The 72,089-nt window shown below is 42.5% G+C and overlaps 1 protein-coding gene across 3 annotated transcripts; it reads left to right on the forward strand.

The window, feature by feature from the left end:
• Positions 1 to 8,833: 8,833 nt before the first annotated feature.
• TRIM36 (tripartite motif containing 36) lies at positions 8,834 to 39,421 on the forward strand. 3 transcript variants are annotated; one of them, XM_062512750.1, is made up of 11 exons: positions 8,834 to 8,896; positions 18,656 to 18,890; positions 21,229 to 21,258; positions 26,103 to 26,428; positions 29,670 to 29,816; positions 30,854 to 30,949; positions 31,820 to 32,073; positions 32,660 to 32,784; positions 33,589 to 33,882; positions 34,153 to 34,450; positions 38,535 to 39,421. In XM_062512750.1, exons 1-11 carry the CDS (start codon positions 8,834 to 8,836, stop codon positions 38,887 to 38,889), a joined length of 2,223 nt encoding a protein of 740 aa, XP_062368734.1. In that variant the 3' UTR covers positions 38,890 to 39,421. The 3 variants fall into 3 exon arrangements, with proteins under 3 accessions (XP_062368734.1, XP_062368735.1, XP_062368736.1); XM_062512752.1 differs by lacking the exon at positions 8,834 to 8,896 and adding an exon at positions 17,741 to 17,767; XM_062512751.1 differs by lacking the exon at positions 21,229 to 21,258.
• Positions 39,422 to 72,089: the final 32,668 nt, after the last annotated feature.

The raw sequence follows: 72,089 nt of genomic DNA on the forward strand, positions 1-72,089 counted from the left end.
TAGTGCCAATCTGTGAGGTACATAGACAGGAAGGCAGGACGGGGTAAGGTTTCTATAAATAGCACAAAAATACTTCAGAGGAAATCAGAAATTTTATCTAGATTGGGCATACATACACTCTGGTCTGTACGTTTGTGCTTTACAGATCAGCTGTCCTTGAGAGGCACTAGCTGGCCAGTATCTTCCAAAATATCCTCTGAAATATGCAGTTCTGGTGAGGGCAAAGACAGGAGTCTGCTGAAGAGGAGTCCTGATGAGGCTTTCCAACACAGGCAGAGGGCTCTTCTGTATTTTTGTATACAGCTCTATATATAACTCCCTGTATGTGGCCAGAATGAGTCCTGCAGGGCGTTGATAATGTGCCCTCTGTGACTTCCCAGTTGCTATAGATAGTTTCCTGTGCACACCATGCAAACTGCTACTACCACCAAATTTTTTCTGATGACTCCATGCCTTGACATCTGTTTTCAGTGTAAAAAAAGTCCAGCCTCAAACAGCTTCGTTTTACATAATGAGGAGCTGCTGGTACAAGTGAGGACTGTGATGATGGGCATCTAAAGAAAAAGCGTTAACTGCGTTAACAAGGCGAGCTTCCTTGGCCATAAGGCAAGTCCTCTCCCCTTCCCTTCTGCCAGCCCCGGTTTATCCTAGTTTTTATTAGACACAGGAACGAAGGAACAGCAGAGGCACGCATTCCTCTGCCCAGGATGCACACTCCTCCCTGCTGAGGGGCGTTTGCCAGCTCTGAGCGAGAGCTGGGAACAGCAGCAATCGCTGGGAAAGCTGTTCCCCAGCCCTGTCACTGCCAGCTCCTGAGCTCCGCGGCCACCAGCCCAGACCGGGCAGGCACCCGAGCCTGTGCTCTGCCCCTCGGGGCCCCGGGCACAGCAGCAGGTGTGCTCCTGGACGCACATTTCTGCTTCTGCCCCTGGATGGTCTCAGCACTGCATTTCCCTTACCCTCTGCCTGCAACCTCTCGGGATAGTTGCAGGCTTTCTCATCTCCTGTCGCCTCAAGTCATGGTCCAGAAGTCATAGCAAAGGCAGGCTTCGCAGGTCCCTGCATAAAGCAAGCACAGGCACACTGATTTTGGCTGCAGCAGAAACCTGAGCAAACAACATGCAGGCATTTGAGATGTTACGTAGCGTCTGCTCCCCAGGGAGGGCAGTTTTTTAAGCCAAAGGGTTCACTGACTGTAGAGAGCAACAGTTCCCACAGTTTCCTTTCTATAAAAGGAAATCAAATTCTGCAGCAGCTGTTGATATGATAGCCAGTTTGGACTGGACCCCCCACCCATCCCCTTAGTGGCTGCCTGCTGCCCAGCCTACTCCAACTACCCACGGGCCATTTGCCCTGTCAGAACAAACTGAGCTTTCTGGTGTTTTGAGTTAATAGGGATGTAAAGCAAGACTTTTTTTTTTTTTTTAATAACTAAGTACCCTGATCTCAGTCAGTTGAGCGAAGTTCTGTTCTCTGGAAACACAGGCAAATGAGGATTCAGGCACTTTAGATGTGCCTTGTCTTAGGGGTTGAGACAGCTCTAGACCAAACACTTCTGCTCATCTGCTGCTATCAGGAAGAGATTATTCTTTTTTGCTATAAAGTAATGGTTAAAAAAAAAAACCAGGATAAAATGTCCATTTTTCCAATATTTTGCACACTTCAGTTCAATATAAATGCAGTAAAAATGTAATAAATAACGCAATATTCCGAAATAGTATGAGTTTGTCTATCTTTAACTTCTTTGAAATCCTTGCCTGACAAGGATTTATTTGGGGAGGGCTCTGAGAGGGGTCACCCTTGGCACACTAACATGCATTTGACTTTCATCTCCACAGCAGGGCAAATTGAGTGTGCCTCTGTGAATTCAGTGTGTTGTAACTGAGCTGAAGGGAAGTCTGTTCCATGCAGTTAGGCTGCTGAATCAGGGAAGCCTTTACAAATATGCTGATGAGAATTGCTGTAGCTGTCAAGCAGTCTGTAGAAGTCAAAGTAATGAAAAGAAACTTGCATGGGAATCCAGAGATATTTCGTTTTCCAGAAACTCCAGAACAGGGGGCCCATGGCAGAGACTCACATTGTGAGGGACTGTGCTTCTGACTGTGACCCACGAGATGAAGTTGACCAAGGTCGCACAGCAAGATTGGCAACAGCTCACTTTTGTCAGTGGTAGCTGTGGGACAACACCTGGAGGCACAGATCTCTGCTTCTGCACCCTGTGCCTGACTCTGCACCTCATGGTGCTTTGTTTGCCCTGCATAGTAGCGCACATGGGGAGCTAGGCAGAATCATGATTTGGGGATTTGGACCCCAAATGCTGCTGGCCAGCCTTAGCATCAGTCTCAGATCCAGAACAAATTTATACCACATCCTCTCCACACCCCACACAATGGGACTAGGGAGCAAGAGTGTCACTGTACTCCACCCTTGGCCTTTTATTAACACTAAAAGGAACAATTTTCTTTGCAGCAACTTCAGACAGATTCCCCCAAGTGACATTTCTGACCTTTTGCTCTGTGATGCGCATCCCTTGATATACATAAGCCAACTTTGTTTGAGCCACTAGTTCTTTGACAGGTCACCAGAGCCTTTGTCAGGCTTCAGAGGAGGAAGGAGGCACAGGAACTCTCAGCAGTGCAGTGCTGCCTGCCCAGAAGCAGCAGAGTCGGTGCTCCTGCAGGCAAGTACTCCAGCAGCATGTTAGATGCTGATCCCAGCTGGATACTGGTGTTAAATAGAGATATTGGTGAGGGCATTCAGGAGAGCCTCAGATGCCCGGTGGGCACACAGGTAAAGGGGAAGTCTCCTTGTGGTGCTGTGTGACACTGGGAGGGGCAGCCCTTGGGCACAGCAGGGTCTGCATCCGTCTTGCTCTGAGCAAAGTCAATCTGCAGGGAGCTTAATCCACCTTTAGAGGGGATTAAAGACTTTATTAACCCATGGGTAAATAAATGCAGCAGATGAATTCCATTGTAGGGGCACAGCATGCCATTTTGAAAAAGGAAAGTTAACTCAAACCTAATCCTGGTACAGTTAAGCTGAACTATTAAACTGAAGGAAAAGTGCAGGAGCCCAGCTGACACACTTAAACCTTGAAGTCATGAATTGTACAGGCTTTTAGAAGGGTGTAATAGTCTCTGAGGGCCAGCTGAGCCTAAAATCTTTCATGTCTATGCTTCATTCTTCAGATGATTCACAGTTACAGACCTTCCCCTTTTGCAAAACACACAAAATTACTACAACATACATGATGACATTTGCATGCAGATCTCAACAGTGCTCATCTTTCACTTATCCTTCTCTGATTTGCTTGTCTCTGATTTCTTCATTAGACACATTAAGTAACTGAATAGAATCAGTAAATTAATAGACTCAAGCTTGCTGTGTTTTGCTCAATTGATATTTGTTAAAAATCTAGACAGCCCAAATTCTCTTTGTACTATCAAACTTGCTTAATTCTAGTTTCAACAAAAATGGCAATTACATTACATATTCATGGTATGCATAATTATGTACTTTAGCTTATTCGTCATAAATATATAATAACATACTCAATACATTAAATATTAATAATGGTCTACATACTTAACCCATATTTTTTTAAATTAGTTTGTTCCCAAGGGCATGTGACATTCTGCTAGTATCACATGGGACAGGTTAGGAGGAAATCATACATAAAGATAATTTTTCAAGCAGTGCAGACTCAGTTTTCTCTATGTAGTTTGTTTTGTGTGCTTGTGTCTCAAAAATACTGAATGAATATATTAATGGAACTTTAACAGAGGTCTTAAAATGCACCAAGAGAAAAAGCCTAGAGATAAGTATCTCCAGTGTCAAAAAGGTCTGAGCATAAAATGTCTAGCTCCGATGTACTGTGGAGCTGGAATTCAGCTTTTAATTTTATTACATGTTCCTGCGCCCAAGAATTTATAGCCAGAAGTAAGGGAAACAAGAGGTACAAGCAAAGGGTAAAAATCTTTCTTCTGGCCATTAGCAACCAAGTATGTTCTGTTAGCCACGAAGCAGCAGCAGAACTCCTTCAGTATCTCCTGTTGTTTATTGGCCATATTAAGTCCTATGTGTTTAGTGATCTTCATGTTTTTGCTATTTTCTATTAGATTAAATTATATAAAAAATAAATAAAACCGTGTTCCAGTCTGTGGTGATTGGGGGGGGGGGGGAGGGGCGAAGGGGAGGGAGGGAGTAAAAATTAGATCACTAAAGAAGTTTAGAGATATTGAAAGGGTAAAAATCAAACTCTCCAGCAAAAAGATGTGATTTGACAGATGTATCATGTGAAAAATGTGGGGATCCCAGGCTAAATCTGAATCCTGAGTGGAATTTATTAACATGGTTGTCAGGGTGAAGGTGCAGGAGTTGGCCAGCCTGAAAAGGATCTCAGTTAAAATCTAGAAGAGATGCAGAAGCAGATGGTTTTCTGACTGCTTGTCAAGAGAGTGGGAAACTTTTGCTCCTCTGTTTGCCCCAGAGCAGCACTGGTGAGGGGAAAAATGGGGGAGAAAATGCTCTTGTGGTGCCTAGAAAATCTATAGAGATGGGATTTCTTTCAGGGTGAGGTTTAGGCCTGCATGCAAGTACAGTGGTCTTTGAAATAGTTTGGTCTCATTTGTCCGGCTTGCAACACCTTTCCAGCCATCAGAAGGCCTCATCTGTTTCATGGCGATTTCTTTTCTGCCGGTGACAGTTTACATCTATATAACTCCCTGCAGAAGGAAGGAGTTTATATAAAATTCATAAGCTATTCACATGGATTCTCTTTCATATTACTCAAGCTGGATGCAGGCCTCTGAAGACTGTTCTGAGAATAAAAGCAGGTCACAGTCTTTACCAGAGACATGCACACTCACATTTAGGAGGTGTTTTTCACATGATTTCAAATTATTGCTCTCATGTACAATTCAACAGTGAAGCATTTAATGCTGAATACTAGCACCATTTTCTACTAACTTTTACACCACCTTTATTGCACCTCCATTGTTCAGTGACACAGGAGTTGTCTGAGATGAAAGGACATCTACACAGATCCATTTACCCCCTGCACACTATAAAATGGAAGTGCTCTTTCTCTCCTCTCTACTGAATAATTTGTGCTAGCCCTTGACCACATCACCACCTGCAACTGGTTTCAAACACACTTTAAGTTGATTTCCCCAGGTGATGTTGGCCAACAAGTTCAAGTGTATTTACAGGAAGGAACACAGTGGGAGAAGACCAGCCCCACCATGGTGCTAGACAGCTACTGAGGGTGTGTGCTTGATTGGATTCCCTGTGCAATGGAAATGGGAAAATACCTCACAGTCCCAGGGGAACAGAAAGACAAAAGCATCTGAGTAGGCTTCACTGCTCAGATTTAGTTTAGAAGTCAACTAAGACAGAGAAAGAGATCAAAGAGAAAATCTAGAGCTGTCATTGTTGTCCTGGGAGAATCAGCATAATTCGCAGGTCAGGGAACACAAATTTCCTTTTTGATTTAATGTGTGTGCCAACATACCACAGCAGAACCCTGTGTTGCATGACATTTCAGGATTGAAATACAGGACTAGTTTTCCCACTGATATAAAATTATACCAATTAGTTTATATTATTTGGTAATCTGACTTGTATATATATTTTTTTTGACACCTGCTTCAATTTTAAGTAACAGAAAACAAATATGATCTTGTATCTTTCACTTTAACATAACATGACATACTCTTAGGTAATTTCATGACAACAGAAGGTTTGAATCGATTTTCAGACATCCTGGTTCCTCAGAAACTGACATAAAACACAGAACAAAAGAAGGAAAAGTATGAAAAGCAATTTCAGTATCTTGGATTTATGTGGAACAGGTGAGGAGCTATTTTCAACACACAGCCCACCTCAGTAAAGGTTGTGTAAAACACAGCCATCAGTTACAGAGAGGGGTGAAAGTCCCTGGGCCACCAGCTGCAATGTGAAGCTTCTCCATCTGTCCACAGCCTTCCAAGTGCACATTCCCCTGTTAGACTTCTGCCACTCAAGACAAAGGCCAGCACAAACTGTCTGCTATCCAAGGGGAAGTAAACAGGAGCCCTCAGAATGGCTATAGGAGTGGATATCTTCTGCAGAAGATAGTCCCAAATTCCTAACTAGTCTGGATATGTGGAAAGTTTGTGTAAATGATGCTGAACTGTCCACAGGGCTCTGCTCAGGCTTGCTGGACTCGCAGAAAAACATTTTTCTGCAGAGCTGATGGCAGAGAGCACTGTCATGCAGGGGCCAGGATCATCCGGGCTAGAGCTGCTTGGGAGGATGTCATTGCTGAAGCTGTGAATTCGATGCAAAAGTGGTTTGTGGCTTCCTCATGCTTTACTATCACTGGCAGCCATCTGAACCTGGAGTGCTAACAGAGCTAATCCTGAAACAAAACCACTCCAGGAAGAGATCATGAAAGAACCATCAGCTTCTTCCATCTTCTCCTGTATCTTTCTTGCCCTGGCTGATTTCATGACTTGAGCTACATTTACATCTCTTTACATTTACATTTATCAATTTATGGAAGTGGGACATGAGGAGGTGAAGGAAGAGAAACAAGGAATCATCCTTTTGTTTCTTATGTCCTTGAATTGCAGACCAGACTGGCCAGAACCTACAAGGTTTGGCAGAAATAGAAAACCCACAACCCAAATCTAACTGTTGAAGAAAAAAAAGAGAGACTGACAGCAGACAGAAATTCAGAGCACGTAGTTCAAAATGCTGATATGGTTTGTGGGTAAAAAACACAAGACAAAACTTTGATATGGAGCAGATCTATGGTGAATGCACCAGAAGAAACTCTTGTCTCATGTACTTTAGCTGATGGTTGTTGGGAGTTGCTTTACCTAAACATGACAAAGCTGTGGGGAGATGCAGGTGCAGGCGTGCCTTCTGCTGAAACCATTCCAATGTAACAAACAGGTTGTGCTGTGGAGCACAAAGGGCTATAAATTCCCTGGCCTGTCATTACTGAGCCATAGGGTCAAAGGTATGTTTGTTCTTGTTGCTGGTTATCATTTGGAGATTCACACTGGTATCGTGGTACAACCTTCCTTGTGACGCAGGAGTGCCACTGTTGGTGAGGCCACCACCCGCGTGATTTCCTGCAGATGGCTGCTGCACTTGAGCAGCTTGGGAGAAGCAAGGTATTCCTTCAGACAGTCCCTTGTCCCAGCCTCACCCAGCCTTGCTCTCTGCCAGCACTTAACACTGACACAAAGAAATTACAGTAGTGAAAATTTCGTACATGACTGCCACTTGGTGAGCTGAAATCAGACCAGGAAGCAAAATATCTCACACTGAGTTAAATTATATATGGAGCACTTCTCAGCTGTGTGGGTGATGACAACTGACTGTCCCAAGTGCCACTGCCCATTGTTTATTCCTGGGCTGACTGCACAAGAGCAAGAAGTGGGGTACTGAAAGCCTGTCTATATCATAATAATGAGCTATTTGATTAATGAGTCATTTGATATACATAATTGTACAATATCTAGTAACAGAAAAGTCTTGAGCTATTCACGAGTCCCGTTTCCTGAGAAAGGAAGGATATACTGTTTCAGTGAGTAACCTGTAGAGAGAATTTGAGATAACATTACTACTATATCAATATCTTAGGAAATGCAGCCTCCGAGGGGATACATTATACTGTTATAAAATACTCTTTGGTGTATTTTCACCACACAAGGGGTGATGTGCTCCATGGGCTACCTGATAGCTACTGCATAAGAAGGGTTTGTCACCTTTCACCTCTCAGCTTGGAACAGAACTGGTGAGACAGCAGTGGGCTGGCCATTCACCTGTCCCTCTCCCACAGCCCTTGCAGTCAGCTGCAACCTTTGCAAATGGGGAAGCTTGACTCCAGTATAGGAAGAAATGAGCGACTGCTGGCTGAAGTGAACTGCAGTTCTTCTAACAGAAGCAAGGTGTGTATATATAAGGCCTGGACTGGGGACAGGCATGGAGCAGAAATCTGCCGTCTGCCACATGTCAAACGCCGTTCCTCAGGTATCCTACGGAGCCCCCTTGCCTGCTGTGTCTGGGTGGCTGTGCAGTGCTTCACCTGATAGCTGATCCTGCCTGGTGTGAGCATTTCAGTGAGACTGAGGGTTGCATTCATCAAGCAGAGGAGGGTACTTGAGTTGCTGGAACAAGTTTTTCTGCTACAGTTGTATACAGGCATGTCATATCCATCTCAACCCTAGAAGTTGTATCAGGCCTGGGATGAAGAAAAAGAGATGATACCAAGATTTCTTCCTGTTTGAGTTAACACACCACCAGTCAAGTGCAAGCACAAGAGACAGATCATACATGCAATTATGCACATTAGTGGGTGCTCTCTGTTTAGACACAATTTGTCATTTAAACAAAAGCTTAGAATTCAATAAAACCAGATGGAGCCTGGGTACAAATTCATCACGCTGCTCCTCAGCATAGATCCACTACAAGCTGTGCTTTGAAAAGGGGCATGCCCACTTTGGGTGTTGCCCTGGGGGGACACGCACCAGCACCACCCCAATGCCACGGGCTCAGGGATGGACGCAGCATCACTCGGATTTGATGAGACCACCAGTAGGTGTAACTTCGTCAGCTTTAACAGAGCTCCCGCGGCGTCTGAGCAGAGGCCAGAGGAGGTGCTCCTGGGCACCTCCAGGCTCCTGGCAGTCCTGCGGGGACGCTGCAGGACGAGGGGTTCTCTCGAGCATCCCGAGTCCCGCGGGCGGGTGGGCGGGCAGAGCACCGGCCGCACCAGCACCGCCCTGCCCCGGAGAGCACGGAGAGCAGGACGGCGTGATCCCGCCTGGAGCTCGGGGCCATGGAGGCAGCCGCGGACAGCGCCCGGTTCGGCTACATCCTGGAGCTGCTGAAGAGGGACAAGGTAGGGACGGCGGGCGGGCAGGCAGCGCCCCGGCGAGACGCGGCTCCTTTCGCCTGCGGTTTGTCGGGGTTTTGTAGGGAAATGTGGGGGCGGCAGTGACTCGTCTTGACAGCTAAGGTACTCTGGAGGGTCGGCTAATGTTTGCTGCACTCTTCCGAGGCCACGAGGTGAAAAAGTTAAAAAGTAAATTCCCTGCGAAGTGTCCCTCAGCCCAGCTCAGCTGGGCGGGCATCTGTCGCGTCGGCAGCCCTGCTCCTGCTTCGTGTGCGAAAACCCGGGAGCACCAAAGATTCAGTTTTTTTTTTTTTTTTTTTTTTTTTTTTTTTTTTTTTTTTAATGAAGCTGTCACAATGTTTTTAAACTTAAAAATCAGCGTGGCAAATAATGGTGCTATTGGAAATATTGCTTGTTCCAGACTCATCCTGATGACTTTCCAGCATATCTCCAAAGGCTACCTTCACAGCCGGTTCTTTGTGCATATCTTTCTCCTCCTTCCTCTCCTACACACCCTCTTCTAAAAGTTCTGGAAGAACCTTTAGAGCACGGGAATAAAGAGTTTCCTGGATGATTTTCTTCTTCTCCTTGCCTAGGAGTAATCATGCCAGGGCTTTAAAGGAAAATTCAGTCTTGCTCTGTCCATTTTACACACCAAACAAAATCATTAAGTGTTTCAGGCGAGAAATTCCTTGTGCCTGGAATGTCCCTGTAATGGGGTGCTACATCTGTCCCTTATCCCACAGTTAAGCAGTTTCTTAATTCTGTACTTAATTCAGACATTGTCTGCAAGAGCATATGGCTCGATAGACAGCAGAGTTGGCACAGTAGCGTGAAATATGCATGTTTATTACAAACAGTGCTGTTGTTTATACGTACACAGTGACATTGCCAAGTTACATCATCACAGACATTTGATGTACTTGAAGAAAAGGGGAGCAGTACCACTTGTGTGACAGCCACAGATTTTACATAGTGAGATCACTGCTTGAGCTTCTCCAACAACCTGCTCTGAGACCTCTTGCTCTCCACATTTTCCTATTGCATTTTTTGAACCTTCAGACCAGGGTTTTAGATTACAGGCTCTCTGTAATTTATTGATGTTATCCAGTAGCTTGGAGGTGTTCTGCTGGGATAATTAAACTGCTTTCTCAGATAACATAAATCATGCCACCAAAAGGACTCTTCTGGACAGTAAACTGCATTTGCTTGGGGTCAAGAGTATTGCTGTTTAGAGGTTCCAGGACTCCAGTCTTCCAATTCCATTTCCCCCCATCAATAACGCTTTTGCAATAAAGCCTGGAAGCATTAACATTCTCTAAGTTAATTGTTAAGCAACTGGCTTAGCAAAGACCTATTAGATAATCAGGACACAATAAGAATACTTTACACTGGCACACTCACCTCTCAATTTGCTGGGTCCCTGCAGGTAGGATGCATCAGCTCTTGAGCTCTGGACATATGACCCCTTTTGGCAAGCATGCTGTTTTTCCACTTAACTGGCAACCTCCGTCAGACCTCTCAAACAGGGAAAATCATTATATATCACTTTTCCCTGGGGGAATGTCACTTCAAAAACCTGTTATCTCCTTTAATGATCTGTACTCATTATTGTCCTCACTCCCCTTCACACATACAACTTGCACATAGTACCCAGAACAGAAAGATGCATGCAGCACTTTTAGTTCCAGTAAGACAGTCCTTGTGTAATCCATATATCCACAACATCTGTTTAGGGTCGCTACAATGCTTACTGAAATATTCTGGGCCTCCAATGCACCTGTCACAAATGTCACAGTAGCATCTGAGAACTCCAAAATACCCCTGAGAGACAGATTGACAACTAACTGCATTTTGTATAAGAGGCACTGGTGCAGAAGGAGATTGTATGACCTTCTTTCAGGACTCTGAAATCTCAGTTCAAACCACAGCAAGGACACTCCTCTGTCTCAAAATGATGTGTTAGTCCAGAATTGGTCTCAGGCTTCTTCCAACCCTGCTTCTTCCTCACCCCTCTCCCAGATTCTTCCCTGTTCTTCTCTTCCCTACTTTTGCAGTAGTCAAAACACACCCACTCCTACCCCAGCTATTCACCCAAGCTGCAATTCAAATAGTTTTACTTTCATAGGTATGTTTTCTTTTTTAGAAATGCATATGATTCTCTTTAGAAAATTTTTAGATGCTGTAAAGAAGCAGTCGTATCTGATGGGCTAAATGATACCAACACTTGCCCTCTGTTTTGTAAAACTATTTTTGAGCATTTTTCTGTAAGTGGAATACAATCAATAAGCTGATACAAACCAATGTGAGTTTCAGAGGGAAGCTAGCAACACCAACACTGTTCTCGAGATCCCCTTATTTAATTGAAATAAGGATCTCTTGGCATGCTCTATTTTTCAATTAAGGTCTTCACCATCTCTTTTTTCCTTACTTGACTGCTTGGTTTTACCATATATTCCACATTCCACATGGTTTGCAGAAACCAAGTTTGTGGTTCATAAGGAACAGCTGTAAAAGCTGTTCTCCAGAAAAAAAAAAATAAATTAGAGAAATAGATACTACTGAAAACAAGCCCTAAAACTCATATGTTATGAACATGAGAAATACAGAAAAATAATTTTAAGAGCATTTCAAGTTCTGCATGCTCTCCACCTGGATCCTGCAGGTGACACTGATTTCTGTCCCTGCCTTGTGCCTGGTTTCATGTAATGACTAATGTAAAATTCTCTTGTGGTAGCATTTTAGCTTTTGTCAAGGTGACAGTAAGGGGTAGAGCTATACAAGGGTTCAAACTGAAATCACAATGAAGAGTTGGAGAGGAGAAATGCAACATTTACCTGTGGCTGTGGTGCCTGGCAGGTGGCTCCGGGCTGCCTGACAGCCAAACTGGAGCTCTGGTCCTCTGCTAAAGAAGGCTTTACATATTTCTTGCTTATGTGAAGAGAAGTGTTTCTTTGGGGTTTGTGTCCCTATGAGGAGAATAACAGCAGTTTTCTTCCTTTTACAGAGTACCCAAAAGCGTGCCAGAATATGTGTATATTGTGAGGGGTATTTGCACAAAGAAGTGACTCTGGTTGAAAGAGTATGTAAAGTAAACTTGGAGTTCAGTGTCAGGCAGGAGCCTTGTTAGGTACTTAGAGAGGTCTGAGTTTGAAATCTAGCAGTCAAGAGCACTTAAAATCCAATCTGCCTGTCTTGACTGCTTTTAACCAGTTACTTGGCTGGGTTAGCCAGCCTGTGTGGCAAAGGTGTCTTTCCACATCTGAGACATATCCTCATCACTCCAACACTTTTCCTGAAGCACCTAGAAGCACATGGGATGTGACAAGGCAAGGGTGAGCTGCTGGCTTTGTCTTCTGTGACAGGGATATCCACAGTCTGGAGCGAAGGAGAGAAGCTCCCCTTGTGTTCCATGTGTACTGCACTATTTATTGTGTAATATCTTTATAGTGTGAGAAACTGAGCCTGTGACTGATATTCTTGTAATTTTTTTCTTCTCTTTTCGTGCAAATTGTTTATATTCTAAATCCTTTTCAAAATAACCTTGCATTTTCTTTCTGCTAAACAGTAATAATTTCTTTAGAGGTAGGACTCTCTCTTAAATTCAGAGCTGGAAGATATTTTGATTTGAATGTCTTGTATTTTGGAGAAGCTTTTTCATTAGAATTCTTTCATTTGCTCAGTAAGTGATTGCAATCTATGGTGGGAAAGAGCAGAGTCCTCTGTCTGAACTGTCATATGTAGCTGCTCCTTGAATCCTCTGCTGCTTTCCATGTGTTCTGAAGCAGAGTACTGTACCTGTGGCAGTAAGTTAAAAAGTAAAGACATACTGAAGCAGTCTAGCACACTTGGAAACATGCTAGCTACAAATCCTACCCAAAGCTAATTGCAGACCCAGTATTCTGGCAGTTCAATGAGTGCAGTCTTTATTGACTCAGCACTCTGTGTGTACTAGTGGTGCATGGGACCTTCTGAACTTGTCCAGTCCAGCTGATCAGGTTATGGGATCTGTTAGGAAACTCATCCAACCTTGAGGATTATGTTCCTGTAGTACATCTCTGCAGAGAAGACAAACAACCCTGAACCAAGGGATTAGAGACTGGTATTTTTGCTTTATGATGAGATCCTCAGGCCATAGTTATGTTCACTTTGTAACACCCAAGGTCTACAGATCCTTGCTAGCTCTTCAGGGTCACACAGTTGAAGGGCAGCCATTGTGAAGACAAAATTGAGCCTCTATTCTTGAACCAAAACAGGCACATTTCTCTCAGGCAGCTTAAATTTCTGCCTTTTTGCTGAGGGGACAATATGTCTTTCAATCTGCATGACTGGGAAAACCTTGTGGATAGAAGTCATCTTCATTAAGTTCAACGGTTCAGGGCTAAGCAGAGAAGCAAATTTCATCACTGCCAATTTACAGAGAGCAGGATGAGGGCTAACACCCCTCTGAACTCATCCTGGAAGAAAATACATTGTGCAGGGAGAAAAATGTCTGTGTGACAGCTCAGTCCCCAAGTCAGCCATACTAACTCGGGAAAAAGTCTGTTCTTATCCTGCATATCTCCACTGTGATGCCTCAGCTCTAATATTTCCACTCTGAGGAAGGCAGACCAGCAGGAAACTGACTCAGTCTCAAGCTGTGGTTGCAAAAACAGCATGAAAATAAATGTCGTGAAAGCTTTGGTCTGAGGACCTACTGAAGGCAGAAGAGGTGCTGGCAGAATCTTCCTGGTGCTTTGGGACAGGCTGGTGTTTTTTTCCTGCAGTAGGACTGCAGCTGCACTATTTAACAAGTGTAGGATTTTTTACAGCTTGTTGGAAGGCAGTGCTACATCCTTCCTGAAACTATCTTGGTGGTTAATGCAAAGGAGCACTTGAGAGATTTCTGCATATCAATTATTGAATTAACAAGTACATTTAACCTGAGGTAGGTGGGAAAACAGGATGGCAATGCCCACTCATCCTAGTTTCTGTTTTCTTCTGCTGTCTTGGGAGTGCAGGGCATGTTGTAACTCCTGGTCAGACCCCGTCTGCCAAGGCAACAGGAGTGAATGTTGAAGGAGGTGTAGAGATACTTAAACACTACCCAGGTATTACTCCAAGCAAAAGGAGTCCCTTGTGAGCAGAACGGGTGCCCAATAGATGCACACCTTTGGCTGGAAGCAAATCAGAAGGGTAGGTCTGACTTCTGTAGCCAGGCTGATCTTATCAACCCCCTTTTCAGAATCTAAGAACAGGAGTCTTTTCTGACACTGGTTTGTGCTCTTATCTTTTTAATGTATCAGTCATTCCTAGCTGTTGCTTTTTCCTCCCAGTACCAGAAGTTAATGAGAATTTTGGCACTGCAAATTTAGTAGTCCTGGGTCACGGGAGGATCAAAAGGCTAATAAAAAGATGCAAGTGCAGAAGAGGGAGTTTTGCCCTTTGGATACCTTCAAGGACATTTTCTTCCATGTAATGTCTTAATGTGATGAAAGCGGTAGTTAGAGTCTTGCTCTAAACTACCCTGAAGCCAGAGCAAACAGGTACACAAACAAGATAATACCTTAATGATCTATTAAGATCATTAAGAATCATTCACAAGTCTTGGCAGTAACAGCAGCTTGCACTCAGGTCCATGTGAAGACTCGAGGAGGACAGGGGAAAATATGTGCTCTGTGCTTGTCTGCACTAGCAACACCCACCTGGGCTGGCATCTACACCACTGCCACGGAGTGCAGAATGATTTTCCTTGTTGAGCCAACAAGGACAAAATTTCTTCCTACTGTGTCAAAGGCAACCTTAGAGCCAAGGGGTCTTTGTTCTAGTGTGAGGCTGGTAGTTTATTTGGCCCTGCATCCATCACAATCCAGTGCCAGTGGTGGGTAGTGTGCTACTGCAGACACGTGCTTATTGGAAGCTGCCTGCCTGTAAGGAAAGCTGGAATCAGGAAATCTGGGGAATAGTGGAGGTGGATAAGACATTACATACTTTTTCAGGGGCTTGCAAATCATTATTCAAAACATAGTTAGAAGGCTGATAACACATGACCTTACCAACCTGTTCTCCTCACGCCCAGCTAAGTGACATGTTTCAGTTTGAATACACATACTGTACATTTACTGGCATTATCAGAATAATTTCAAGAACTCTCTATTTTTATGGCACTGGTTACTAAAGTAAAAGCTAATTAATGTGTTTACAAGTCTTCTGTAGAAAGTTCTTCTCTGTAGTACTGGACATGTAAAAAATCACCTCTGTCTTCATGATTTCTGAGTAAATTTCCATTAAAGTTTCACATCCAGGCCACTGAAACCCGGGTGTAAATAATGCCCAAGTAAGGCATTTCAACTGTGTTTGTTTTATTGACTCGTGTGAAAAGTAGCTTTGATGGGAAAAGGAACTTCTTATCCTGATGTTTTTCCTCAAATAGGCAAGTAGGTCAAATTTGGTGTTTGTCAAACTGACAACGTTTCACCATTCACATAACCCAGGCTTTGTGCATTTAAATTAATTAAGCCTCCTTCCATTGTGTAATGTGAGGACAGTGCATGCTTTCACCCCAAGCTTGCTAACCGGTGTTAGGCTAATGCTATGTTAACTATTGCCACTGCAATGGTTCTGTCTGCACCCTTGCCAAAACCTGAAGGTGCTGGTAATTTAAAAGTATTTTTTGTCTGCTCTGGGTGATGATGAAAAGGGTATTTACTACCTCTTTTGCAATGGAAACATGCTGTAAGGGAAGGGTAGGAGGTGCTGGCCATGTAACCACTTTCCCACCTCATTTTCATCCTAGCTGCCACAAAAGCTGCCTGGTGCATGCCTCCTGCATGGTATTTGAGAACCCATGGCAGTCAAGCGAAGTCCTCAGTGACTGGAAAAGGGGAAACACCACACCCATTTTAAATTATGAGACAAAGGAAGGTCTGGGGAATTAAAGACTTATAAGCCTTGCCTCAGTGCCTGGGAAGATCATGGAGCAGATCCTCATGGAAAAATGTTAAGGCACATGAAAAACAAGGAGGTGGTCTGAGACAGCCAGCACAGCTTCAATAAGGGCAAATGGTGCCTAACCAAACTGGTCACCTTCTGTGATAGGGTGACTGCAAAAGCTGACAAGGGAAGACCAAGAGATGACTTCTGTAAGGTCTTTGACACAATCCCCCCCTGACATTCTTATCTCCAAATTGGAGAGACATGGATTTGATTGATGGACTATTCAGTGGAAAAGGAATTGGCTGGCTGGCTAGAGCCAGAGAGTTGTGGTCAATGGCTCTGTGTTCAGGTGAAGGCCAGTAATGAGATTTCCTCAGGGCTCTCTCTTGGGACTGGTGCTCTTCAGTATCTTAATAAATGGCATGGACAGTGAGATTCAGGGCAACATCAGCAAATCTGCAGATGGCACAAAGCTGAGCAATGCAGCTAAAACAAAAGAAGGAAGGGATGCCATCCAGGGGAACCTGGACAAACCGGAGACATGGGCCCATGACCATCTTATGAAGGTCAGTGAGCGCAAGTGCAAGGAGCTGCACCTGAGTTGGGGCAATTCCAAACGTGAGGACAGACTGGGAGAAGTCATTGAGACCAGCCCTGAGGAGAAGGACTTGGGGGTTCTCATGGATGACAAGTTGGATACAAGGCAACAGTGTGCACTTGGAGACCAGAAAGGCAATTTTATCCTGGGCTGTATCAAAAGAAATGTGGCCAACAGCCTGAAGGAGGGTTATCTGGTTATCCTCCTCTACTCTGCTTTTGTGAGACCCTACCTGGAGTACTGCATCAAGCTTTTCAGCATAAGACAGACACAGATCTGATGGAGTGAGTCCAAAAGAGGTCCACAAAAATGATCAGAGGGTTATAGCAGCTCTCCTGTGAAGACAGGCTGAGACAGTCTGGATGGTTGAGCATGGAGAAGAGAAAGTTCAATGGAGAGCTTTTTGTGGTCTTTCAGTACTTTCAGGGGGCTTATGAAAAAAAAGGGAGTTTTTACATGGCCAGGTGGTGCAAAAAGGGGTAATGAATTTGAACTTTAAGAGGGTGGGTTTAGATTAGATATTAGGAAGAAATTCTTCAATGAGAGGGTGGTGACACCCTGGCACAGGTTGCTCAGAGAAGTTGTGGATGCTCCATCCCTGGACTAAGGCCAGGTTGAAGGGGAATTGAGCAATTCACTCTTCTGGAAGGCGTCCCTGGTCACAGTGGGGGGGGACTGGAATGAGATATTTAGGATGAGAGGACACTACCTTAAGCTAAGTCGGGAAATTTAGGTTGGACATGAGAAAAAATTTCTTCAAAGCTCAGGAAAGTGGCGAAGGTATTTAAGGAAAGACTAGATGCGGCACTTAGGGCAAGGTCTAGCCGACAAGATGGCTCTAGGACACAGATTGGACTCGATGGCCTCAGAGGTCTTTTCCAACCTGATTGATTCTGCGATTCTGTGATCTTCAAGGCCCCTTCCAACCCAAACCGTTCTACGACTCAGCGATTCTACGACACGGGTACCACGGGAGGTGGTCAGCGGCAGGGGCTGAGCGGGAAAGCAACTCATCGCTCCCGGCCGCCGGGACGGGAGGCATTTCCGGTGCCGCCCGGCGAAAGAAAACGACCAAAACAATAGCGACGAAACCGGCGGGTGTCCCGCGGGGGCTGCGGGCCGGGGGCGGCTGGACAGCTCCGCGGAGCGCCTGCTGCCGGGGGCGCGCCCGCCCCGCCCCGCCCCGCCCGCTCGCCCGCTCGCCCGCCCGCTCGCCATTTTGCACCGGGCGCCACCGCGGACGCTGCACGGTCCGCGTCCCGGCCGCCCGGCGCAGCAGGAGGAGGAGGAGGAGGAGGCGGCGGAGGGGGCGGCGGCGGCAAGGCGGCGGTGCGGGGATGGAGAGCGATCGTCTGGAGAGCCCGGTGAGCGCGGGGGGAACCGGCGGGGCGCGGTCCGCCGGGGCGGGGTGCGTCGTCCCTCTTCTGCGGGGGGCTGTAGGGTGTATGCCTGCCTGCCTGTCTGTCTGTCTGTCTGTCTGTCTGTCAGTGCCCCCCGGCGTGCGCCGACAGGTTCGTCCCTGTCGCGCTGTCAGCGCAGCCGGGACGGCGGGCAGGGCTCGCGGGGAGCTCCGACGGGCGCGGTGCGCGGAGGGGAAGCGCTCCCGGAGGGCGCCGGGCGGAGCGGGAGCTGCGCTGCCAGGGGCGGCCGAGGGGGTCACGGAATTGCTGAAGTGCCGCACCGATCCACAGGCGGCTCTTTGTGCAGCAGATAAAAGACGTAAATAAACGTATAAATAAATAAATAAATAAATAATGTTCTCGACTCTAAACTATTACCCTAATGAAGTCAAGACAGTTTCAGCCCTTAAACGTGAATTACATGGAAAAGCCTGTTGTTTAACCAGTCTGACAATTTATTTTTTTTTTTCCCTCCTCCCTCTTCATAAGCCAGCCAGCAAGCTAAACATATGGACTCCTATTGTTAAGAAGTATGGTTGCATTCGTTTCACTAGGTCCTTGAGTGGAATTAAGACTACTCCCCTTCTTCCCTCCCCTGCAATGCAGACATGACCTAAAGATGAACTGAGTTTGCCTAGTGGCAGTGCTCATTTCAGTTGAAATGTATGCTGTCAGTGCTTTAATAAATGTTAATTGAGATTTCTTTTAGCCAGAGAAATGACTCAAACCAGATAAAACTATGTGCATTTATTCTGCAGAGGTGGGGTTTGGTGACATAGGGCAGTGCCTTAAGTCTTGGTGGCTCGTGTTTTGCTGCACTTACACTTCTTTCTCCCTCTTTCTATCATGAAGGTTGCCATTAAGGGTATTGAAAGAGAGCTTATCTGCCCAGCATGCAAGGAATTGTTTACCCATCCACTGATCCTTCCCTGCCAGCACAATGTCTGTCACAAATGTGTGAAAGAAATACTTTTTGCATTTGAAGACTCCTTTGCTGATGGAGGCTCTGAATCCTCTAATCAGAGTAGCCCTCGAATTAGAATCTCTGCTTCCAGCATGGACAGAATTGACAGGATTAATAGATCAGGTATGTATCAGAATTTGTACATGTTTTCCTGATTTCATTATTAGACTGGTTTGAGCTGAATGGTGTCTGCATTGGTAAAATGTCTTCCTGGTACTCCTGATGCGGTTATAGAGATGACTTAGGGATAGTGCTACTCTTGTTCATTTTGTGTCAAGAACAATGGGAATATTTTTAAGGACAATGCACTCTTTTTCATCTGTAATAGATTCGTCTTTGTGGCATTCTATAAATCTTTATAACCATCGTGTTTGTTTATTTCTGTATTTCAGTTACATGGAGATGCAATAGCATCACGGAGATGTACATTTTGGCAATTTCATTGCCTGCCAGTGGTTTGCCCTGGTTTCAACCAGCCCCAATGCAGTAGTTCTGACTTCCTTCTGAGCCTGTGTAGACTTTGTAAGCTAGTTTTGTCCTGCTCACTTCATAATGTGTGCAGTAAATAATTTTCCATTGGTTATCATTATTGCACGATTGCGGATTTGAAGGCAGATGACTGTAAGCAGACAGCCCTAACATCCTCTTTGATCATGGTCTGCTTGAAGATTTAAGGAGTTCTTAGCTTTAGGACTCCTTGTGCTCTTAGTGGTATTGTGCTAGAGAGATTCTTGCACTTTTTGTAATCCATGGATGAGCTGGTTGGCTTTTATACAGATGCATTGAAAGTGCTTTGTGCATGCTTTACTTCTTGAAAAATACCTCATCTTTGCTTTCATGCTTTCTTCTGACATAATTATCCACTTTAGAACCACACTCCCCTGTGCTCTGGAAGAGTTACCAAGACAAACTCTAAAGCTCCATCTTACATTTCATGTTACTAAAGTTCATCCTTCCCAGTTTTCACAGATCAAAAGTGCACCAACTTCTTTTAAGCAACTACTTAGTACTGTCTAGCACTGTATTGTTAGTAGTGGTACTCTTTCAAATCAGTTTGTTAAGCAAAAAGCCATTACTTCTTGCCACTCTCCCCTTGCCACCACCACCCTGCCCTGAGATACATGTACACAGGTTGTTGCAGGAGTTGTAATCTTTAAATCCACTGTGGTCTGACCATCTCAGTAAACTAAGGTGAATGTATCTCCTCATCTGACCTGATAACAGAGAGGTGATTGCTTGCCTAAAGACCTGTTTGATGAGTAGCAAGGGAAGGTTGAGATTTGGAAATAATGAGCTTCCCCCCTCTTACCTCAAAGAGTGTTGGGCAGATGCACATCACAGGAAAATTATCATCTCAGACAGTTCAGATTTGCAGAATTAAAAGTGCATGGAAATGGAAGCATTCAAGAATAAATTTTAAAGATCAGATTATACTGTCTTTGCTTCTCATGTTACAGGCATTAGATCCATTGCTATATCGAGTGTGAGGTTTGCTCTCAGACCAGTCTGGTACAAGCAATGGTTGCCAGCTTGCACTTTACATTCACATAGTTGTTGTCTTGCATCTGGAGTACTCATACTGTGCATTGCCTTGCTAAATTAGCTTTGTGATCTGTAGGAGAATTTGCAAGAAAACACCTCCATAAGAGAGAAAATGTAAGGAGAAGATCCAAAGTTGGGTCTCACATGCATAACAAAAACCCACTAGAACTTCTGGGAGGCTTGTGCAGGGCATGTCAGTGTCAAGAACTTAGTGTCACATTTCAAAATGCATATGACACCTTCTTCCCACTATATGTTTTTTTTTTTCCCACTTAAAGAATCCCTGATGTCTCTATAAGGAATATAATCTATTTAAAATGGGTTGGAATTGAAATTCTTTGTATGCCAGAAGGAGCTGGTCTGTATTTGGCCGTGTTCTGTATTTGCTGTGCACACACAGCTTGCATTTACATGTACAGTTTATATTAATGTAAAAAAAGAAAAACAGAATTCATTGAAATGGAGTGTATGTGCTGCTTAAAATCCAGAGTGTTGGTTTGAAAATACTCATCTGTTTATATTGTATTGAAAACAATTTTTAATTAACAAAGTCTTGCTGTATGTAACATGAAAATGAAGGCTATTTCTTATTGCTGTTCCATTATCTCTAATGTTACTGTAATTACAGTGTTGGTGTAATTAAGGGATGTAATGTGATTATGTTGACACTCATGTGAATGTTTGAAATATCTCCCTCTGTGCCCCTCCCCCCAATGCCTTCTTTCTCCCTTTTCCTGTTCTGCTTAAGTCTTACTGCTGTTTGATATGCTAGGAAATTAAATATTATTGCCTTTCAATCCTGCAGGAGTTTAACAGCCACAAGAGAGAAAAGAGTTGATACTTTTCATTTGAACCATTGTAAACCAATGGTATATCTCATTTTTTGATGTCTAAACAGCTCTCTGTTCATTGTTTGCAGCCTCACAGAGGAGGTCTTTTGGGTGCAGAGGTAGAAATGCTTCACTTCTTGTGTTGGCTAGAGATAGTCTAGTATTTAGATCTCGAGTTAAATATTGTTGGTTAGCATATAGCTTTTTGTCAGTGGTCAAGTCCACAAAAAGGCTTTTGCAGTGAGCAAAGGTACAGCAAAGAAGTTCTACAAGGAAAGCTTTTCATTCTGTGCAAGACTGATTTAAAGGTCAACTGGACTGGAATTCTGTTAATGGTTGGATTATATTTTTTTCCTTGTGTGTGCATGACTGAATATATATTGGTGGGTACAAAAATGCACACAGAACCCCAGCAATCACCACACCAGCTCCTCCATCCCCTGCTTTGTAATCTTCTGGAGCTAGATACCCAAATTTCAATGAAACTGCTGTCTTACTGGTAATGAAGTGTGATTATTGGATAGGCCTTCCTTACATTTACAGGTCGTGCTTGGCCATCGCTTCTAAGTGGAATGTAGTATTGTTTTTTTATTGTATCTAAGCCTGCTTAATTTGATGAAGAACAGATTGAACAGATTGAAATTTACACCTACTACCATGTAGGTAGTTCTGAATCTCACAGTTTATCACAGCACATGAATGTGTGAAGAAAACTAAACATTTTACACTTACAGACTTGTAATAGTTTGGTGTGTCTAATGACACAATCGGATTGAAGGATAGCCAGTCTTTTAATTATATCTCATTTCCAAAATTGAGGTCGTCTGAGCAGCTCAGCCACTGTGTGGAGTTTTTTAATACTGATGACTTTTTTTTTTTTTAATGTACTGGTTGGTCAGAAATGGGAAAAAGAGTCCCCAAATTCCTTGTTGCCACAGTGTGGGCAGACACATGAGCAATCCATAAGAATATGGTGTCCTTCAAGAAAGATGTGAACAGAGCTAAATACAAATCTGAGTTTCAAACTCAGTGGAGGACAAAGCAGCTGATCAGAAGAGGAAGTTTAAATTGCCTCAGATGAAGTTTGAAAGTGTCGTAAAACAGCCATGCCATGTGGTACCGTCAGACCTCTTGGAAAGCTGTCCAAACCTGCTCTTTTTGGAGAAAGCTCTTTGGATTTGTGAAAAACTGAAGTATCTGAAAGTAACATTTTAGCTCTGCTGGCTACTCTTATGAGGCCTCTCCCTTCTTCTCTCTCCGCTTTGCCTCCCTCCTCCCCTCTCACATCCCTCCCGACTTCTCCCCCCCCCCACTCCCTTCTTCCTCTTTACCCCTTTCCCTTGCTATCCCCATCTGCTTTTTCCTCTTCACTTTTTCCTTCCCCCTCAAAGTCCATCCAAAATATTAACTGAGTTATGGGGTGGCAGTATACATTTCTATTTTTAAAAACTCCCAACCTTTCAAGAGAATCCAGTTGACTTTTAAATCTTTTTATTTTTTTAAACTGTCACACATTTAATGTCTGTGTCTTCTACAACCATAGAATTCTGGTAATACTGTTTACTTGAAAAACACAACTTTAAGATGTCTTATCCCTTTGCAAACCATTCACTGCAGCTTGGGCTTTTAAATATTTTATGTGTGCGTACCTCTCCTTGGGAAGATGATGTTTAAACATTGTCTTTAAAGGACATAACTTAAGATTGCTCTTTGAGTCTTTGCAATCTGTATGGTAATACTTGTGAGTCTGAGCATGTATGTTGTGATTTTTTTTTTTTTGTAACTGATTGAGCAACTTAGTCCAAGTGGAGCAATCAGTTTACAAATCACAGTGGAAAATTTTATGTGATGATTTCTAATATTTCACAAAATATATGTTGTATACTTACTTGTTGTAAGCTGAATTGGCAAAGTGTAAAAGAGAATGTGGGCAGGAACTAAGTTTCTCTGAGCTGCACATCTAAATATGTCTGTGAAATCCAAGGGGTTTGTTGCTCTTTTTTTTTTTTTTTTTTTTTTTTTTGTGTGTGTGTGTGTGTGCTTTTTGTTTGTTTCTTGTTTTTAGTAACCAGAACTTAGTTTCAGCAAATTTGACACAATACAGATAGGAAAGACAGTGTCCAAAGTAATTTATTATTTCATCAGTGCTTTCTTTTTAAATATAAGTGTAGAAATCCTTTCAGCAGAAAGCAAATGGTGGTGTTAATATTTTAACATTCACTAGGCAAAAAGAGAATGTATTTCCTTATTTTTGAGTATTGAAGTGACAGAACACGCCAAGAAGCTTAGCAAAGAGATTTCCAGGATTTAAAACGGGAAAGAACCCCCATCCTAGATTCTCACAGTGCTGTCAAGGAAAAGGGATGAGACATCTGAAGGTGTGCAGGACTTCCTTGATAGTGGATTGCTTTCCGTAAACAATGTCACCAGTCTTTGCAGAGCATGGCTTATGATGACAATCTCATTTTGGTCCACCACAGGCAGAATGAAAGGCCTCCATTGGGATGGATATGAATTTCAGATTGTACTTTTAAACTTGACCACTGCACCATATTTTTTCCCTTGTTATCTTGCTTTGTCATTGTTTGCTCTCTGCTCTAGCATTCTACTTGTAGGCAGTCCTGATATGTGCCGTATTGTATGATTATTTTCTTAGTTGCAGCAAATGTATGTATTCTAGATTACTTTTTTAGCTGTTGTCTGCATGGCACTGCATGTGAAGTCATCCTTTTGTCTAGGACACTGTAGAAGTCTGTGTAGAAGATACCTCTGTGTACCTGTGTGCACTGCTAGCTTGCAGCATACACTGGAAATACAGTTTGTGTTTCACTGTTGTTGCTGTGCCTTGCATGCGTGTGTTGCTGTGTATGCCAAGTTATAGGTACTGCAGGATGTGCAGTAATTAATTCACTTCAAGTAAGTACTAAAAAAATGTGAAATTGGACAAAAATCTGTGCTTCCTAAAGCAGAGAGTTGCATACCTTGTGTCACCCATCTTGTTCTGTAAATGCAGCCTAGTTGTTCTGCTCAGAATTTACAGAAAGGCATGAGACCAAGCCGGGTGGGAGACTGTCAGTGCATGCACACTTATCCATGCTCTGATTGTGACTTCTTAGCTGACAGTCATGCATAACTACCATGGGTCAAATTTCAAAGATATTTAAAGGAACTAATTCCTTACAGGAGTGTTGGTTTGGTGTTTTATTTGAAGAGACTGGAAAGGGCATGATAGGAATGGAGGTTTTGGATTGTTAGGTGAAGGAACAACAGGAGAGCAGCCCAAAGCAAGTGTATTTTGGGTAGTTTAACAGGACACTTCAGGAAGAAATAAGGCATTACCATCTTTGGTGGGAAAATACTGGTTAAATCCAGAGAAGAACAAATGTCCCTTTCTGAAGAGGCGCCAATTTCAAAACTAAGAATTCAGCTTAAAGTCATACCTTCATTTACAAATTTGTTAATGTCCTGGTTTCAGTTGGAATAGAGTTAATTATATACTGGAGTATATATTGGAAGGATAACAATAATAAAAAAATGAGTAATACAAGATAGAGAGAGGACTAAATCCAAGAGAAACAAATGATGCACAATACAGTTGTGCACACCCAGTGCCCACCCTATCATACCTGACTGCCCCTAGTTTATGTCCTGGACATGACATTCTGTGGTATGGAATTTCCCTATGGCCATTTGGGTCAGCTGTCCTGGCTGTTCTCCTCCTGGCTTTTCATGCACCTGCTCTCTGGTGTAATAACCTCACACTGAATCCAAACCACAGCACTGTACCAGCTACTAAGAAAATTATCTCTAACCCAGATGAAATCAGGACAGTTAGTTATACCAATATGCAGCACTCTCAAAGAAATCTTAAAGCAATGCTCCAGCATTACAGAAGATGGGTTTTTTTGTTTGTAAGGAGAAGCTGAGAAGATGCAAGTTAAGCCAAAGAGTGGTTTAGCCTGTGTTTGAAATACATAAAGGATTATTTCTGGTAGCTGCAGCCTGTGGGTTCATGAGTGAGACAGGATGCACTCCTGGTTTGATAACCTCAGGAACATTACCTTGTGAATAACCTCTGAGTATGTGTGAGCCATCTCCTTAACAGATTCGAAAGGCTTCTTAAGTTAGTGGCTTTTCTTGAGCATGTGATTTTATTTTGGAGAGAGGGGAAAATTTGTGTAGGAGTGCAGCTTCTCTCCAGTTCCCCCTTTAGAATTAATAAAGGTAGACGTATGCTGTTTAACACATCCCTGTGGAGATGTGTGGCTCCTCATTTCAGGGTAGAGTAACCTCTCAGATATAACTACCTCAGATTCCCTTTGGTGTGCAGGGCTTATTTAGAACCCCTCTTTTATTGAGACCTTTCGGGAGAGGCTAAATCAGCCTCAGCATGTTTTGACTAAATGGTTTGGCTGAGATGTCATACTGTTCCCTTGTTTTCCTGGTTTTTTTTATAGTATCTCTTGGGATGAGTAAAGTAAGTTTGTACTCAGCCAAAGCAAACTTCAGGGAGCTCAAAGTTGGCTATGTATTTCTGTTGCTCTGGGAGTAAGCGTCTTACACTTCAATACCTTAGGAAGCTGTTGCTCTCTATATGGGTAACCAGTTAGTCTAAATAAACACTTAGCTTCCAGAAGATTTTGTGTTTATTGTTTCAGAAGGTTGCAGTTTGAGTGCATCCAAAACTAGATAAAGGAGATAATATTGCAAAAGCTAAATTTATCTTTAAATAAAATTAAGTTTTAGAGTAGTAGTTTGTAATGTCCCTTGGAGTCAGACATTACACTACCAGTCAGGGCAATTGTATTCTCTTTGGCTTGGCAGACTGCATAAGAATTGCTGTTGTACTGGTTTGGATGATGTGCTACAGTCTGGAATTGGTTCGTTAATTCCTGTGCTTCTTTTAAAATCGAAACCAGTTGGGTTTATGCTCATCCTAAATCAGGTTTTGTTGTCTACACAGGCAGAAAACGCAATTCACTGACTCCTAGATCGACTCTGTTTCCTTGTCCGAGTTGCCAGCGGGATATTGATCTCGGAGAGCGTGGCATCAATGGCTTATTTCGCAACTTCACTTTGGAAACCATTGTGGAAAGATACAGACAGGCAGCCAGGGCAGCCATTGCTATTATGTGTGATTTCTGCAAACCTCCACCTCAGGAGTCCACGAAGAGCTGCATGGACTGCAGTGCAAGCTATTGCAATGAATGTTTCAAAATACACCATCCTTGGGGAACTGTGAAAGCCCAGCATGAATATGTAGGACCAACCACCAACTTCAGACCCAAGGTAAGTATACTGTACCCTACAGAATTGAGGTTGCAGCAATCTCATGTAGCTGCAGAGCTGTGCAATGATGGCTGCTTTTTAGGACCACTTACTTTATTGACTACTAGTGTTATTTATTGAGTGAGCCATAAGCTTTTGCTCCTTGCTGATGGTCAAGTGGTTGTTATTGAAGGGGGGCGTTAATAAAATACTCAAAGGGTCCTGTAAAAATAAGGATTTTTACTTTGTGGAAGGGATTGTGTTACTTGTGACTTGAGTTGTTCTTTCTTTCTTTTTTTTTTTTTTTAAGCCCTAATGATCACAGATCACAGAATATTCTAAGTTGGAAGGGACTCACAAGGATCATCAAGTCCAGCTTTTAAGTGAAAAGTTAATACAAGTGGTGAATCCTCACCCCTGTTGTTACTGGCACCTTGCTCTTGAACATCTAGAATGGGACTGCTTAGGGAGGATGCCTGTGTAGGGTAAACTTAAAAACTCTGACACACCTGGCCTCTTCCATGCTCCCTTTAGGCACATCCCCTTTGGATGCTTTGTGTTTGAACTTGATCCATCACCAATCTTTTCTTCTCTCCTTCCTTGCATCTAACAAGAGCAGAAGGTGGAGTCAAGGTCTCCACTATTATTGCACCATTATTTTTTTATCTATAGGAGAAGAGATAAAAACATTATGGCAAAATTTCTAGTTTGTATACTGGTGCTGCTGTTGCTGCATTCAGACAAAACAGTGATAACAAAATGCCACTAACTTTGTGTCTCGTGCTGAGCATGGTGCAGCACGTGGCAGTGTCTCTTTGAATTTGTTATATCACAGATGTTGCAGGTCACAGATGCTGTCTTGCTCACCAGGGTCCACAGTAATGGCCTTTATGTCCCAGCACATTCTGTGTGCCTGTGCCGCCTTGCGGGAAGTCCGACAGATGCCAGAAATGCTGATGGTCAAGGAGTCCTGATTAATTATGATTAAGTCAATTTCATTAATGTGCAATGCGTAAGAAGCTCTTGACTGCTGGTGTACCTTCCTTCTGAGTCTGGAAAAAATTGACCCTCTAAAGTTAGCAAGCTGACAGATAGTGAACATCCAGAAGTCAGCTTGTTGGTGTTTTCCTTGAGTCTAAAACATTAATGCCAGTTAAAAGTGAACACATGCTTCATGTGCTTTCAAATGTTCTGTCACACACATTGTGTGAAATGTCCCTCTATTGGATAAATGAGAAGGTTGAAAGTTTGCATACTGTCGTCTAGCCCTTGCTTTAAAATGCTATGCAGCTTCTTAAAAACTTCTCTCCTATGGCATCTAAGCCCTCACAGCTGCAGCATTGCTATTTGAAATACCAAACGCATCTTGTGATCCCTGTGCACTCCTGAAAGTGCCCTATGATGTTATACTACATGCAGACTGAATTCAGGATTAAAAGTCTGCAAGAGCTGAATTCTCTTGAAGCAGAGCAAAATGGGGTAAAGTGCTGTAGATTATTCTGTTGCTGATGTATTGAGTATATGTACACATGTGGGACTTAGAATTGTGTCTAATTTTATGTGAAGATAGAAGAGGGGAAAAAAGGAGAAAAGCATAGTGCAGTCAACTTCAGATACACCTGCTTTTTTGAAAAACTTCACAATAGTGATGAGCTGATCTGTACTGTGTGCTTACAGAAACTTTTTTGAGGACTGTTTGAGCTTAATATAAAGAAAGAAAGGTGCCTTTTCCATTGCACTGCATTTTTAGGACCTGAGCTGAAAGCATGAGATATTAATTGATTTCCTAAACAATGTTCTCAGTCACCACTTTAATTTACAACCAGGCTGGAGAGCACTTTGTAGCGTGTGTGGTGGGGATGGGAGAAGCACATAATGGGTTGATTGTTCTTGAGTTTTGAGAGAAGACTGCTGACCTCTGCTGTCTCTCGCCTGCAGGCTGTAATTCTTGCTTATATGAGGAGATGAATAAAAATACGGATTTTCTGTGAGGTGTGGCTATCCACTGCTGCGGAAAAATTACTTTCACAGAATAACTGAGTGGCTGTAGTTTTTTGGAGATGTTTGCCTGCACAGCTGGTTTTCTTGGCAGCTTCCTTTCCCCCTTTTTTTATTTTCTTCCAAATCTACTAGTCAATCCAAATGTGATTGCTAATTGCAAATTTGGTTTAATGATAGTCTTAAAGTGCTGGTGAGACTGGTGTCTTTTGGCTTTTCACCATAGCATGAAGTAACATTTGAGACTTGAAAGCTGGTTTCAGGTTTTTGCTCACTGTGTCCATATTTGTGCTGCTCACAATTTTCTATTTTTATACCCTTTTCTGACTTTTCTTGTGTGAGGGCATATTGAAACTCAAAAGCTTCCTCAAAAGCTCCTCTTTGGTAACTTCTATGGAACAGATGACCCAAATGTTGTCTTTCAGCGCTCTAAAGTGAGGCAAAGCAAGCATTGTTTGTTTTTTTCAAACTAACGTGCGTGCACGCACACACACACACACACACACACACATGCTATATATGGTTTAATCTGTTGCCTGAGCTTGGACTTGAGCAGTGCTTTTTAAAACTCTCTGAGCTTTTACTTCAGTAAATTCAGTTTTTGAAAGATGATTTTTACCAAATACCAGCGTTCTTGCAATGCTGCTTTGCGCTAATCCTGGACACAGAACTCAGTGTGAACAGCTTGCAACTGGAGTCAGAAAGAAAGATTGAAACACTGGAGTCTTTTGTCTTTCAAATAACTGTAGCTGCTGGTGGTGGCTACACTTTGTTGCTCCAAGAGCTATGGCTATGTGGCTTATCAAAATCTAGCTTAGGTTTACATTGCTACAATGTTACGTCAGCTCTTGCTTTATGAACTGTTGTTCATAGCTGTTGAAGGAGATGCTGGCATGAGAATGGTTAAGTTTAAGACACGCTGGGTGTGTTATATATTGCATTTACAGCCCTGAGCAGGAGTGTAGGGTGCTGGAGGCATTGCAAACAACATGGACAGGGTTTAGCAAAAGATTGATTGCTGTATGTAAGCTACACAGACACTGCTAGAGGTTTACTAACTGTAAACCTTGTGAAACCGAGTGCTTGTCTGCTGGCTTTCAGTGACGAAATAAAAGGTAGAAGATAAACAGACTATAAAAAATTCACTGGTGAAATCATATGCTGCTTTGGGTTGATTGGATGTTTTGATTTTTTTGTTGAGAGCCTCAATTTTTGGGAAGTATACCTGTGTTGTCTCTGCTCCTTTCTTTTTCTTCCCTCACAGATTTTGATGTGTCCAGAACATGAAATGGAGAGAGTAAACATGTACTGTGAAATCTGCAGAAGACCTGTTTGTCATCTTTGCAAACTGGGTGGAAGTCATGCAAACCATAGAGTAACAACCATGAACACTGCCTACAAAACACTTAAGGTACAAGAAAATAGCATTGGACCTGGCCTTAAGAAGGGAAATAGTACTTCTGATGTGAGGGCAGACTCCCTCTGGATAGAAGCCAGGATGTGTGTTTAGGAGACCCTGAACTAGTCTTGAGGCCTGTTGTTGTGCAACATTGGTTAATGTATATCTTAATGTGATGCAGGACACATTTTAGAAACTAAACTGTGCTTGCTATGGTGCTTGAAACATAACCCCTGATAAGTGCTTTCATGTTATTTCAGCTAATTGTACAGCAGTACAGACAATGCAGAAGGTTTAAGTGGTTAATCAACTTTACAATCAACTTTTTTTAATGTAAGTGTTCAGGTAGCTTGTGGTAGAGGATACTTGAGAAGCACTTCTGAAAAATTTGCATCTGAAGTATCTGTTGATATCTTTGTATGTATCTCTGAATGTTTCTGAAGCTGCATAGCTGTTAATTTCCTAAGCAAAGCACAACAGAGAAGACTTGCAAACATCAATTTATTATTAAAGACGTCACCTACTTCCTCTTCTTCCTTTTCTTCCTCTGTTGCTCTCAGGAGGAAAAAAAAAGACCAGATTAGTCTGCCTTGTACTCTTTGGCCTCCTCACCAGTTTGCATGGCTTTTACTGTACAAATACTAAGTCTTGCAGCTAAGGAAGTACAGGGATGCTCCTAACTCTGTGATTTGAACTATTCATTTTCTACAAACTCTTACTACAAATGAGTTAATAGTTATCAATTCCTTTCTGTAAGTTTAATGTCCTGAAGCCTCTTTTTCCTGATCTAAGAGAGGGTGATTCTTCGGTGATTGGGTGCCAGCTGACACTGTTACCTCTGATCTTTAGAGCCTGTGCCACCAATCCCACTCACAGTTGCTTTGCAGTCACTGCAGGTCACCAATCAGTTCTCCACAGAACTGCTGCTCATAGCTGGTGTCACACTGTTGTCCTTGTGGCTGGATAAACTGAGCACTTGCTGGATGACCTGCCTGTGCTAGCTGTCACTTTGTGAGAGATGCCCTATTCTTGCTGTTCTACTTCAACAGGAGAAGCTTTCGAAAGATATTGAGTACCTCATCAGTAAGGAGAGCCAGGTGAAAGCTCACATCACACAGCTGGATCTGATGCTGAAAGAAACAGAGGTAAGAGTGGCTTGCAGGTTGTCTGGGGTTGGCCTTTGTGTAGACACAGGAAGGATTCAAAACCGTTTTCAGTGAAGTGTTTCAAATGTTGGGTTTTTCAGTTAAGTAGCGAAACAATTTTTGAGCAGTTTATGGTAGTACTGAATCACATATGGTTAGACCTAGTCTTGCCAGTATGGGAAGTAGACAGAGGAAGTTCATTTTTGGGTGCTGCTGTAAATTTAAATGAACTAAAGCTTACTTGATACCTTAGACAAAGTGGGTTAAATATAGGGTTAAACTATTTATGCTGCCTGTTTACCTTGAGAAAATCAGAATTGAGGGCAAAATCTCCCTGCAGAAGAGCCACATACAAACTGTAGAACACAAAGGCAGAAATTATAGAGGCTCCTGGTACTGGTGTATCTTGATTACAGATTGCTTCTGTGTTTTGCAGTTTCTTTTATTCAGGGCAGTAGTCAGAGGTGGCACTGTGGTTCAGAGGGTGTATGTGGACCCTCAGTTCAGGGTGACTGGGGAAGGTGGAAGGGAATCTAGCTCTTGGGATGGCTTGAAGACTTCAGAGACTGATATGTTTTTACTGATATACTTTTTCATGAGCTGTCTAGACTAATGTAATGCATTAACTCAAGGTGTAATCAGAGGAATACTTTCCTGCTCTTCATTCTCTGTTAAAGACAGCAAATGCTTACTAGCTTGGATGGTGTGCTGATCTCATTTTTGGTGCTGAATAGCATAACAGAGCTCATTAGTCTTGTCTGTCAAATAGATGACTAGATTACTATGATGTCTTGAACAAGCTTAAGTATGTTTCTGTACAGAGCCACAGTGATAGGGAATCTGTCTGAAATGTCTTTTGTTTGCTCCTAGTGCAACAGTGAAAGAGCTAAACAAGAAGCATCTCAGAGTTTTGAGAAATTGTACCATGTCCTGGAAGAGAAGAAATCTGCAGCTCTTAGGGCAATTGAAACTTCTAAGACTATAAGGCTGGAAAAATTGCAAACACAAGTGGAAGAATACCAAGGGCTCCTGGAAAATAATGGCCTTGTAGGATATGCTCAAGAAGTACTTAAAGAAACTGATCCCTCCTGTTTTGTTCAAACAGCAAAACAACTTCATATCAGGTATCTTAAATATCTTCTTTGAGGTGCAGGTGTGTTCCAGGATATTTGTGCAGTTGTGTTCTTGGTGATCCTGGTCACGTTCAGTTGGAAATCCTGCATTAGAGTGTGCGTTAGGAAACAACAATCAGGAGAGGAGTGCTCTTGTCCTGCCACAGTGCCTAGCCCTGTTCAGTGGGACCACAGTGGAAGGGTAGTCTATCTCCCTGACAAATTTCTTGTCTCAGAGATTTTATCAGGTATTTGCAAGTTAATCTAACAGATCTCCTCTGGCTTTAAGGTTTTTGATCTTTGTGTTCTCTACTAGCACCTCACATCCGTTTTGTTCTTTGAACATAATGCTCTAAATTGTTTAAATGCTTGGCCAACTCGATGACTACCTGTTAATTATCTTTACACTGCTGTACAAAAGGCCTTTAAATTTTGCATTTGAGATTCTTTCTAGAGAGACAAGAATTTCTGGGAGACATCACGAAGACATCATGAAAGCAAAAACTTTTTTAAAGCAAAACCTAGTATTTTTACTGTAAGGTATGTCCAGGTTTAATTGCCTTTTTTCTCTTGTGCTATATCACTTCTGTATCTTCAGAATCCAAAAAGCTACTGAGTCTCTGAAGAGCTTTAGGCCAGCAGCTGAAACTACTTTTGAAAACTTTGTGGTGGACACTGCCAAGCAAGAAGATATCCTTGGTGACTTGTCCTTCCATTCCAATGGTAAATTCTAAGAGAATCAGATTTTTCTCAAGTTTTTGCTTTAAAGACTTCTCTGGAGAGAAGCAAAACTAGTACAGGGCAGCAGTTGCAGAACTCAGTGTCGTGACTTGCATCATTCCTTCTGTCTCCATGATTCAGAAAGCATTACCTGGCAGCAGTGTTAGTTTCAGCTTTCATAAAGAAGCTAAAATGACATTGCTTTCAGAGCCAGTTTGCTCTGTCTTCCAAAATATTGTAGTTTCATCACACTCACTCTTTCTAAAAGCTTTTTATTACATGACAGAAAGTAATAGTTTTTAAAGCTGCCAGTAAAAAAAAAAAGGCTCAAGCCATTCAAAGTAAAAACAAAAAATAGGGGATTTATTGAAGTGTATGAACAGAGAACCATCCTCATCTACTCCTTTTAACTGAGAGAGTCAGATTCCCCCCTTTAACAGTACTATAGCTCAACAGAGGGGTTATGTCTTGGTTTAAGACAGTGTTAAGAGGTGGATGCTTTAAAATTAATTTCTTCCCAATACAGTTTTAACCAATCCCTTTTCAGCAATAAGTAAAAATGACAGAGTAGATACTCAAATATGAGTAGATAGAAGTGAAAAATTAACAGTTTACTAAAGAAATGAAGTAGCAATGGGCCAGAAATAATAGTAATAGTCCCTAGTTGCAAAGTGTCTGAAATGTCAGAGGGGCACAGATAGATGTGGAATACAATAACATTTTGGGTTACCCAGGGCTGATTGTATGTTTAAATCCAAAACAACCTGTATCTAAATTTCTGACTTTTTTTTTTCTCATGGGTTCCAGGTCTAGAAATACCAGAAATCAATGAAGAGCAGTGCAGAATGTACAACAAAGCTCTGATCAGCTGGGAATGCCCTGAGAAGACAGATTCAGCTGATATCTATGTTCTTGAGTATCATAAGCTTGATAAAGAAGAGGAGAGTGTGACATGGCAGAAGACTGAAGTTTGTGGCAAGAGCAAAGTATTATCTGATCTTGATGATGACAGCAGCTATGCCTTTAGAGTTCAAGGATACAAAGGGTCCATCTGTAGCCCTTGGAGCCGAGAAGTTATTATGCGTACTCCTCCAGCTCCAGGTATGGGGTTTTCTTACGTCCATCAATGTTAAGGGCTGAAAGTAGTTTCCAGTAGCTCCCAGATGTCTCCTACACTGTTACCAGTTTCATAAGTGTTTAGAAGCACTGTTATTGGCTAAGTAGGTAAAATACAGAGACTCTTAGCTTGCATGACATCCCTGGTAGCCTTTAAAAGTGACAAATTCTAATGCCAGTATGACTTAGTTTATAAGCACAGAAATCCAAATACATAACTAAGAAGATTTTTTTTTTTTTTGTACTGTTTTCCAGTTTTCAGTTTTCTTTTTGATGACAAATGTGGGTACAACAATGAGCATCTCCAGCTGAACCCAAGAAGAACCTCTGTGGAAAGTAGGGCTGGATTTCCTCTGCTTCTGGGATCTGAGCGCTTGCAGGTTGGATGCTACACTACCCTGGATTACATTATTGGTGACACTGGCATTGCCAAAGGGAAGCACTTCTGGGCTTTTAGTGTGGAAGCCTATTCATACCTGGTGAAAGTGGGAGTTGTTCCTAGCAACAAGATACAGAAATTGTTCCACAATACCCATGATGTGACCAGTCCAAGGTAAATTGCATACTCTTGCTTTAATGCATATTTTACATAAGGAGATGGCTTTTTAAAAATGTAAATTAAGAGCAAGTCTGGTCTCAGTTGGTACACAAGGTGAACCTAACCAGTGAAACATTTGAAGGATATGGTGAAAGCAGGTTGTTCTGTTCATCCCTTACTATAAACGGAAAGATGTCTTGATTATCCAGAGTCCTATTTTCTTTCTTTTTGGGAAAGAAGTCAGGTTCCTCTAGATGCCAAGGAATGTCAGTTAAAGCGAGAAGGTTAAAAATAAGTGTAAGTTTTAAGATTGAGGTAATACTTTTTATCAATTAAGACTCTGCCTTATTTCCCTTACCATACAAGGCTTGGCAGCCTTTCAGAGGTACACTGTTCACTGTACATATTTGTATATTTTTGCAGTAGCTGTGGATTCCAAGTCACTGGTTTACCCCCGTCTACATGCTTGCATCCTGTATCGGAATGCTACTGAGCACAAGCCAAAGTACTGTGGACAAATCAGTAAAAAGATTTCCATCTCACAATCACAGTTGTAGCAAGCCAGAATGTGTGTAGGAACTGCAGGCAGGGAGGCTCTCTCCTGGGGACTCTTTTTCAGAAATTTTAACAAATATTTGGCTTCCTCCTGTATAACATGTGGAAAATGTGTCAGCACAATCTTGAGCTGCTTAAAGCCAGATGGAGCCATTTGCAAAGTGAGAAATCATATCTAAATTTCCTGATTTCTTTTTCCTTCTCCACTTAGGTATCTGCAAAATTTTAGCTGATGCAGAAACAACTGCCCCCACAAGCATCCCAAAACTGAAATCCTAAGTAGGGAATATCTATAATGAATAACAAGTGCTTCTCCATGTATCTTTATCTGGGGACAGAGGTGGAGGGAAAAACATGTAGAGTGACAAAGAATGTCTGCAGACTCTTCAGTAACTATCTGGGAGACTGTTTAGGGAAGTCTTCAGACAGAGCACTTTAAAAAAAGCCCCCAGACTTAAACCACTAAAACAATATGTTTTGTGAATTTTACAGATACTGTAACATAGTGTCATCATAGAAAACTCATAGGACATGTTCTTGTCTGTAAGGATTAGTCATATTTGCTAAGTTACTTCTCAAGTTAACTAATTTACTGTACTTTTTGGTTCATTAATGATTGCCAAGCATAAATACATTTAGATGCATCCACTCCTTAGTAAAGCCTTCTGTGATCTTGACCTTACTGAAGTTCAGGTGTTATTACTTGTTTGAAGTAACCCAAGTGAGTCTTCTCCACCTACTAAATGCATCTTCCTTCCTGGCTTAAGTATGTAAGTACATATCATTGGTGTAAGCAAAGCCTAGTGGGATGAGTGCTATGTCTGGAGTGCCCTGTTGGTTACAGGCTCTTCAGAGGGACAGGCAGGACAGATGGGAGGGGTGGCACTGTCTGTTACATAACATCTGGAATGTATGGAGCCTGCAGTTGGCAATGCTGCACTTGAGGACCTCTGGGTAAGGATTAAGGGACAAACAAACTGGATGTCATTGTGGGAATCTACTACAGGCCATATAGCCAAGATGAGGACACTGGTGAATTATTCCTTAAAGAACTAAGGAATATCTCTACATCTACCACCCTTGTCTTTCTAGGGCACTTCAGCTAATTAACATCAGCCAGATGTTAACTGGGAGCACCACATAGGTGATACAAACAGGTCCAGAAGAGTCCTAAAACACAGGGATGATAACTTCTTGGTATGGGTACTAAGGGACCCAGCTGAGAAAGGTGCCCTCCTTGATTTTTTCCTTGTCAACAGAGATGATCTTGTGGGCAAAGCAGAGATGAGTGGCTGTCTTGGCCACAGCAACCACAAAATGGTCAAGCTTAAAATCTCTGTTGCCAGGAGGAAAAGTGCCAGCAAAACTTCAACTCTGGACGTGAGGAGAACAAACTTCAGGCTGCTCAGTCAGTAAAGTCCCCTGGGAGACCACTGTTGAAGATTCTGGGGTCCATCAGTGCTGGTCACTTTTTAAGCATCACCTCCTAAGGTGGAGGCAATTCCAGGAGCAGGCAATTCCAAAATGTCATAAGTCAAGCAGTCAAGACAGAAGTCTGGCTTGGGTGACCAGAGATCTAGAGCTAAGGCAAAAAAAAAAAAAAAATATGACTAATAGAAGCAAGGTTGGGCAATGTGGGAGAAATAAAGTGATGCTACTTGATATTTGAGGGAGAAAATTCATGTGGCCAAAGCCCAACCAAAGCTGAAGCTGGCAGAACTGTGGGGAACAATAAAAAGAGGTTTTTAAAAATACATTAATAGCAAAACAAAGTCAAAAATACCATTGGCCTGCTACAGGAGGAGGATGGCCACCTCACTAAGAGGGACAAAAACAAGATAGGTATGTTTAATGCTTTGTTAACCTTGGTTTTCAACACCAGTGGTGGGCTTTGGGAGGTCCCAAAACTTGAGGACCACAACTGTGAGAATGATAAATTCCTAGCCAACCCCGAATTTGTGCAGTATTTACTGTTCCTCCCCAAACCCTGTAAGTCTGTGGGGCTTGATGGGATTCATGGTAGTGAGCTGGCTGATGTCGTTGTGAGACTTCTCTGATGTTTCAATGGTCTTCAGAGGTGCCAATCAATTGGAAGCTGGCAAATGTCCCAGTTTACAAGACTGGCAGGAAAGATGACCCTGGTAACTACAGGCCTGTCAGTCTCACTTCAGTGACTGGTAAATTTATGGAGATTAATCCGGGAATTACTGAACAACACCTGAAAGACAAAGCAGTCATCAGGGGAAAGTCCTGCTTGAAAAACTTACCTTTCCTTTCGTGACAAAGGTAACTCACTGAGCTGACCAAGAGAAGCCAGTTGGTGTTATCTCTTTTGATTTCAGTAAAGCTTTTTATGCTGTCTCTCCCAGGATCCTTCTGGACAAACTTCAGCACATAGCTGGATAAACACATTGTGTGATGGGTGAGCAACTGGCTCATGTTTTGGGCACAAAGGGTTTCAGTGAATGGGGTGACACCAGATTGGTGACCTGTCACTGGTGGGGTTCCACAGGGCTCCATCCTCAGCCCTGTGCTCTTCACAAATGGCTTGAACACAGGACTGGCCAAATTCAGAGATGGTACAAAACTGGGAGGACCAGTTGACTTCCTCCAGGGCAGAGGTGCCCTGCAGGGAGACCTTGACAAATGAGAGGACTGGGCAGGCACCAACAATATAAAATTCAACAAGGGAAAGTGTTGGATTCTGCTCCTGAGATGGGGCAACCCTGGATTTACAGACAGAACAGGAAAATTAATGAGATGCTGGAAAGCAGAAATGAGGGCAGGGAAGGGACCTGGGGGTCCTGGTTGAATGACCCCAGCAGTTCCCTGGCAGCCAGGAGGGTCACCCCTGTCCTGGGGTGCATCAGGCACAGCATCACAGATGGGCAAGGGAGGGGATTGTCCTGATCTGCTCTGATCTGGGACAGCCTCAGCTCCAGTGCTGGGGGCAGGTCTGGGTGCCACAACACAAAAAAGACATTGAGCTGTTAGAGAGTGTCCAGAGGAGGGCCATGAGGATGGTGAAGGGTTTGGAGGGGAAGCCTCCAAAGTGTGAAGGAGTGAGGGGTTACTTGTCTTGCACAACCTGGGGAAGAGGAGGGGCAGACACTGATCTCTTCTCTTGGGTGACCATTGGAAGGACCCAAGGGAATGACATAAAATTGTGTCATGGGAGACAGAGGCTGGATATTAGGAAAAGGTTCTTCACCCAGAGGGTGGTTGGACACTGGAGCAGACTCCCGAGGGCAGTGGTCACAGCACCAAGCCTGCCAGAGCTTAAGAGGCATTTGGACAATGCTCTCAGGCACACATTGTATCTCTTGGAGTTGTCCTGTGCGAGGCCAGGATTTGGACTTTGATTTTTTTGTGGTTTCCTTCAAATTCAGGATGTTCTGTGAGTCTCTAATTTTTTTTTACCACACAGTTTTTTTGTTTGGGTGATCATGTGGTGTTGTCTGTCTTACAAAAATGTTTTTTCCAGCTCACATCACTGATCCCACTTCAGCATTTGACAAAAGCACGTTTTTTTTTTCTGTTCCAGGTATGAGCAAGACAGTGGTCATGACAGTGGGAGTGAAGATGCCTTCTTTGACTCATCTCAGCCTTGTACACTGGTCACTTTAGGCATGAAGAAGTTCTTTATCCCTGCTACACCTGCTGCTCCCAAGGATCCAGCAAGCAGAATCCTTCCCCTGCCATCGTGCTTGGGCATTTGCCTTGACTGTGACAGAGGCAGGGTGGGGTTTTATGATGCAGGCCGTATGAAGTGCCTGTATGAATGTGAGGTGGATTGCTCTGGATTAATGTACCCAGCGTTTGCTTTGATGGGTGGTGCAGCAGTGCATCTTGAGGAAGCTGTCACAGCCAAGTACAGGGAGTACCACGATGATATCTAGTGCAGTAATCTCTTCCCATTGCTGTTCTGAGACAGAAAATGAAAGCAGAAGAATTCTACCTTAGCTTTTAGTCCTGATAAATTATATCCTACCTGTGTGTTGCTCACAAGGCTCTGGCCTGTGATTTTCTAAAAATAAATGGTCCAGGCACTTCCTGTACCAGAGGAATTCTCCTGCCTTTCTCATGATCTGTGCAATGCTGTTCTCGACAGACTTCTTTTCCTGGGGGAAGCAGGGAAGAAGTCTGAATAGCAACCAAAATTTACTTTTCAGGACTAGCAACCAAAACTTACTCTTCGGGGTAGAAATCTGCCTTTTATTTAACGTAAATCCTTACATAGCCGGTTTTGTATTTAATGAAGTCAAAGCTGACAATGTGTGATTGTCACTTTCCTTTTAAGAAATCTGCCTGAATGCCTCTGTGGGGTCAAATGCTTTCCAGTTAACCCCTGAGCACCAGTTGGGCCTTTCAGCACAAAATAGCATATAAAAAATATAATTTAAAAGAGGAAGAAGTTAGAAATGGTGTTGAATGTTTAAGTTATACTTGGAATGATGAAGATAAACTTGAATCTGATTGCATGTTCTATACCCTTAATGTGATTGTAAGTTAAAACTCAAGTTCTGACACTTAGTGTCATATAGTTGATGGAATAATGGTAAGTTTCTTTACTCTTCCAGGCTTTTCCTATAAGCTATCTAAAAGAAAGTGCAATTGTACCTTAAATGTCAGAATTTGGAGTCAAAAGTCAGAAATGTTTGCATGTATGAATAATAGTACCTGGTATTTAGGCAAAAGCAAATGAATTGCTGACATGAGTAATCATATGTGAATTTTTTAAAAAAATCAGGTATTTCTCTTAATACTCGCTTTTATAGGTTAATTTTTTTATCTAGTAGCAGCTTGGATTTTTCTTAGTAAGAAAGTTAAAAATGCACTGGTTACATTTTGAGACTTCATTTCTGCCTTAAAGGAGGTCTCCCTTCAAGTTTCAGTTCCTCTAATGTTAAAAACTGTGTCACATAGCAGTTTTTCACAGAATCATAGAACCATGGGAACAGCTTGAGTTGGAAGGGATCTTTAAAGACCATTTAGGTCCAAGCCACTTCATTATGGTCAGGGACATCTTCCACTAGACCAGATTGCTTGAAGATGCATCCAACCTGGCCTTGAACACTTCCAGGGACAGGACATCCACAGATTCTCTGGGAAACATCCTCTACTGTCTCACCTCCCTTACTGTTAGAAATTTCTTCCTTATATCCAATCTAAATCTATCATTGTTTAGTTTAAAACCATTGCCCTTTGTCCTGTCTTTCCAGGCCTTGGTAAAAGTCTCTTTCCATCTTTCTTTTAAATCCTTATTATATATTAAAGCTTTATATATTATAAGGTCTCTCTCAAGCCTTCTCCATGCTGAACAATTCCATGTCTCACAACATCTGGAATACCAGCCCTCTGATAATTTTTGTGCCTCTCCTTTGGAACCACTCTGTGCTGGGGGCCCCAGAGCTGAATGCAGTATTCCAGGTGGGGTCCTGGTGGAGCAGAGTGGAAGAACCATCTCCCTTGCCCTTATGACCACCTGGGAAGCTCCCGATCCTTTCTGTGCTGCAAGCACACATTGATGGGTCATCGTCAATTTTTCATCCACCAGGATACCCAAGTCCTTCTCTGCAGAGCTTCTCTCCATCACCCAGTCTGTATTGTTAGTGGGGATTACCTGGATCCAGGTGCAGGATCTTGTGCTTGGTCTTGGGGAATCTTATGAGATCCACAACAACACCAGTGCCAGTACAGACCCTTGAGGGACACTGCTCATTCCTGGTTTCTGCTTGGACACTGAGCTGTTGATTTTGATTCTTTGGGTGTAGCTGTCCAGACAGTTCCATACTCACTGAATTGTCCATCCACTTAAACACTTCTCTTTCAAGTTTAGAGGTAAGAATGTTGTGAGGGATCCTATCAAAGGCCTTACAGAAGTCCAGGTACATGGTATATCTCAGCTCATCCCTTATCCACTGGTGCAGTCACTTGGTCACAGAAGACCACTAGGTGAGTCAGGCAGTGCTTGCCCTTGATAAACTCATCTGGCTGTCCCTGATCACTTTCTTGTCTTCCGTAAGTTTTGACCTATCTTCCAGGAGGATCTGTTACATGATCTTACTGGGGATGGAGGTGGACTGCCTCTCTTTATAGAAACTTATGTACAAAAAAAAGTAGGGTGTGTGCACTGTTGACTTGTGGAAAAATAAGGATCTAAAGTGAAGGATGTTTCTAATAAGTACTTGGTGCTTTCTAATTTGGGGATATGCTTTCTAATGTGGGGATATGCTTTCTAATTTGGGGATAGTGTTGCATCTTGATGAATGTGTGTGAAGTATGCTTACTTAAGTACATGTATACAGCTGTAGAGCTGTGAAATGGGACCTGAAAAATAACAATACAGTTAAGTGAATGTAGGTCATAATGCAAAACTTCTGTGGGCTTTGCTGTCTGAACTGTTTTACCGATCTGGAGTCCACCTCTCCCAGTGTCTTCTCTCCTAAGATCTGACTGTAGCCACTGTCAGAAAAAACTGTCAGACATGGTTGTCTATGCCAGCATAAGCATGACAGCCTTTTTGGAGCTAGAAACACCCAGCAAGGGCAAGTTCTTGTCTGGATCTCACTTGCAAATGTTTGTCGTGGTAAGGCTGTGTGGAAGTGCACTCCACACATTCAGTGTGAGTTATGTGAGAAATACTTAGGTGTCCTAGCAGCAGGTGTGAAGTATGGGGTATCTTTTGTAATTTTCTCATGCAGGAGAAAAGACAAACTGTTTCTTACTACTTAGCCTTTTGGTAATTTCTTCTGGTTTAGGTGGTTATCATTATAGCCTTTACTTTCTGTCATTCTCTCCCTTTCATTTTCCCTCTTACTGGATTGAAGCCATTGCTCTCTTCTTGCTTGCCAAGACTGACTGAACAGTCCATCCATAAGACAGACTCTGTTGCTGTGAAGGATGAAAAAGTTTTGTGTTTTCCATCTTCTTGTAGTCCTAAAACCATATTTGCCTTTTTTTGGTTGTTACCCACTACTAGGCTCATGGTGAAGCTTCTGTTTTTCATACAGTCCTGATGGTTAGCTATACACTCAGGGTTTTCCCCACCTGGTGTGCTGTTTTCCATTTGTTCATGTTGATAATGTTTGTTCACTTAATCACTAAGTTCTGAGGACCTTCTGCAGCTCTTCAGTCGTTTCTAGACTTGGATGTTGCTGAGTAGCTTCACTGGTAACACAAACATGCCCACATTTTTTTGGTTTGCTTTTCCAGGTCTTGGAGTAAACTAAGTTGTAGGGGACTCAGCAGTTCTCTCTGCTGTTAAGATTTTTTTGTTCCTTCCACTTTTTTCCCTCCAATAGTTATTAAACCACAAGTCAAGCAAACACTTAAAACTCTTACATTAAGTCTGTTGAGTAGGTGAGTCATGATCTTGCATGTGAGTGCAGCAGTCAGACAGAGCCAGGAGAAAGGGCTCTCACTTCAGTAGCTGTGACTTCTCCCCTTTTATAACTAGCAATGGTCAGTTCATGTACCAAACTGATATTGGCTTAAAACTGTAGGTTGTAGGGCTGAACTTTCTTTTCCAGACCAAATCTTCTTCCATAGACAAATGTTTCACTTTTGATTCCTCTGTTTCAGAAAGTGGTCTAAATCAGAGGGTTTATGTCATGGCTAGCACTCCACATTTCCACATTTAGATTTTTTATTAATATCAGTATTGGAATCACCAGTCCTTTTGTTACTTTATGGAAATATTAATAAATGGAACTTTATTGCAGGTACGAAGACTGTCTCAGAGTCATTGATCTAAAAAAAGATTATTGGTTTGAGAATACAAAAGTAAGAAATTTCAAGTGTAGGGGCTTTTTTCTACTAGATTTTCAAATTGATTTAACATGTGTTCTGCTATGCAAATACTTACTCTATTGGCTAGAAACTGATGCTACTTTGAACATTTATCTACCTTTTGATATATCTGTTTGTATTTATCTCATTCTGAGTTTAAAAATTGATTTGGCTTTTGGTGTTACTTGAATACTTAGTATGCATTCCAGACAGTACTCTTTGGTGCTTACTCCAGCTTATTAAATAAAAAAAACACTGTCAAGAGGGACTGACAACAAGCTGTGATATTTTTTCCACTACCATGGAAATGTCAACTTTCAGAAATACAGTTCAGCAGTACTTGCCTATCCAGATAATTATTTTTTCAAGTTTCTCCCTATGAAACGGCACTTTACAATGTAGACTAAGCTAAAAATGGTGTGGTATTGTGTGGATCTTCGTGCAATATAGCTGTTTGGTGACTATGGTGTGACTTGCAAAGCTTCATGCAGGTGTGAATCATGTAGACACTTTTTAGATACCTAAAGCTTTAAGAGAAAGGCCTTGTTTGAAAATATTCTGAAATGTAAAAGTGATGTCTTGTTTTTTTTTTAATAAAAGCTGAAATACAGTATCTTAGTCATTCACATTATTATATCCCAGCTCCTAAGTATCCTGGTTGAAATGGTGTTTCCTACAAAACATGACAATAGGTGATTTGTGGGGAGAAAGCACTGCTTTGGTTCTCAAGTGTGCTCATATACTGGTACCTCTGATTTTAGGAGGATTAAAATGTAGTTTGGACTGACTACCAGGCTTTTACTTAAGATGCTGATGTTAGGAACTTAACTGCCTGAGCCTCTTTCCCTAGTCAGGGAAGGAAAATCTGCATCCAGAAAGAACTTGACTCTTGGTCATTTTCAAGGGAACCTACCCATTCCCTAACAGAGGAAGCAGATGGTGTTTAGCTCTCCAACCTGAACAGCACTGCCAAAAGACCTCCTGTTGGGAGGACCTGCCTGGCTCTTCAGTTCTGAAAATTAGTGCCACTGCTTAAATCTGCATTCCTTTGTTTCCTTCAGTGTTTACATTTGTTGATGCTGTTACTTGCAGGGCATTTTAAAGTTCAGTTTCTGTTGGTTTCTGCCTTCAGCTGTGTGTGCATGTGCCAGAAAGAGAGGCTGTATTCACAGGTGATCTCCTGTGAACTGTGCCAGCACAGTTAAAGCAGTGAGTATGAGGATGTGGATGTTTTAGGAGAGGCAGACTGGCACTCCTGTGGAAGCAGGAGTATTGAAACCAAGAGCAGTATTCTGCTGAATTTTCATCGAATCACAGAATAGTTAAGGTGCAAAGGGACCTCTGGAGATCATCTAGTCCAACACCCCTACCAACGCAGGGTCACTGTCATGGTTTAGGAACCAAGTAAGTATTCCTCAATTAAGTGTTTCTATAGAAGCAGCCTATACATGTGCTGCTTTCTCCCTTCCTTCCCCGCTGTGGCAGGATGGAAAGAATTGGAGGCACAAAGAGGTAAATATCATGGGTTGAGATAAGGAGAATTGAGATATGGAGAAACAGCAATGAAATAAGAAAATTAACAGCAACCTCAGCAATACTAATAACAAAGTGTACAAGATAGGCGAATAATTGACATGGGATTGCACATGGAAGCCTGTGCCACCTGAGGGCACACCTGGCACACCTCGATGATAAACTCCACACCCCTCTGTCCCACAGGGTGTGAGCTGGTATAGAATCACCTAGCTGTGCACTTCATGGCTGCTGCAAAAGTTAATTCTACCCTAGACGGAAACAGGACATTCACTTAGAGCCAGGGAGAATGGGAATGCTTCCAGGTGGATTTTGAATGTCTCCAGTGACACCACAAACTCCCTGGGCATCCTGTTCCAGTGCTTTCCTACTCTCAGTTTAAGTTTCTCTTCATGTTAATGTGGAATTTCTTGTATTTGATTTTATGGCCATTATTCCTTGTCCTGTCACTGGGCACCACTGAAAAGAGCCTTGGCACTCACATTTGAGGTATTTGTATTCATGAGATCCCCTCTCGGTCTTCCCTGCTTTGGACTAAACAGGCCCAGCTCCTGCAGTCTTTCCTTGTGAAGGAGATGCTCCACACCCTTATTGTGGCCCCTGCTGAGCCCTCTTCACTAGCTCCTTGTCATTCTTGTACTCAGAAACTGGACATAGCACTCCAGATTGTGGCCTCACTCAGGCCAAGTAGAGGGGCAGGACCACCTCTCCCTTGACCTGCTGGCAGTGCTCTTCCTGATGCAGCCCAGGATTCCATTAGCCCTCCAGACCACAAGGGCACTGCTGGCTCATGGTCAGCTTGTCATTCACAGAGACTTCCAGCTCCTTCTCCACAGAGCTGCTCTCCAATAGGTCAGCCCCCGACCTGTGCTGCTACTTACGGTTATTCCTCCCCTGTTGCAGTACCCTACACTTCCCCTTGCTGAACTAGACTACATTTCTCTTCCCACAGCTCTCCAGCCTACCAAGGATTCACTGAATGGCAGCACAGGCTTCTGATACATCAGCCCCAGTTTCATATCAGCAAACTTGTTGAGAGTGCATTCTACACCTTTGTCCAGATCTTGATAAACAAGTTGAAGGCTGGATCTCTGGGGAATGCTGCAGACCACAAGCCTCCAACTGGATTCTATTCCATTGACCCTTGAGCTCTGACATTCAGCCAGTTCTTGATCTGCTTCACTGTTCGTTCCCCTCATGCATATTTCCTGAGCTTACCTACAAGAACGTTATAGGAGACAGGGTCAAAAGCCCTGAAGCCAAGGTAATCAACATCCATGGCTTCCCTCACCAACTCATCCCGCCATGCCATCACAGAAGGCCATCAGATTGGTCAAGCATGATTTCCCTTTAGTATCCAAGCTGACTACTCTATCAAGCTGACTACTTTCTTTTACATGCTTGGTGATGACTTCCAGAATGATCTGTTCCATCACCTTTTCAAAGACGAAGGTGAAACTGGCTGGTAGTTTCCCGTGAACTCCCTTTTTTGAAGAAAGGGGTAACATTGGCCTTTCTTCACTTATTAGGCACCCTTCCTGTTTTCCATGATTTTTTAAAGATGATGGACAGTGTCTAACAGTGATATCTGTCAGCTCCCTCAATTCCCAACCCTCTATGATCATGAGGAAATTTCCTTTTTCCAGTATTCCTCTCTTAACCCTGAGGTCTGAGATTCCTGAGACCCAGCCTCAGCAGTAAAAATGGAGGCAAAGAAAGCATGCAGTAATTCTTCCTTCCCTGTGTCTTCTATCACTAGGACACCCATCTGGTTCAGCAGCAGTCCCACATTTTCCATAATGTTCCTTTTGCTGCTGACATATATTTGCAGAAGCCCTTCTTCTTGTGCTTGATATCCCTTGCCACACTCAATTTCAAGTGGACCTTGGCTTTCCTTATTGCATCCCTGCATACTCTGATGATGTTCCTATAGTTTTCCCATGTGTCCTATCCCTTTTTCTACATCCTATAAATTGCCTTATTCTGTCTGAGATCAATTAGAAGCTTCTTGCTCATCCATTTGGTTCTCCTGCCCACTTGCTTGAAGTCTTTATCATGGGGATACACAGGTCTTCAGCTTGGAGGAAATGATGCTTGAATATTACCCAAGTTTCTTTACCCTTTATCTTCTAGAGCCCTAACCCGTGCTCCTCTTTTAAGATGCTGAAGTTAGCTCTCAAGAAATACAGGGTTCTAGTCCTTAGTGCTTTACTTCCTCCATGAAGGATCCCGAGTTCCATCATCTCATGGTCACTACAGCCAAGACTGCTCCCAGCCTTCTTGTCTTTGACCATTCCCTCCTGATTTGTTAGTACAAGGTCCAGCAACACACTTTTCCTTCTTAGGTCCTCTTCCACTTCCGTCAAAAAGTTATCTTCCTGGTAACTGGTCAACTTCCTAGACTGGGTGTGCCAAGCCATGTTGTCCCTCCAATAGGCTCAAGGTGGTTGAAGTCCCCCAGGATAACCAGGGTCTGTGACTGTAAGGCTGCTTCCCAGCTCATCAACGTCCTTCTTCTAATCAGGTGACCTGCAGCAAACACCCACAACGGTCACCCTCATTAGCCTGTCGCTTAATTCTTACCCATAAACTCGAGGCTTTTCATCTGCACCTGGACAGATCTCAGTACATTACCGGTGCTTTCTCACTTATGGGGCAATGCCATCACCTCGCTGTGCTGACCTGTCCTTTCTATAAAGTACACAGCTATCTATTCAACATTCCTGTAATGTGAGCAATGAGATCAAGGCCCTGTTTAGGTTTCTAGCTCCTTTTTATTCCCCATGCTGCATGCATTTTTGTATAGGCATTTCAGAGATGTGATCCAGCATCCAGGTTCCCTAGAAGGGGCTTAAGACGATTTACCAAAGCCATACATACCCTTGATGTGGTTTGCCCTATGGTTCTCATCTTGAGAGGCAGCCAAGGGACATCTGTTGCTGCGCTGGCTCCGCAGCAGAAAGTAGTGTCAGGAGCATTGCCACTTCAGACACAACACATCTCCAGCTGTCAGTCCTTCCATTTAAAGCCTGTCTTACCAAACTGGCTAGCCTGCTGCCAAAGATTCTCTTGCTCCTTTTACACAGGTGGTTCCTGTTTCTCCCTGATAGGTTATCATCATTAAAGTACAACCCATTGTCATAAAAGCCAAAAACTCCTCGATGGTACCAGTCATGAAGTCAGACCTTTTATCTGCAGTACGGGTCTGCTTCTCTGTCTCTATTTCTTTCTCTTCTGTCTCTATTTCTCCAACTGGTAGCATAGATAGGAAGAGGACATGGGCACTGATATTTTCCACCTGCCCCACCAGGACTTTACAGTCTTCCTTGATCCTGCCTATTTTTTGGCTTGTGGCATCATTTGCACCCCATGAAATAGTAGTGGCTACTAGTCTGTGCTCTTGACAAGCTGGGCTGCTCTCTTGGCAACATCATGAATCTTAGCCCCCTGTAGGCAGCTCAGATCTTCTGCCTCTCCATCAGGCTGGCAGATGGGGCCTGCAGTGCCCCTTAGTAGAGAGTTGCCCACTATGAGTAAGCTTTTGCTTTGGCTGCCATTCTCTAGTATATTGTTCAAAGGTATAAATGATGGGGTGGTTTGTGGTTTTTTTGACTGAAATGTAATAAAACAGACAGAAGAGTGTCCATGGAAGCACTTTAAAAGGGCTCTGAAGAATATTTTGAGTACCCCCACCAGCACATGAATGCAGAGCTGTCTGCTGCTTCCCAGGGTGTTTGCCATCAGGGGAAACCTGAGATAGTTAGTGGTTTTTGGCTCAGTTCCTGCTCAGAACCAAGTGTCTGAAAATCTATTTCGAGGTTCAGAAAAACAAATGGTGCATCTGTGTGAGAAGAATTTCAGTTTACACTGGAGTCTCAAATTAGAAAGAAGTGGCTTTGATTTGGCCTGAAGGATATTTCTAGCTCCTTAACAAAATAGTAAGGCTTTTTGTGTATTTATTGCCCAACTATAAATATTGCACTGAGAAAATCCAACTTAGCCTGAAAGTATCCATTTGTTTTTGCAAGCCCGCCTGGTTTGACAGGCTTAGTCCTTGTTCCTAACCCTTTTATTCCTCCTGTCTCCCATAAGACATTTGCATTGGAGTAATGGGGGGCTTAAACACTATGAAAACACTTCTTTCCAAAATTAATTTTTTTACTGTCTTTTAACTTTTTTTAATCTTTTGCTTTATCATAGCTGGTTTCCTGCTCTTTTCTCAGGCCGGAGAACAACTAAAGCAGCAATACTCTCTGTTCCTCTGTTCACTCTGACTAATGAAGGGAAGAAAGAAAAAAATATACAGAGCTATATTTAAACTATCTGATGAAAGTGGAGAGAAAGTTTCAATTTGGTAGAAAAAAAAAGAGGAAAAAACCACAAGTATCAGAAGACAGGAAAAATAACTATTTTCTTCTTTGGACACTATGAGTGACAATTCTGCATAGGGGGTTGAGCAGGGAAGATAACCGGGCAGGCAGAGGAGGCTCCCACTAAGGCTCCTAAGGAGCTCCTTTAGGAGGCTCCTAAACATGGACAACTCACAAAACAGTCTGGCTTATTGTCCAAAATTGTTTCTGGGGTTGGTAACCCACTGTGAACTGGTGGGCTAAAACAGGGGAACATTCAGTTTCTTCCTATATGGTACAATGTGCCAATGATTTTGTTTCTATCTGAAATTGAATATGAGGATTATGTTTAGACTGTCTGTGTTACTTAATTTAAAAGATGCCCATCTCCAACAAAAACCTTGTCTCCATAACTATGCATCCTTCCTTAAAAAGAGAACTGTGGTATAACTTTCAAGGATAGAATTTATAGCAATCTAATTTAAGTGAGTTACCATGGTTTGCTATATAGCATTCTACAAAAGCACCATAACTAAACTGGTGGAAGAAAAATAACCTCATAAATACTTCAAAACCAAGGTAAGCAATCCATGAAGACTAAAAAATGAGAATTCATTGGAGAAGCTGTTTCATAACAGAATTGCAGGGATTTGAACTAAATACTTGGCTAGGAAAAACTAATTTGATTTCTCACAGTACCTACCTATATATAGACATCCTGGGTAAATATATTTGTGCTTAAGTGCATGCATCTTTTTTTTTTTTCTGGAAAGTTACTTGATTATTCATGACATTTTTGGGAAAGTCAGAAGACACCAGGACTTATTCAAATAATCCTGATTGTTCTTACGCCCATCTTACTCAGAATGGTGCATATTGCTGGACTAAGTGTGCTCACTGCAGCCAGATATTTAAATTATCAAGATGACAGAGGATAGTCAGAGTGAACAAGGTGAAGGGATGGTTTACTTGAGACAGAAGGACCTGGGTCAGTGCTGGTGGTGATCCCCTCTACCTGTGAACATTAAGCCAGAAAATGATGTTAAGATGTGGCATTGTAACCAGTGGAGGTGACAGTATTACTTTTCCTCACTTTTTTCCTCACCAATTCTTGTAGGCAACACAGACACTTTCAGGTCCCTCCCTGCCATTTCTTGGGAGTTAAAATAAGCCTCTAGAGCTGGGAATGATGTTAGGGAGCACCTTTCAAGCCCAATTCCTGTATTCCTGTAACCTGGCAGAAATTTTCTGTGGCCATGTCCACAGGATGCCCATTCAGGGTCTGGAAGAAGCTTTCTTTGTGGACTGCCTGGGAGGTAACTAGCAGAGGAAGCAGGTTTTCCACAGGCATTCCAGACTTGAGCTGAATTTGTCACTTTCCCTATTTAGAAGATGTTATAAATCAGGTGCCTCCTGATACTCCAGGGTATTTATGCAGGTGTGAATTAATTCATGCTGGTTTTATTGTGACTTTTTCCTGCCTCACAGGGAAACAGGCAAACCCTTTCACAAGGTAAATGTAGCCCAAAGTGTTGATTTATCTTTTTTAAAAATGACAATAGAGATAATTTTAGAGCCTCTGAGACAGAAAAAAAAAACAATGAAGAAGGAAAATACTGGGACTTATTATGAGAAAAAAAATCACATATAGTATCAATTTTGTACAATTTTTATTTTATCTCATTTCACATCACTTTGTTTTTTTCCAGACATAACAAAAGATGAGAAATGCATTTTCAACACACTAGAGAGAAAGATAAGATTTTTTCATGTAAATTCTATTTGTTGTCCAAATACCTAAAATCCTTTGCAAAATCAGATTTTTTTTTTAAATTTTATGAGGCTGGATGGAGGCAGGTTGCTGGCCAGCTCCAAGCCCCATGTAGTGCCCCATGCACTAGCCAGGTACTTGTGCACCTGGCATTTGTGCATCTGGCACCCACAATGGTGCCTTACTGCTCCAAAACAAGGGGCAATAACACATAGCATACAGATTCATGGAGTCAGTGCATTCAAGAGTAACTGAGTATGAGTTTATCTTCCAGCACCCTTTTGTGACTTGCTGTGAGAACAGTGAGTACAACAGGACACACTGTCTTGTTGACCCTTTCCATGGGACTCTGCCATGTTTTTTGCTGGTTTTGGAGCAGAGTGAGCAATGTCCTGGCCTCATCCTGGTTGCTTGTGCTCTACTGTTGTCCATGTGCAGGAAAGGGGCACTGTCCCTCAGAGTTTCAGCTCGCCCTGCTCAGGGATCTGCGACTCATCTGACAGTACTAACACTGAGGTTTTTCCAGTTTATGAGAAGTCCCCAAAGTGCCCGGGTATGATCCTCTACTCCAGGACATGCCTGCCTGGGCTAGCTTCAGGTTCATCCTAATAAAGCCTAATAAAACTGTGTGCATTGGTGAGCCTAGAACATATAATACAGCAGCAAGAAAGAAATGTTGAAGTATTTTTAAGAACGCATAGTCAAAACATCTTGATGCATGAGTAGAAACAAAAATAGTTGGGAGAGATGGGCTATCTGGTTTTGTAGCAGCAATCAGCAGTATTTCCTGGGAAACAGGCTGGGCCTTCTTTGTTCTGCTTCAGTCAGTCTGTGCTTTGCTTTATACAATCTGCAATCTCACAAGTATCCATTTACTTCTCAAAGGAGAGGCCAGAAATTTAGAGCTGTGTGAAGTGCTCTTTGACTGGAGACCAAACCAGGCTTTCCCAGTGCTGCTGGTAGCACTGGGTTGTCCTCAAGAGACATGAGAAATGCAAAGGCACAAGGGCTGGCTCCTTTGAACTAAATCTAGGAAATTGTTTTTTTCCTTTGAAATGCAAACCCAAGGACAAAGCCAGTGACTGCCTTTCTGCTGTCTTTGATATGGCATGTACAATGCAAATGTATGTTAGAGAGTGACTCTCAAAAGGCTTTGAGAAGGAAAGGAAAAGAGAAATAATATTATTATTTTCCACAGCTGTTATGCTATGCAATACACAGCCTGTTGAAATAGAGTTCAACAAGTAGGTTTGAAGAGACCAACTTGTTGAAAATTAAGTTAAAAACTTGCTCCTCCCCAGTGTGACTCAGTGGATGATAGTACTGGGTTTCTCTGTTCACATCAATATTGTTCCCATTTCCAATGTTTTTGACAGAAAAAAAAAAATATGTTTGGCTTTGCAAGCTTCTACACTGAGAAATCTGCTCAAAGTTCTTAAGTCATCACTCGGGAATTTGAGAAAAACATTCTTTATCAATACAAGAAAGATTTCTTAGTCACTAAGTTGTTTTCTTAGTTGCCATTTGTTCCTGCTGTGTAATTAGCAAAAAGTGGATATTTTACACTTGATAATTTCTTTCTAAAGTGATACAGAACTTTTTTCTCCCTGTGATTCCCTCATTTGTTGAAGATAACCAAAAGAAAAGCAGGTTATATTGAGAAAAGAACAAATGGAAAAATCTATAATTTTTTATAATTTCAAAACAAAATTATATTTTATTTTAAAAAGGACAAAACTCTAAATGATCTATGAACTATATCTTCCTGAACTGAGACTAAGAAAGTAGGTATCTGATGCAGACATAATTATTTCTCTTTTTCAGTGCAGATAGGATTTAAACCATGTTCTTTAACCCAGTGTATCTGTCTTTCAAGCCTGAATTTACCCAGTTTCTAAAGCAAGTTTAGGTTTCATTCACACATTTACTTTGTGTGTGACTAAGGCATTCAGCCTCAAACTGGTTGAAGCTATAAAATGGGCGTCATTTTACGGCTTGCTGAAGCAAGTAATAGATCAGAAGAAAACAGCTTTAAGCCAAGATACTGAAAAATGAATAAAAGATATGATTATTAATATTGTGGAAAGATTAGGTAATGTAACTTCGTTGTACAAGAACCTGCCAGTTTTACTTCTCTTTCCTGTAACTAAGTTACCAGAGTATTTTTATATCTCTGCCCTTCTCATAAAAGATTTAGTCTAAATGCTCACAAAATATTGTATTTGTTGACATAAATAGTGGTAGAAATACTCAACAGATGATTAATATTAGTTTGCTTCATTTAACAGCCAGGGCTTTCCAACTTAACAAAGTGCTAAGACTACAATATTGCAAGTTAGCAAACTGCTGAAGAGGAAGGACAACCCTATTTTACACATTCATTAACAAACTCTGATCTGATCCTTGGGTAGCTCATTTGACACAGTTAACATCAACAATTATTTAAATTTTGTGTTAAATTTTTCACATTTAATTATTAAAAATATTGCTGGATTCAACAGAAGAGAGAAAAAAACATATGTTGAGCCTCGACAGGGAAATACCAAATAATCTTTCTCATTTTGAAACACGGCTATACTCTACTTAAGAAACTACTCTATTTACAAAATACTGACTAATCATTTCCTTTTGCAAAAAAACCAAGTTCCATACAACAAGGCTGTCAAAAACAAAGCCAAGCAAATGGAACAAAAACAGATTTGAGAAAGTAATTTAAACCTGTCTTGTAGTTTCAAGACCTTACCACTAAACTTCCATAACTTCATAAATTCCTGAATATACCCCAAAAGAAGACAAGAACAATGCATTTCATTAAATTTCAAACTAGTTTTCTGCTGGAGAGACACAAGTGTATGCCGACATGGATGTCACAGAATGCTGAAGATCTTAACAACAGACATAAAAGCGTATCATATTGAAAAGAAAATCTAGATTCCTGCAAAGAAATAGTCTTAGGCCTCTTTGTGTTTAAAAAAATCCTCTGCTGTTTCCCTTCTCCCTCACCTGCATGTTTTACTTCTCATAGCATGACCACTTTTGCACACAGTGATGACAGGTGGCTGGAGTTTTAACCTTGGAAGTCATGGCAGTGAGCTCGATAATCCCTGCTTCTACTGAAGCACTCAGGTTCAGTTTAAAATAAGTATTTCTTCAGCCCAAAAGCCTGGCACTGTGCTATCTGCAGTCTTTCAGGTCTGACAATATCCTGAGGGAAGTAAACAGTGAAGTCTACCACAGGAGGACTTGTGGGCTACTGGCAGGGCTGCTGCCCACTGCACGTTCCACACAAAAGTTGCAGACTTTGCCTGGTTGGTTTTGTCACTACCATTTTCACTACCAGGCTGAAGTTAGCAGGGGGCAGAGCGGTCCATGCTGGGCAAGAGGGATTATAGAGGGTGTCCTCCCAGAGTGTCCATGGGACAGATGCCTGGGATTAATTATGAGAGAAAGATTAGGCAAGAGCATATGGGAAACTCTTCTGCAACAGTACCAGTGGGGCCCTGCCTGTGTCCTGGCCATGGCATGGCTGGCCAGCAGCTGAGAGGCACTGCTGGACCAGGGCCAGCGACCCCTTTTCAAGGGGAGAATCCAGAGGAAGGTTGTGGATTTGTGCAGACAAGCAGCTGAGGTTTAGGTGTGTCTCCTTTCTGCTTGACCAGATGACAGACCATAATGACACAAAGAAAAATACATAAAGGCCAAGGAATATGTATTTCTGCTTGTAGTGCCATGAAAGACAAGGAGGCTGGGTTAAGAAAGGTGAAGTTGGAAATAGGATACTTGCTTAAATGTAAAACCTACAGCTGAAATTAATATACTGCACAGCTCAAAGTGAGTTATGGGATTGCTGCAGGTGGTAGAGATATAGATGTGTTAATATGTGCTACAGGAATAGAGGAAGCTCTCCGTTTCAATGCAGACAAATATAAATTTGCTGCTATAAAGGCAAAATATTTCTAAATGTCAGCAAGGAAAAAAAGAAAAACGTACTTAGAAGGTCAAAAAGTGACTACCGGAATAGTCTGCACCAAAGAACCTCTGGTCTGAAGCACCCACAGTACAAATCAGTTAAAAATCTGGGTTTTTTAGAGCAGAAGATACTTGCTTCAACTTAGCCATCCATTTGGATGAGACATGCAGAGTTTTACGGATGTATCCTTTCCAGTGACCTTGGAAGGAGTCATGTGAGCAAAGCTTGTGGCCCCAAGCAGCGCTTGCTGAGGAGCGCCCAAATGAAATCCTACCATAACCAGAGCCAGCTCTTCCGAACTGTGATTCAAGGCCCCCAGCCAAAGACCAGGAACGCCCAGTAGCAGGTCTGGAAGCGTGGCAGGAATGCCCGTCTAGCAGCAAGGGGTGGCAGCCGTGTCTATTGACTCAAACCCCTTGCCCAAAAAGGCCCCACCATCCAAACCGCAACACGAAACAAAACAAAACCCCCAAACAACAAACACCGTCCAAAACACAAACAAGCAAGCCAGACGAAACAAACCAACCAACCGACCCCACAGCAGCCTGCCCCGCCGCGCTCCCCGCCGGCCCGGCGCGCTGTGTCGCGGCGCTGCCGGCAGAGGGCAGCACTGCCCCGAGAGCGGGGCCGCCGCTCCCGTCCCGTCCCCGAGCGCTCCCGAGGGATGTCCTGTCACAAAGGGGAAATGGGAGCCTCCACAGGGATCCCTATCCAGGGATACAGCCGGGGTACCCCAGCGGCTGCGCACGCAGAGCAGCTGCAGGGCTAGCGAGCGGCAGCAGAGGCACTGGCTTGCCAGCTCTCACCTGTGCGCTCGCTGGTCATATGGCCGGATGCCCGGGCAGATGCCCAGGCCCGTAGGAAGCGCCTGGGAGTCTTGCATCCTCTCCAAGAGCTGAGGAAGAGAGGAGGAATACTTTGCCAGCAGGTTCCTACACAAAACGGAGGGCAACAAAGGCCAAGTGGGTGCTGGACTGGCAAAGAGCTGCCGAGTCTTTGCTAACCCGGGTTCCCCATGCAGAAGTGGGACAGGTAATCTGTGATCTGTGTCCCTGGCAGAGCTGGGCATTGTGGTGGTCTGGCCAACTGTGGGCGATCTAGGTGTGATCTAGGAGATGAAGGGTCACCAGCCCCACACCATGTCTGCTTTTCTTGCACTGGTGCTAAGACAACTGCTGCAAAGTGCAAGAACAAATTGTAAGATGCGTGCACATGGTAAGCATTAGGTACTAGGCAGGGTATATATATTAGGCATACATTTTACGGGGCTAAAAATCTGCTGTGCCCTACTAGTTGATATAAATAATTGAGATTTCAAAAGCTAGCCAACAGGCAAAAACATAAGACAGATGTAGTGAAATAAAACTGAGGAAAAGGCATATGTGTTCACTTGGCAGTGCAGAGGATCAGGCGTATGTACACAAAAAGATGTTTCCATCTGCACTTGGTTAACACATCTGCAAAACACGCTTCCAACTTATAGTTCTTTTCTCTTTAGAAATGCCAGAAGCACTCAGCTTTGTGCCATCATTGCAGGAACAACTAAAATCAAGTGCTGCACTGGGCACTAGTTTGTTTTCTTGACTGCTGGATCAGCAGATGGTCGGGGGTTGCTTGTGTTGAGTACATGAGCTGACCAAAATGTTACACACCTTTTCTCTTCCTAGAACAGTGCTGAGTTCCAAGCATGCTTTTGAAGCACCATTTTTTTTCCCACTCAGGATTAAATTTGAACAGATGCCAACTACCTTCCCTTCTGCATCCTTCCCACGCTTGTAGTTGAGAGGCAGTGTCCTGTTCACAGTGCCTAGGCAACACTTACGCACTGCCTTTGTTCCCCTGGCCCTGTGCAGGGGTACAATATGGTCTGTGGGCAGCAAATTGCCCCAGGTGAGGTGAAGCAGAACCTTTCTCTGGCTGAGCTCTGGTTATCTCAGCTGGAGGCTGTTCTTGGCATATGTTCACTACATTCCCAGAAGGACATACAGCTTGTTCTAATACTGACCACTCAATTTGCAGGCACTGTGCATTCAAGACTATAAATAATTGTAAAACCAAAGGACTTGGAGAAGATTACACTATAATTTCTTAATCTGGTAATGAATCCATAGGTGGAAAGAGGACACAATGCCCATTTACACAATAGACTTCTCAGTCTAGAGGACATTTTAAAAAATTGTTGTTGTTGAGGGTTAGGCTTCTTTCCTTCCGTTCCTTTTTACTTAGGGTATTTTTCCCCCATAAGTTGCAAGAAAACACTAATGACTGGGTACTTAAGAAACACAAAACAAGTGGCCAAGCTCAGGGGAGGAGGGCATCTGGTTGCGCTTCTCTTACCTGGGAGTTTCTCTCCAAGAGGCAGAGACACCACAAGAATGGGGCAGGTAACGGACGGGGCTGGGACAGCTGCTGGCTCGCTCTCCCTGGGCTTTGGAGGAGGACGGTCGGAGCAGCTGCTTTGGGGAAGGGAATTCTTTGCCGCTGCCAGAGCCCATCCCGGAGCTGCTGCTTCTCCCGTGGGGTGAGCCCCCGCCCGTGAGAGCAGCCACTGAACTGGGACTTTATTATCACCTACCCCACTGGAAGAGAGACCTATTCCCCTCTGCTGGGTGCCCAGGATCCTGAGCCTGCCTCTGCCTGCCCTGCTGGGAGCCAGGCCATCCCTGCCTCTTCTTCGGCGCTGCTCCAAGCTTTGGCTGCACTGCAGCCCCGCACCCCCTGCCTGCCGAGACATCCTGCTGGCCCAGCTTGCTGCTCCTGAGAGTCCTGCAGGGGCACCGGGATCGGCTGCCCCAGGGTTTGTGAAGTACAGCCTCTCCTCCATCCCTTCCTGCCTGGGCCCAGCCGCCCCAGGGTTCATGAACCAAATCCTCTCCTCCATCCTTTCCCACCTGGACCCAGCCGCCCCAGGGTTCATGAACCAAATCCTCTCCTCCATCCTTTCCCACCTGGGCCCAGCCGCCCCAGGGTTCATGAACCAAATCCTCTCCTCCATCCTTTCCCACCTGGGCCCAGCCGCCCCAGGGTTCATGAACCAAATCCTCTCCTCCATCCTTTCCCACCTGGGCCCAGCCGCCCCAGGGTTCATGAACCAAATCCTCTCCTCCATCCTTTCCCACCTGGGCCCAGCCGCCCCAGGGTTCATGAACCAAATCCTCTCCTCCACCCCTTCCCACCTGGGCCCAGCCGCCCCAGGGTTCATGAACCAAATCCTCTCCTCCATCCTTTCCCACCTGGGCCCAGCCGCCCCAGGGTTCATGAACCAAATCCTCTCCTCCACCCCTTCCCACCTGGGCCCAGCCCCCAGGGTTCATGAACCAAATCCTCTCCTCCATCCTTTCCCACCTGGGCCCAGCCCCCAGGGTTCATGAACCAAATCCTCTCCTCCATCCTTTCCCACCTGGGCCCAGCCGCCATTCCCGCGCACTCCCCGAGCCCGCCCCACAGCGCCCCCTGCAGGCGCGGAGGAATCATCTCCCCGCCGTGCCCGCCGGGAGCCCGCAGCGCCCCTGCTGGCTGTGCCCGGAACTGCACCCAGGGGAAAGCACCCGCGGCCCAGAAGGGTCCCTGGGTTCCTGCTCTGGTTGGGGCTCTTGCTGCAGCTGTTGGTGTTTGTTTGCTTCATTACACACACTAGTAAAAAACTGGTATTCCTATCCTCATATCTCTGCCTGAGAGCCCCTTAATTTAAAAAATTATAATAATTTGGAGGGAAGGGGTTTACATTTCCATTCCAAGGGAGGCTCCCGCCTTCCTTAGCAGACACCTGTCTTTCAAACCAAGATAGTTGTCTAGATAGGGCTGTAGCTATCTAAAACAGTTTCTCAGGTATCAGAATATCTGGATCTCCTACTAAGCCATGCAAGTGTTCAGCTTTGGAAAGGCTCAGTACTGACAAGTATATCAGCAAGAGTATCTTTGATTGTTTTTACTTTCTTTTATACCACACATAGGAGATAAATTTTTTTCCATGATCAGTTCAGTCAATAATTCCTTTGTAATAAAGAGCCAAACACCAGAATAACTGATGCAGAAGGGTCTCAGCCATGGTGTGAGTTGATCACTGATAACTATGTCCTGTAACCTAACACGTCCTTAACCATTCCCCACATGAGAGTTTCCACAGATTCCTGAGACAGGACTGGTGGTGTCCCCCTCTCCTGCAGCAGCATAACTTGCATGATTGAATTTTATTTATGATGGAGTTCAATAAACCACCCTCTTTCCTAGGCAGAAGTTTCCCAAATTTTTAAAGATCCTTATTACATCACTTCCTTTTGTGTCCTTTCTTTTTAAGTACAACACTCTCTGCCAAATTCTTTAATCTGGCTCTAAAAGTCATGTATTCTAGCTTGCTGATTGATTCCTCCACCCTCTCCATGCTTCTAGTCCCTCTCAAGTGGCTCCTATTTTCATGGAAAGACAGGCTCAAAACTGAACACAGAGCCAGGGAGTGGCAAGTGCTTCACGTCTCATATTTGAAAGCGTGCTGTGTGGAGTCCGAATTACATGTGTCTATCTTCTTACGCTCTTAATAACTTTTTGCCTGTAAGTTTCAGCAGATTTTTTTTTTCTCAAAGAGGAAAGAAAGTTAATTTGAGAAGGACACTGCTTCTCTAGGGCAATCCAGAAACTTTCTAGCTAATTAAACATATGAAAGTTATGAAACTATTGTTTTTGAAGGTGTCAGCCAGAAGACTGTTTGTTCACCTGGCATTACTAAGCCAGTTTCACAACATACAGGGCTTGATATCTGCTGGTTTTATAAACTATGTGCTTGAAGATGGCCCTGGGATAAGAATGGACTGTTTTGGTACATTCAGCTGTTGCAGTGTCCCTGAGTGGCTCACATATCTAAGGGATCCAGAATGCCAACTCTCTGTTTGTTTTATCTACTGTTTGTGTCTTTGTGGTTTGTTTTTTTTTTCCCCCATGGCTTATTACCTCAGCCTCACTTAGTAGCACCAGGAGTTTATCCTACAATTAGCCCAAATACTGTAAGCATTTTCTCCTCTCTGACATATGCACAGTGGTTTCTCTGAATCATCTGTGCCCTGTTTTAAGGACTATGCCATGAGTACTCTGTCTCAGGCCAAGGCTGCTAAGTCACATTTTCTGTAAAGAGCAGTGATGTAATTCTGTATTACAGTTTCAAGCAGCAAAGCTAATTTAAGATGCTTCTGATCACATTGCCACCAGCTGCCTGACTGCATTTTTCACACTCCCAGCAGACATTTTTTAAAAGGACAGAGACAGATACTGCATGGGTGAGAATGAGCAATGTGCAGTGGGAAAGAGTTAACATCTTTGGCAACTAAACCACATTATGAAAATGTGATGTGCAATAATGAGCTAGATACTCTTTAACCAGAAGAGGCTTACAGTGATTTCTTCTTTCTAATTCTTTTTTTCTTAAGTGATTTATTTTTATTCAGATCTCTTCTGGTTGTCTTTGATGATAAATAATGTTGTCAGGTTTGTGGAATTCTCTCCATTATTATGCTGTAATTTAACTAGATAAGCAATTCCCCTCTAGTCACACTAAGAAGCCTACTGGGAGCCTGAGCAGTAGTGATCCAGAGGAGAGTCCCCTCTAAAGTCTGGAAGCCTTATTTTATTAAAAATAGGTATTTATATATTGCTCAACAATATATAAATTGTACTCCCAAAACTGGTTTGATAGATGCTTTCAAAATTTCCTCTGGCAGTGATTTTTAGCAATGTGTTTCTTACTCTTTTGATCTGCTGATGCCAACCCATCAAATAGTGGAGGGCTTGGTTACAGTTTCATGCCTGCTTCTGAATCAGGGTGCAGCAGAGAATTTCCTCCACAGATGGCTGAGTAGTTATTTTGTGTTGGGAAGTATAGCTGAAATAATCCTGATAGGGTGGCAAGAGACAAACAAGCCTCTGCAGGCTCCTCTGTAAGGAATCCTGCCTATCCATGCAAATACTGGTAAATTGGGGCAGTTGGTTCCTGGGTGTAGTGGAGTGGCTCAGTGAGTCCTGGCCTGCCAAGTGTGGCTGCAGGAGTCCACGCTGTCAGGAAGCAGTGCCTGAGCACAAGGCAGTGACAGTCATGTAAAAGGGCTCCAGGGAACCTGGCAGTGACAATGTCATGCAGCAGAGATTCTTCCCTTTCCATAGAGGCGAAGGTTCATTTAGTGTGCATGTATGTGATGGAGGGGTACACAACAGAAAAAATCCAGTAAGCTTGACCTCTAGCTTCCCCGTCTGTGACTTTGCATGGAAATGTAGGGTTTGTTTTTCAGGGCAGTTCTGAGATCCACATATTTTCACATGCACGCATCACAAAAATGGGACCTTGCAGCCAGAAAACAGCAGGAAACAACAAAATGCTGGTCAGGGTCCAAATTTGCTTACACATTGCAGATTATACATAAATGCCGGTGTTTAATATATGCCTTTGTGTGGGAGCAAGAGTGTATCACTTAATACATCTAATTCTGTGATGAGTGTTTTTTCTTAGACATTTATAAAGATACCTTCATAATGGTCCTTTTAAAATAAATCACCTCCTTTAGCAATTAGGCTATTTGTTATAATTCAATTACCTTTGGAAAATTCTAATTCCAGACTGATAGGCAAAGGAAACTTAAAAAAAATATTATTTCTTTGCTTTGGGAGTTGATATTATCACATTTACTGCTCTGTGAAAGTAGCTGGTAAGAGGAATAAAAATGGATGTTTTTAAAAAAAGTTCTTGCATTGTACAACTTTGGTCTTTGCTGGAATTGCAGTGAAGTGTCTTAACATCAGTCAGTGTTGTTTCCACAAAAAATTATTTCATGAAGCTGTTGCTTTTTTTGAAGCACACAACTGATTCCAGTCAGTTTTTTAATGGGTATAGTCACAGTTAAAATACAAGAGGCAGTATTTCAGGTTGCACAAATACTAATTTGTAATCCCATGATCAAATATCCGTGTTCCGGGCAGCTGCCTAATTGTGCTCAGAAATAGATTGCTTCACTGTTTTTCAATCACTGTATCTTAGCCACTTAGTGTTTTGCTGATTAACTTACCAAGGTTGGTGCCTTTTTAGTAAGGGCTTTTTAATAAGTTTATGAATAAAGCAAGATGCATGGGATGGGGGCACTTGTTTTGCTAAGCTGTCTTTTAAGTATTTAGTGTCCTGGGATGATTTTTCATAGCAAAAAACTTGTGGAAGCTGAAGTGCTTCTTCATCTTGCTATACTTCCAGCTTGGATAATAACTGTATAAGGTTCTCTGTCAGTCATGGCCATAGCTATTGCCTTCTTCATGAGGAGTGACGGAAAAGATCGTTGTACTTTCATGATGAGGCTTGTTTCCTTATTTCCCCACCTTGGAGGGTCCTGTGGTACCATTCCACAGTAGGTTTCCCCTGACAGTAGAAGTGATCTAAGCGCTCTCTTCCTTGCTGCTAGTAGCTGTCCATGCTATAACACAGTGCTTACTCAGGTCTTTGTGCAGCTCCTATAAAGATGTCCTGACTTAAGACTGATCTACAAAGGTTTCTGCAATGTTCAGAATAGGCCTAAAATTTGGTAACTGCAGTCGTAATGGACAAAGTCAGCTGGTGATGGAATGTCCAACTCACCTGAGTTTTTACTGCTAACTGTCAGGAAATTCTCCCATAGAAGTAGTGAGTACTGTAGTGAGAAACGGAAGTGCTCCCTGTTGCTCTTCATGTAGTCCATGAATTCCAGGGAGCTCAGGGCATTCCCAGTCCAGTGGCAGGTTTGTCAACCAGAAGAGGTTAGTCAAGGGGTGAGACGAAAGGATTTGGTTTAACACTCCCATTAGAAGAGGCAGAGTCCTCCTGTGCACAGAGCTGAGTCACCCCCTCCATTTGAGTGAAGACACCTGATTTGTTTACTTTGATTACTCTCTGAAGAAATGACTTGAACACACAAACTCAGGACAATGGCAGCTTCCTAAGCAATGGGTATTTGTGCTGTGACACTGAGAAGTAGTGTTTACTTTACTTTGATGGTTAAAATAAAAGTAATTCCATGAGATACAATGGGCGGTGCCCACTTAAAACAACAGTGATTTTGTCCTTGTTTTGTTGATGATTATGCACCTCGGCATGGCAGATGTTCAGTTTGGGTGTTGGTGTTTTCTTTAAATTTGTCAGTACTCTGAGGCTTTAAGTGCAGAAAAAAAATGAAGTTCTCATCTTACTTCTCGTTCTGCCTAATATGAAATTTCCATGCTCTTGTCTCCTACTTCCTAATTTAGGGACTAAGTCAATCCATTATCAGCCAATGTAATTTCCCTCAAACAACCTTGTCAAAATTCAACTGGCCAAGACAAGCATGTCTGTCTGAAGAGCCAACCTGACCAACTTCAATACTTTTGCTCCTTAGCTTGTTTCCTGGCATAGTCCAGGTATGCAAAATTCATTATCCTGGCAGTCCATACATTCCCTTGATGTCTGAGAACACAGGAATGATTATTAACTAGGGAATAAGAAGGCTTCCTGAAGTTAAGATCACAGCTATTAAGTTAGAAGAAAGAACCAGTCCCGAGTGTTTTACCTTTCATGTCTCCCTGTATTGTTAGGATTATTCTTAAAGGTGGATGGAAGGTGGAAATAGATCTTTCTCAAGATGCAGTCCTGCTGTACACTTGGCCATTGTCCTAGAAACTATATGAACAACATAGTGGCCTATTTGATGAACTAAAAAGAAATTTAAAAACAGTGTTCAGCCATTCAGATCCCTTGAAGAGAAAACCTCTCCAGTCTGAAATGGTGCATATACCATGATTTTTAAATAGATGTTTAGTGCATTGTAGTCAATACTGTCCCTATCTTTAAATAGAGATTGAAAACTAAATAATAATAAAACCATTAAACCAGCTGCTGTCTGCAAAGGGTGCCATTCGGTGATGAGATGGTGGAGCATGAAGGAGAAAGTGCTGAGCAGATAGCAAGCAATGATTTACAGTGAAAAATACATTTTATTTGCAGTTACCAGGTAATGACAATATAAATATGAAGTTGGGCCTTAAAGGCTGCAGCAGAGAGTTTCATCTCTGACTTTGCTGTGACTGAGATGCTCCTCACTGTTCTCCCTCTGGCCTTACTGGGTGAAATGAGACACACCACACCACACCACAGCACTGGGACCTTGGTGCCAGGTTTAATTCATATCTTAGCATGTCTTTGATGCATGACTGTGTGTAGTTTTGCTTTCCTGTTATGCAACAAAGTGAGTTTGACTTGTGAAATTCCCACTGAGCACGTCAGTAACATACTCAGTTTTCTGGACTGTCCTGAAAGTTAAGAGTTAAGTCTAACATGAAGAATCACTGCACAGGGAAACATAGCAGCTAGGCCTACCTGAGTATATACCTATGTCTCTTACTTTCAGTCACTTTCATTTAATGGATTTTGAAGCCTTCTGACATGCATTTTGTCATAAGTGCTAACTATTTTTTAGGGACTATTTGCTCCCCCAGTTTGTTTTTCCCTTCCCAATATTCTTCCTGATACACTGATTTTTTCCCCTATTAATGCAGTCACCATTGTTAAATCTGGAGAAAGGGTAGTTTTGATGGCTGTGGTTGTTGAAGTATTCAGGATAAAAAAGGCTCTTTAGAAAGCAATGATACGGTGCTCAAAATCAAGTGAAGACAAAACCCAGGATCCTGAAACGAAAATCATCTTAGCAGAAGTCAGACGTTTAGGACTGCATCAGCCTAAAGGAAGATATGTGGAGAGGGGTGAATTCAAGAACAAACAGCCTGATAATGCTATAAGATGTTAAGATTCAAGTGTTGGTTCAGAAGAGTAATATGATGTAAGCAGTATGTAATCCAGAGTCATTACAAATTATATCTGAGAGGGACTTGGTCATTTTACTCAGCAGTATTATATTTCTCCTAATCCACAGCACATCCTAATGGACAAATCCTCTTCCTCCAACTGGGTATATTGATTCTCCCTGCTTTCCTGGTGTTCGCACTCTTCTTCAGAGGGACAAGTGACTAGCCTGAGGAATTTTGCAATAGTTCAGGTTGCAAATTCCTTAGCTCTGGACTGACTGTGCCCTAATATGCATTAAGATTTTGAGGAGAGAATGGCCAAGTGGGGTGTATAAGAATAGTAGGGATTAATGAGATAACACCTCCATCTGCATCTGGCAATGCAGGTTGGAGGTCCAAGTTCTGCCACTCTCTTCCATCCAACACGGGTACAAAGATGACAAGGAAATGCTTGTATTTGTAGTAGACTGAGCTGTGTCTACAATTTCTTGTAAAGTTATGACTGGGTGTGTTCCGAGAGACAAGGGAGAGTACAAAAATCATAACAATATTTTTAGAAAGGTAAGTGAAATACCCTGAGTAATTTTAGGTCAATCTTGCATTGATTTGTGGCCATAAGATGGAATGCTTAAAAGACTGAAGCAGAATTAATGACAGACAATAGGGCTTAAAATAAAATAGGGTTTGTCAAATGTACTTAATTTAATTGTTTTAGATCATGGGTTTGATTGAAGTATACTGGTGTAATAGTTTAAGGTTTGCCAATTGTAATATATTTACCTTTTGTTGTGAAATAGAATTACTAGTAAAAGTAAAGCAGGCCTAAAACTTAAAAAGGCAAAAAAGAAAAAAAGCTTTATTAACAACACAAAAAATAATAATAATAAATTCAGAACAGATTTTCAGATTAGTTCTTCTTTCTCCCTTTGTTACAGCTTAACAACATACAGAGACACTTCAGTCAATTCCTTACTTAAATAATCTTTTTCAGTTCACTTTAGGGAGAGGAGTTTCTTCTTGTTTAGCTATAGGGATCTTTTACCAAGAGAGGAAATCACCAGTTCTCTCTTGACTCCACTTTTTCATGATTAACAGTCGCCCGGGATCTTCTATCATGAACTTCCTCTCACTTCACAGTCTTTTCAGAACTGAGTTGCAGGCCATGTTAAAAAGTCACGGGTTATTACTTTTAAGGATGAGCTAATCAAAGGCAAAAGTTCTCTTTAGCTCACTTCTCTTTCTGTTCATACTTCATTCCCAGGAACAGAGATTCCCCCTCTTTTTCTCGGGGCAAAGGATTCTTCAAACACTTTACCCCTTGCTCCCCCCTCAGAAGTCTTTCTTTTTTTTTCATGGTTTAAAGGAATTTTTTCGTGAAGTACAGTCCACCCCTATAACTTCCAAAAAAGATATTTCAGCCAACCTTCATGGCGTCTCCTCATCCTCCTTCCATCTAAAAACTTAGCTTTTACTTCATTGACTTTGGTGTATCCTATCTGTTCCTCTCCCTCTCACCCAAGGAAGAATGGAAGGTCTGTAAGTCTTATCTGAGCATTGGAAAAGTTAAAATCTCACCCAGAAGTTTCAGGAGCTGTGCCAGGCCATGCCGGAGCTGTGTCAGGATCTCAGGGTGCCCAGGCCACGCTGGAGGGGCAGGACGAGAACTGCAAAGGGCACGCAGAGGAGAAATGGGTGCCAAGGCCGTGTGTCCATGGCTTTCCCCCGGCGCTGCCCGCCCCCAGCTCCAGCCGCAGCCCGGGGGTTCTCCCTCTGCCCTGCCCAGCACACAAAACCCTGGGGGCTCTCCCGAACCGGGCCCGGCTGCCTCCCCCCAGCCCGTGAGGGCGGCCGGGCGGGCTCGGCCACCCCAGGGCTGCTCCGAGCCGGGGCAGGGCAGGGCCGCACCGGGAAAAGGGAGAATCCCAGCAATGGGCTCTCCTTCCCTTGGCCGCTGGGGCCCCTGGTTAAAGACGGGGCCCGGCAGCCTCCGGAGCTTGGCCCTTCGCCTGGCCCGGGCCCCCCACTAGAAGGGACCCGGGCTGGGCCAGTGCCACACTGTAAGAACCTGGAAATGCAAGAGGAGCTTTCCCGGGGTTTACTTGCTTCAAATGTGATTCACGGAGCGAACCGACTTCTCCAGTTGGTTTCTCAGGCTGCCAACGACTAAACCAGCCTCCAATTGGTCCCATCAATCCACAGAGGAAATTCTCCTGATAAAATACTTCCTAGCGTGCTCCCCCACGTCCCCCACGCCCCCCCCCCCCCCCCCCCCCCCCCCCCCAGGGTAAAGCCAGCACAACTGGTTTTCTTGGACCTGACTTTTTTAGACACATGATAGTTTGCTATGTTGCTTCCACAGCCTTGACCATTATCTGCTTTGGGATTGTGTGGAGATTTCAGGTGTTGTCTGTAGTTTGGTAGCCTTTATTTGCAGCTGCCTGAGGCTTGGCATGCAGCTGAGAGGGAAGCCTTGCCTGTAAGTCACAGATGCCTTCCCTCAGAATCCCAGCTAGCTGGGCAGCCCTTTGGAGTACAGCAAATCACAGCAATTTTTTTCTTTAGCAACTATTATTCATGAAATTGTGGTATATTCTTCTGTCAACTAGCATGGATGCAGTTGCCCATTTTGATTGTTCTGGTGACTCAGGTTACACAGAATTTAGGTGCTCTTGCAATGAAATGGATGGTGAAAATGTGTGAGGTTAGAAAAGCACCATGAGAATGTTTTGGAGTCTGATCAATGGCCCTACCAAGGGAGATTTATCAGCTTGGGATCTAGCTTACTTTCATGATATAAAAGTCCTTTATGGGGTATTGTATCTAACTGTTCATGTTTTTATAATCTATTCATGGAAATCATAATGAGAGAGCCTAAAAGTCTGTGAGAAAATGTATTCCTTGAATAATCCTATCAAGGGTTAAGGTAAATAAAAGGACAGTATTTTATGAGGAGTATGCCAGTTGGCTGGTGTTTTTCTACAGGTTATATGTAGATTGGCCTCAATTTTTAGGTTTCTGGCAGAAGATACTTGGTGTCCTTTCATAGCTTCTGCATTTTTGACTTGAATACACTTATGAACTGATCAAACCTACAGCAGTAAGCACTCACCAATAATTACAGAAGTACTCATCTTCTCAGGTCTGATTCTTGAGTGAAATGCCGAAGCTCATGCTAAGATATGCATTATGTTAGATCCTCAGCTGTTAAGGTTGATTTAGTACTATCACCCTATCTAGCTACAGTCATTAACACCAGTTTGATTTTGCTTATGAGTTGCCAATTCATGTCATTTCAAGGCAAGCACTTGAAATTAACTTAGCTCTGCTACCTATATTGACCATCAAATGTAAAAATTTTTAAAAGATTGTTATCTCTGGGGAGTAAAACAGGTATGTCATCTCTGGAGAACAAAAAGAGTCCTTGACTTCCCTCTAACTTAAGTAAACTATTCAATTATTGTTTCAAAACATGGCTGACTAGATTTATTACTCATGTGCCACTGTAATTCAATACATGATGAAAGAGAAATAAATTATGGACCCTTTGTTATGCCCTAATTCTCCAAAGCATTTTTTTAAACTAATACTTTAATTATACCTAATGCTTTAGCATAGATTAGAAACAAGGTTTGTGAGGTCAGTCAGCTGTTCTATCAGCTCTGCAATATTTGACACAGACAGAGGACTACAAACACACAGAAAATGCAACTATTTGAAAGAATAATCCTTTTGGAAGTACAACTTGCAACATCTATCTAGAGCATGAGAAGTGCTGTATTCCAGTGGGATTCCTATAGATACTGATAGAACTGATATATTGACTACAGTTTTTAAGGTTGTAAGAAATAAGCACATGCCTAGAAGTTTTGCTGACTTCAAATTTACTTGAAAACTTACCTGAATAGACATAGCCAATTAAATCAAGGTCTTATAAGATTTTTGCTAGTATTGCATCCATAGCAAAATTCCATGCGAAAAATCCTGTGACTTATCATAACACTGTCCTCTGTTCAGCATCTCTAAATACTTTCTTATTTTTACTCCCTGTCATCTCAGACTACAGTAAGAAAGAACAGATAGCAGAATGTGTTTAATAAGTTATATTAAACTTATAAAAAGTATTATAAAACTTACTAAACTTTAATAAGTCTGTTTTTATCTATATTGAGTAGAAATTCAAAATGCATATTCATTTCTCTAAACAAAATGAAAATCAAAAGTAGAAAATTCTGCCTAATCATACTATCATAAAAGTTGTTAAGTGTTTACTTTAAAGAAGATAGAATTATACACTTCTAAGGTCATCACATGTATTATCAGTAGTCAATCTTGCAAGATGCATCCTCATTCATTGTACTCAGGAAAGTGTCTGATTTCATTACGATAATTTTCTAACTCAGAATGTATTTTGTATTTGAGCACTTTTTGTGAATAGCTATAATATCTACTAATTCAAATCAGTGACTGTATTTACAGAGAGAAGAAGACACCACAAGTAGCAGAGATTTATCATTCAGTACCCAACAGAGTGACTGCTTATGACTTCTGTGCTCTTCTCTCTTGAAAACACACTTGCCTGCTTTTCACGGCTGGAAGTCCTGGTCTTTCAGCCAGTGAGTTCAATGCTTAGTTCAGAGGCAAGTTTTATTTCTTCAAAGCTGTTAACTTGCAGTGGTCAGTGATCTACATGTGTATCATAGTCAGGTTCCTGATGGACAGCCCAGAGGAAAAAATGCCCCTGGGAAGAGCTCTGCTGAACTAAGTCTTTGGATTGAATCTTCAGTGAGGGGAATGGCAAGAAAAGAGAAGTGGCATACTACTTCTAATTTTCATTGAAGAAAGCAGGTTACTAGGTCATGCTAGTCAGCTATCTGATGGGAATTTCTCTTTCATGCCTTCTGGAGTTTCATACAGCTTTTTATCTAGGGTGTACACACAATTCATGAGCAGCTGAAACGAAGACAAAATTTAATAAATAAAATAAAAAGACATCCAAATATAAAAGACTATAACACAACAATAAGTGAAAAATAATAGATTAATGCTATCATCATTCACTAGGCAGTCATTCACTGCTATTATTCATGGCTGTAGTTATGAATATTAATAAACCCAAAGAGCTGCATCTGCAAGTCAGGCTATCTTTTAGAAAGGGATTTCTGTCATCAAAGTTTAATCAGTATTCAGAGACTGTAGGGTGGCATCTGTGAGACAAAACCTATGAACCCTCCCCAGGGTTCCTGAATTTTTACCTGGTGGTGGTGAAACATATATTGATTTGTCAGGTTTTGCCTTTAAAAAGTGATGTTACAGGAGGAAGGAGAAAAATAACAGGCTGTGAAAATCTGAGCTTTCAAAAAACATTCAATTACAGCAGAGGGAGGGAGGGAGGAAGGAGGGGATGGGACAGGACTGTGTGTTTTGAGATACCCCTGTGTAGATTGCTGCAGAGTTCAGAGTCCTCTGGGAGATCTGACAGCCAAAGAAATTGCTCCATTCTCCTCAGGAGAGGCTGTGTCTGTGTGTGTCTGTGTGGAGCAGCTCAGGCAAGCAGGAATCTGCCTTAGATTGTGCCTAAAACATATATATGACAAACTATAGATTTGGGAAATGAAACAGCAATGCTCCACAGACTGGGCTCAGTTCTGCATGCATATAGGGCTTTGAATTTTGACAGATCCAAAAACAGCCCAAACCCATCCCATTGTCTGCTTTAGATTCTTATTTGTGGTTAAAGGCCCATTTAACTTAAAATTTGATGGGCATCAACTAGGTCCCTTGGAACAGGACTCTATTTTTCATTTCAGAGTGTGCCTTTATAGTTGGGGGGGAAAAAAATACCAGAACTGCAACATAAAAATGAACATTTAAATCTTTGCAACTGTAGGCCAGTCACTTCAATGAGAGAATCATTCATCTCCAGGCAAAATTTCCAAGATCCTAGAACCTCTACTTCTTTCCCCAAACAACTGCTCCATTACAGCTGTTATATACTAGAAGTGAAATCTGCAGAGACCCTCCTGTTAAAAATGTGGTTAGAAAGCAAAGCAGTAATTGAACAGGAATGTTGTGAGCTGAAAACCCCAGGTGATGAGCACTATCTCTGCCAGCCCTGGACAGGTGGAAGGTGCCTGTTCCTGCTGTATTTATCTGAATTTATTCCATAGACTTTGTATACAGCTTTTGATTTTTATCTTATTTTCGTGGTTCTGGCCAGAACAGGCTTAATTTCTGCAGTATCCAGGAGAGGGCATAGCCAGAACCTGGAGGTTATTCTTTACCACCTCACATCATTGTCAGAGGCAGGGGAAAGGGAGTATGTTTTGAGAAGGGGTTACTGACAGCAGACTCTAAAGTGAGCATTCTGCACGTGAATCACATTACAATTTTGTTATTAATATTGTTGCTGTTAGCAGTTGTGTTGTTATCTCATTGTTTTCAGTAAATTGCTCTTATCTCAACTTGTAATCTTTACCTTTTGTGCCTCCAGTTCTCCTTCCCAGCCACCCACAGAGAGAGGGGAAGAGAGGGGGGAGCAAATGCGTGCAGCATTGTTGTAGTGGGAGCATGAAATTGGAGAGCACCATTCCTAATCCACAACACTTTTCAAAGAGCTAAATGTGTCAGGAATATGCCTAGTAAAAGACACATGAAAGTTTGAGAATTTACTTTGCAAACTATTGCATTCAAACTTGATTTTGATTGATTTTTTTGAAAGTGAATTTGTTTTTTAAGTATTTTCCTTCACAAATGAACTATAATTTTGTTGTTAGCATTCCTATTGTTTCTCCCAAGCAAAGGACACTAAAACAATATACACATTAATATTTGCATATAACATGCATACTCTACTGTGAAACATAGCCAATCACAGAAACATATTAGGCCTGACCCCTCAGTCTTGATAAAAAGGCCCTATGCCTCCTTAACAGAAGTAATCCTATTCACCTGACCAAAAGGATGCCTGTTTAATAGTAAATATTTTCTTCTAGAAAGTATTTTTTTCAGCATAAAGACTTGCTTTTTGCCATTTTAAAAGATGCTACTTTAGGAAATGGACTAAAGCAAAAATGTCACATTTTGGACTGTTTTATGAGTGTATATTTTTGTAACTCTGTTCTGCTGATGCTTTCTTGATTTATACTGTAACTTGGATATGAATGCAGCAGTGCTGAGCGGTACAGAACAGGACAAAGGATCAACAAAGGATCAACAAAAACTAGAAGTATTTCAGCACAATTTTCATGCTGTGAAATGAGATAGTGCTTGCATGAAAGACTACGCAAAAATATTTTCTGAATATCTCATTCATGTTTTAAGAGCTATATGCTATTAAATATTTTCTTTAAAATATTTTCTTTCTTTTTTTTTTTTTATTCACTGTTGGAATAATATGTATTTTCTTAAGCCTCTCAAATCTTTAGGCAGAGAAACACAAGAGGGCACTTGAGTCCATTTATTTGTTCAAGCTGATATCAAGGAGAATCCTCTCCACTACTATGACACTTTGAAGAGATAAACCAACAAAAGGGTATTTTTAGCACTCACCTTTCTTGCCCAAAAGAACAAAACTGAGGACCATTTGTAAAACCACTAGAGGTGGTAAACTATAAAAGAGAGAGAATTGAGGAAAATGTGTTCTGTGCCTTGGGAATGGAATTTTCCTCTTGTTAAACAACCGGTGATCAGTCCTATTTAAACTGAAATAATGGAATTAAGTGCAGGTTTGTAAAAAACACCTTAACGAAGGTTTTAGAACATGATGCTGCTGAATAGCTGATTTCCTTCCCTTTGGGTCTAAATCAGGCTGGGAGTACTGAAGTTCTGTAAATGTAAGCACATGAAATATGATTTTTTTTTTCTTTTAGACCTTATTAATGAAGTTTTCCTTAGGAACAAAGTTGAAACCAA

This window comes from Cinclus cinclus, chromosome Z (assembly GCF_963662255.1).
Source record: "Cinclus cinclus chromosome Z, bCinCin1.1, whole genome shotgun sequence".
Classification (NCBI taxonomy): domain Eukaryota; kingdom Metazoa; phylum Chordata; class Aves; order Passeriformes; family Cinclidae; genus Cinclus; species Cinclus cinclus.

What these genes read in the sequence shown, in the direction of transcription:
- TRIM36 (XM_062512750.1), top strand. Translation starts at nt 8,834, where the DNA reads ATGGAGGCAGCCGCGGACAGCGCCCGGTTCGGCTACATCCTGGAGCTG. An exon ending in AGCTGCTGAAGAGGGACAAG is followed by an intron (nt 8,897 to 18,655) that starts GTAGGGACGGCG and finishes TCTATCATGAAG; the next exon opens with GTTGCCATTAAGGGTATTGA. An exon ending in CATGATGTGACCAGTCCAAG is followed by an intron (nt 34,451 to 38,534) that starts GTAAATTGCATA and finishes TTTCTGTTCCAG; the next exon opens with GTATGAGCAAGACAGTGGTC.